The sequence below is a fragment of the Ceratotherium simum genome, chromosome 4 (assembly GCF_057802395.1).
Source record: "Ceratotherium simum simum isolate JZ-2026a chromosome 4, ASM5780239v1, whole genome shotgun sequence".
In the NCBI taxonomy this organism is placed as follows: Eukaryota; Metazoa; Chordata; class Mammalia; order Perissodactyla; family Rhinocerotidae; genus Ceratotherium; species Ceratotherium simum.
In genome coordinates this window covers 86135922-86208010 of record NC_141903.1, presented here as the reverse complement: position 1 = coordinate 86208010, position 72089 = coordinate 86135922, and the positions used below count along the sequence as shown (strand labels likewise).

The 72089-nt window shown below is 43.4% G+C and overlaps 1 protein-coding gene across 1 annotated transcript; it reads left to right on the top strand.

Moving 5' to 3' along the window:
• Window positions 1-27513: 27513 nt before the first annotated feature.
• Window positions 27514-71726, top strand: THBS4 (thrombospondin 4). Its single transcript, XM_087430126.1, has 22 exons — window positions 27514-27686; window positions 33713-33916; window positions 45914-46161; window positions 48375-48483; window positions 48872-48954; window positions 49304-49355; window positions 49563-49765; window positions 51317-51454; window positions 54088-54156; window positions 56063-56215; window positions 59331-59435; window positions 60044-60151; window positions 60461-60620; window positions 61942-62060; window positions 62898-62950; window positions 65775-65968; window positions 66899-67077; window positions 67752-67800; window positions 67898-68094; window positions 68686-68858; window positions 70837-70976; window positions 71504-71726. Exons 1-22 carry the CDS (start codon window positions 27599-27601, stop codon window positions 71563-71565), a joined length of 2886 nt encoding a protein of 961 aa, XP_087286252.1. The 5' UTR covers window positions 27514-27598; the 3' UTR covers window positions 71566-71726.
• Window positions 71727-72089: the final 363 nt, after the last annotated feature.

Genomic DNA, 72089 nt, shown 5'->3' with positions numbered 1-72089 from the left:
TATGGGATGCCACCACAGCATGGCTTGACAAGCAGTGCGTAGGTGCGCGGCCGGGATCGGAACAGGCGAACCCCGGGCCGCCACAGTGGAGCGCGTGCACCTAACCGCTACGCCACCGGGCCGGCCCCAAGCAGTAGCATTTTTTTAATTCCTCCTCACAATAACCCTAGGGACAGTATTACACTCATTTCTAGATATTCCCTTTCAATCCAACAAACATTTATTGAGTTTACTAAATGCTGGCATCAGTGATACCAAGATAAATAAGATGTAGTTTTTGTTACTGAGTGGCTTATGTCAGAGGAGATAAGCATAAAACATCCATTCTGTGTGGTTCATGCTGATGCAATAAATTCCAAGCACTATGAGATTATGGGAGAAGGAGAATTCACCCATCCGCAGAGGGCTTAGAGATGAAGCAGTATCAGGCAAGCGTCCCTGGAGGAAGCTGACAAGGGAGGCGTTCCCAGCAGAGATAACAGTTCCAGTAAAGACATGGAGTAGAGAAGTTGTATGTTGTCTGAGAACTATGTGTAATTCAACATTTCAGGACGGAAAGTGAGCAATAGATAATGATGAGAAATAAGACTACAGACATAGTCAGAGGCCTACGTAGCCAACGCTAGGGAATTCTGACTTGGAGTCACCAAGGGTAAATATCTTGTCCTGAAAAGCGATTACATGTGGATTTTCACCCAGTTCTGTTTGTCTCCAAAACCTGTACTTTTTACACTAAACCATAGACATTCTTGAAGTTAACTATTTACCAAAGATGTTAAGAATATTTTTTGTTTAGGAGGAAAAGAAATAATACGAATTTGGAAAATACATAAATAACATTATTCGGAAAAAGTGAGTGTTATAACTCTACTTTCAATACTCTTTGAGCGTTGAGTCTATTGATTAGACATCTTTTACTCTCACATTTTATTCCATATCGTGCATTCTCTCTGTTTTTGTTAACTGTCATTAATATTAAAACAGCAGACTGATGGGGACTTACACTTGGGGGGTGCTCCAGAAGGGGCACTCTGCACATCCAGCCACCGCCTTCAGTAGCTGCCTGACACAGATGTGGATCTGAGACCAGACCTTCACGTCAAGGGCACCTCTACCAAAGCACATCTGCTGGGCCTGATGGGAGCAGAGGTCCCTCCTAGTCCGGGTATTGGGGACTGACCTCCCCTCAATGGATGTCAGGGGAGGCCCAGTTGCTAAGGATGACTCTGCTGCCCCTAAGCCATTAGAATTTTCCAAAGAGGAGCGGAGGCCCAAGGACCATGCCCTCTGCCATGTTTAGCAGTCATGCTGCCTCAGAAGGGCTGGGCAGCACCCCTCTCGAAGACCTCACGCTCCATCCTAATGTGAATGGTCTTCATTCTTTTTCGCCAAATCATTTAAATAGAAAGGGTGCAGAGAAAGTCAACGATAATCACTTAGTACAGAGCAGAGAGCAGAGAGAGAACATTTTATATTCAAGAATAAATTATCCAAGCAGTAAATGTCATTGGCGTGAGTCCTGTAGTGAAACAGGAGAGAAACAATGGACAGTTGAGGAAACTTCAGAAGGAGAAAAAAAGGAAAGGCTGAGAACTAAACAAAAGAGTATTAAAATTATACAGATTCCGAAAAAGACTTCTGAACAAAATTGCGTTGATGGTGCTGGGAAGCTTAACTAGTACACGCCCCTAGAGCAGGAGGTGGGTGGAGGAACCACTATTTCAGTGAAAAAATTGGTTTCAAATGTCTCTTTAAAAATTTAATTAAATGCCCTGATTCTTATCGTAAGAACAAAGAATGTAATTTTTTTTTTTTAAGAAAGAACAAGTTTGTTTTTTTGAAGTTCCATATTATAGTCTGTTCCAGGTAGATGAGCGGCCAGTTAAGGATTGTGTCTAATCCTGGGCTGGAGAATGGGGGGTGGATGCTATCAGGAGAGGGATATAGGAGGGGCTTCAATTATCTGCAAGAATGAACTTGTCTGGCTAGTAGGAACAAATGTTTATTTTATTCCCTATACCTTTATATGTGCCTGAGGCATTTCATATACTTTTAAAAAGCTAATTGGAGATTCAGGCAATATTTAGGGAAAAGAAAGAGGGAACAAGAAAGAGATCAGAGGAGCAGAGGATGAGACAAAGAAGAGAAACAAGTAGGGAGAGAGAGGAAAAAGAGAAAGGATGGTTTTGACCCTAAAGAGCTTTTTGAAGGGTGAGTGTAGAGGTCACACCAGGCTGTTTGCTGCTGATTTTCCCTCTCAAGTCCTGCCCTGACCGAATAAGCTCTCTAACCATTTCTCACAACACCTGAGGCTCAATCAGCTGCCCATGGCATTCTGGTCTCTACAACCAAGACACAGAAGCAGTTCTTCCAAAGGAAAAAAGAAGAAAGAAAAAAGAAAAAAAAATGGACAGCAAATGCAATTCCCTCAAGAAGAAAAGAAAAAACAACCAACGTATACGTCTGAATGAAGCTAAAGCAACTCTAAACTACACCCCTTTGGGGGCAGAAGCAGGGGTAAGAAGCCTTACCCAAGTTCAAAATGAAATCCCATGTCCCTCCAGCCCCCTTTCTTGCCATTACTGTGTAATTTATATGCAAGTTGTCTGCACAGTTAATCTTCCTCCGTAGCATCTGGTATTTATCATCAGAAACAGATTGGTGAGAGCTTCTGGAGAAGCTCTTCATATACTGTGGGTTTTAAGTCTACAAGTCTGTTTCTTTAAAAGTTAAAAGTGCAGCTGATCACAGGGAAATATGTGATAGGAAGTAGAGGGATGGGTCATTCGAACTTGAGTCTCTCCCAATGCGGCATAAACGAATCAGGTGAAGCCAAGTGAGGTGAAAATAAAGGGAACTAAATTTTACAGCTAAAAGGACTTGGAAAATCTTCCAGTTCGGCTCTCTGATTTTCTACGTATGGCAGTTAGCTGTCACAAGGAACCCTGGCCACAAGGGCTGAGCTGAAACTAGAAGCTAGGTTTTCTGAAATGTCATTCAGGGTTGTCTTCAGGGTATTTTTTTTTTCCCCAAATGGAGAAAATGGCACAGTTCTAGATTATCCATTTTAGAGTGACGACTAAGATGTGTAAAAGATACTGTTTGAATTCTGTGAGTGGGATCAGCACTGCATTCGACTGGCCTGGGGAAGGCAGGACTCTGTGCCTCGGTCGGGCAAATGCTTTCCAATGTTGGTGACACGGAACATCTCTCAGGGTTTATCCTCCAGACGCAGATCTGAGATCCTGCAGACACATCATGTAGGCTGGACCTGTGTAGCAGATCGGGTTGGATCCTTCTTGGTTCTCACCTCTAGAATCTTCCTTTCTCTGTAGCCTGTGGATTTGATTTAGAAATTCAGAAAAATCTAGAAATGAACAAATAGATGAAAGATTAGAGTAGTGTTTACCAATTGGGGCAAAGCTACAACTTTTAGCATTCTGCAACTTGGAAAAATAAAAACCAATTTAAAAAATTAGAATAATGATGAGAGCTCAGAAATGACAATAACTAGACAAAGTTCATGTGGAAAAGTTCCCCTCTATATCTTTTGGAACAAGGTGGGTTTTCCTTGTTCTTTTTCTTAGCTCCTTTTGTGACTATTTTTTTCAGTGCCTCAATGCTACTAAACAGAAAATCTAGAAAATATTGTAAATGTCCTCCTTTTTACTGTGATGTTCTCCAGCTTTTCCTATATTGGCAAAAAGTAATAGATTATGGATTTCTCAAAGTTTAGCAGCTTGTAGTTCCATGTGTAATAAAAATAAGTTTAGTTAAATGTTAATTTAATAGTAAATTTGCAGTTATCTGAATTAATTATCCTTAAAAATTCAATTTACCAGACATGACAATTTTGTGATTAAATTAAGTCATTCCTAATACACTTTAATACACCTAAACCACAAAGTACCTTAAACTTTGTACAGAGATAGCCCGGCTCAGGAGGATGAGCACTAGACGTGAAGTTTGGCCAGTCGGGGTCAGGCCAGGTTCTGGCATGTGTTGGCCTGAGCAGTTCATTTCACTTCCCTGAGCTTTAGAGTCCTGCTTTGTGTAAAGGGGTGCACAGACCCCTCCTCTGCCTGGCTGGCGGGGCGTTGTAAGAATCCAGAGAGATGAGGCGTGTTAGGGATGTTTATAACCTGGAACACTGTGCACAAGTATATGTTTTGTTTGTGGCATTGTTTTTAAAGTGAAGGGTTTTGTACGCATTTTAGTTTTCCTGAAAAGTAATGGTTTCCAGAAAAGGAATTGGGAGACTCTTTTTTTTTTTTTCTCATAGCTATAAAATATCAAGAGTCTTCATTTCCCCAGGCTGGTCACCTCTCCTCTGCTCTAGTTCTTTTTGCAGCAAGACCTCTTCCCTCAGATCCTCTCACCTCTCACAGTGAGATTGGGCACTGTTGCCCCCAGTGGACCTCGACACCGCCCTGCTGGCAGATCCCACAGGAGTGAGGTTGTCTGAAGTGGGACCAGCCAGGGGAGGAGTCTCGCTGCTGTTCAAGAGCTGGCTTAGGATAAAGGAAGCATGCCAGTCACTCATCCAGTCAACATCTACTGGGCACCAACTATGTGCCAGGCACTCTTCTGGGTATTTGGGATGCATAAACAAGCAAAATGGGCAAAAATTCCTTCTCTCTGGAGCTTACATTCCAGAATATGAGGCCAAGGACATCAAAGTCCCAGAAGGCTCAGATAGGAGGGAGAGTGGATGATGTCCAGCGAACAATAGGACAAAGCCCAGGTGTTCACCCTCATCCATAATGTGACTGGATGCTAACAAGGAGTAATTAAGCTTACTTTTTCTGATGAATTGCGCAGAGGTGTACAATAACATGATTTAAAAGGACTAAGTTAATTTAATGCTGGTAATTTTTTCAAACTTTCTGACATGTAGTGACAGTTCCTACTTGTCCCAGCCATGCCCACTGGTGGGTCTGTGGGCCTTGAGAGGACAGCCCTCATGCTTCCCTCAGTCAACAAAAGCAGAGCTGAGTGCAGAGGCATCCTGGCCTCCTGGAGTTAGTCTGTACTGTGATGCCAGGCAGCCAGTGTTTGAGGTCAGCACCCCTAAGAATCAGGCATCCCTCCATTGTCCACTATGTGCTCTATCTGTAGGACTCAGCTGCCACCCAGACCCTGGTTGTCAGTCAAATTCTACCGCAAGATTGGAATCCTGTCGATTGACACAGCTCTTGAGGTCCATCTGCTTCAGGGGCCCAGCTTGTCTATGAATGAAACCGAAGCCCAGAGAATCAGTGAGAGGCCCAGATTGAGCCAGTGGCAGAACCTCAAACAGAATGCAAGTCTTCTGACCCCCACCCTGGGCTCATACACATATCGCATATTTTTATGACAAATATTACTGTTTTCGGTCATATATTGTCACTTTTCTTCTGTGATGTGGATAGGATGTTGGATTTTTATCCGAGATCATCAGTATCAATTATTCATATTCTTCTCAAAACATAACTACTTAGTTTTATTTTGGGAGTGAAGAAGGCAATAGATACTTCTGCAGGAAAAGAAAATGAAAGACCCTGATTTGTGTATTTGGGGTAAAAACTTCGGACAAACTGAGTTCAGGTCCAGAATAAATTTGGACCATTCCTAGCAGAGCAGAAGAGCATAAAAAGTTTCTTATCTCATCACAGCAATGTTTACAAAAATCACAATGGTATGATTTTCACAGAAGAAACTAAAGATACTCTCAAGCTGTGTTCATAATAATACGGTCTTTCTGAAAGATAATTAGTTTGTTTATGTATCACATTAACATAAATTTCTTTAAAAAAAAAACAGTGAGCAACTTCCAACTAAAATCAGTGGTTTAAATTAAGATATAAAAGAGGTTCTACCAGTGAAAAGCTAAGGCAAATGTATCCATCTAAGGTAAGCTTGCCAGATAAAATACAAGATGCCTAGTTAAATTTGAGTTTCATATGAATAATGGATAATTTTTTCATATAAGTAAAAACGTCAAATTTAACTTGGCTTTTCCATATTTTTATTTGCTAAATATGATAACTATAATCTAAAAGGGCAAATTTTGTTTCCAAACACTACTCCTGAATGAAATTCAAAGTATATGATAGCCAATTAATTTGGAAAATAATTAAATACAATTTCAAATCTTACTGAGGCAGGGTTTCCAACATCGGCGCTACTGACATTTGGGGCCGGTGAAGTCTTTGGTGGGGCTGTCCTGTGCATTGTAGGATGTTTAGCAGCATCCCTGGCCTCTAATCACTAGGTAACAGTAGCATCCCCCCGTTGTGACAACAAGCAATGTTTCCAGACGTTGCCAAATGTCCTCGGTGGGGGGCAAAATTGTCCCTGGTTGAGGCCTACTGTTCTGAGGGAAAAAGCTTGTTTATAAAGAAGTGTGGTACATGTATTTTGGTAGAAAACTAGCCTGTTCTGGCCTTGAAGAAAGAAGAGGAAAGCCATATTTTATGTAGTCTTCATTTGAAAGTGTCTTGGGAGAGACACCAATGAAGAACTGATGGGAAATAGTTGAGGGCTTGAAGAGCTGGTGGACGTGGGGTTTTTTGCCATCTGATGCTCTGCTAGAGAAGCTTCTGTTTCCTCTTTGAGAGAAAAAGCCAGTAGAGAGTACTTGTGAGAAGGCTCAGGTTCCCAACATAGCCTTCATCCAGGCTCTGAAAGAACAGTTAGTACAGAGTCTGCTGAGTTCTGGAAAAGGAGTGTTTTATTTGGATAGAAATAATTGAAATTCCAACCTAGACCACCTAGCTGAATAATCATGGGTGTGTGTCCAAAAAAACAAAACAAAAAACAAAACCAAATTGTCAAGAGCTGTGTTGAGGACCAGAGTGGGAAACTGTTTACCATTTGATTTTCAGAAAACAATTTGATGGGGAATTTTGCTATGGTGTTGTTGCTTCTGTTTTCCCCAAGAAAACATATGAATTTAGCTTGCTGTCTAAACCAAGAAAATAATGTGGTTACACATATTATGGGGAAGTTTTTAAAGAATTAACCATTCAAATCTTTGTGGCTCTAATTACTGTTCCTTGGTCATATAGAGAGAGTCACTCATCATTCCTTCCTCCAAGGAATTTCCAGCATAATCCTATTTTCCACTCAAGTTCTACATGATTGCCAGTTTGGAGTGAAAAATCAAGTTGACTTCCAGTGAAGAGAAACTCAAAAGAACAGTGGCTAAAACAAAATTCCAAAGAGAACACATGAACTTCTTATTCTGTCTTTATTAATTTGAAATCTGCAATTTTGTATTTTGTGAGAATAATGCAAAAAAAAATTCTTTTAACTGAATTGTTCTAACTAAATTTAGCGGACAAATATCCCTCTTAATGTATTTTTTAAAAGTTATACCAAGGCAATTCTGCTCTAAGGGAGAAGCAACTCAGTTCTGGTCCACAGTTCCTTCTTTAGACAAATAACATACACAATACCTGAAGATGCAGCCAGGCCTCGTTGCCCTTAAGATAAAGTCTAGAATCCTTACTTTGGCGTACAAGGGCACAAATTACCTGACTGGAGTTGATGACACTTTCTCCAACTCCAAGGTAGAGGCTAAGCGGCTCTAACATAGAGACTCAAAAATAGAGTGGCTCAAGTAAGATCAAAGTTGATTCCTCTCTCATGTAACAGATTAGAAGTATGCAGGCGGTCGGTGGTCTAGGGTTCATGGGGAGCTTGATCCATGAGGTCATCCAGCGACCCCCGTACTTTCTATCTTGCTGTTCCTCCACCCCATAAGGCATTCTCCTCATCCATGTGGTCGAAGCTCGCTCACCACGACCCTCTCTTGTTCCAACCTGTAGAAAGGTAGGCAGAGAGGTGAGCAAATAGCTTCTTTCCAAGATGTGTTGCAGGGTGGGTTTCCCGGGAAACAGATTCTGAGGTGGGGATTAGCACGCAGGAGATTTGGTAGGGAGTGCTCCTGGGATCTACACCTGCGGAGGAAAGGAAGGATGCAGAATTGGGCAGAGGGAGAAGTTAGGCTGCAGGACAGTCACAACAAGGCCTCAGTTGACCCTGTACACAGCCCTGAAGCCGAGATGGCCCTTCAGAGTTGGGATGGGAAGTTGGGCCTTTATATCTCTTGACCAGTTATTGGCTGTGAGTTGTTCCAGAAAGGGGGCATAACCTTGGATGAGATGGCTCTTTTCAGCTGAGGCAATTCCCAAAGAAGGCTGTCAGCCAACAGCCTTCCGGATGGCTAGAGGGCAGCACAGCACAGCATCCAGGACTGGATGTGACCTGGAAGTTGCACAAACCCCTTCTACCTACATCTCATTATCTAGAATGTCTAGAGCGGCCACCATTACTGCAAAAGAGGCTGGGAAATACAGTCTTTAGCTAAGAGACCATATGCCTAGCTGTGACTAAAAGGAAGAAGGAGAGAGTGGATATTGGGGAATGATCACAAGAGGGAAGGAAAATCACTGCTTGAGTTTGTTCAGCTTATTGACCATTTTAGAACAAAAACTATTTCATTGAGGAAGCCACCCGCAAAGCACAGAAGCAGAAAGAGAGCCAAAAATGGAGCAAGAACAACTGAGAGGTTTCTCGTATCCAGTGATGTCCCTTGAGTAGTGATGACTACACCAAACTTAGCTAGATTTTGGAATGAGCCAGAGGCTGACTCCCCAGAGCTCTGCAGGAAGAGGTCCTAGGGGCATACTTCCAATCTGGCCCCTGAAAATCCAAGCCACAAAGAAACTGGATAAAGCAGGATCTCCACGAAGGCCTCTACTTTGAGCCCTGTCTATGTCTGCCTCTGGGATTAGATGCTTTTCTAAGACCTGCCACATATCAGAGCAAGTCACTTCATGTAGAGGATAAAATGTACTGGAATACGATTCTGTTTCCACAAAGGAAACAGTAACTGTACTGACCCAAATCAGACACAAATCGGATAGCACTACTACAAAGTTATCACTTCCTGTTAGTGGTACTTGGATTTTCAGTATAATAATGGTGTGTGGAAAGGAAGGAGACTAAGAACAGCTTAAGTGTTGCTACCCCTCTTTCTGAACAAAGTCGCCAGATCAGTTCCATCCACTGACTGGCCCAGGGATCAGAACCTAACATAAAAGCCACCACCTACAGGCTGAACATAAGGAGATCAGCAGCCTCTAAGGAAGCCTGGTAATAAAACTCTTACTAAGAGCGGCACTGGATAATGTTAGATGGCATGGAACTGACCAACCAACCCATCCTCTTGTGCACGTGGAATAAGACAGAGAGAGGAGCCAAGATGCAATAAAAGGAAAATCACAGTGAAACTATGGAGAGCAAAACAGAGGGAGTACGAGGGACCATAAAATTTCTACTTCTAGAATGGCTAATAGGCGCCTAGAACTGTTTCTCTCCCCTCTGCCCACATCCCCATCCTCTCCCACATACCCAGTGCTGAAATACAGGGGACTTGTTAGCTGCTTACAGGCAAGGCCATAGGGATCCTCAAAATGGGGCAGGTTTCTGCCCTCCTCCCTAAAAAGTGTTTAATTTCTTAACTCCAGAGGAGTCTTGCCAGGTCCTGCACGCTGATATTTTAAGAATAAAGCGATATCTCCATGAAGGTCCTGACTTGGAGCCCTATCTATGTCCACCTCTGGGATTTAGCCATAGTCAGGTGCACGTGATAGGTGGTGTGGTGGCCTGCCCAAAGTGTATTTGTACCAGGCAGTATGGGATAAAGATTAAGAAAGCAGGCTCCGGAATTCCACGGATCTGGGTTTAAATCTCAGCTCTGCCATGTGTTAGCTGTGTGGCCTTAGAAAAGTCATGTGTCCTCTCTAAGCCTCCATCTCCTCATTTGTAAAATAGGGAGATAATAATAGTGTCTGCCCCACAGCCGTTGCAAGAATTAAGCGAGGTAGAATTAGCTCTTGGCACAGGGCCTAGAACATAGTAAGAGCCCAGTAAATGACAGCTGTAATAGTAGCTATCCCATAAACAAGACTCCTTGGAGGAAATTTACCCTAAGGTAAGAAGAAAGTCAACTCGACCTAGTAACAAAACCTCAGGAGGAGAGATTCTGAACACAGCTTGGTTCCCAGCTCTTAGCTCTGCCTCCTGGCCCAGCTTCCCAGTAATTCATTGTCGAATCCCATATAGAAGTGGGATTATAAGTAAATTATGAAAAGACCTATTTCATTAAAAACTTGTTAAGGCTTTGGGGTACAAGGCAGTGTCGCTTTGGCACAACTTCCTACAGTATCTGTCCCACCTAACCGGGAATGAAGCAATCTCTCAAACTTCAGAATGCTGCACAGCTTTGGAATCTCACAGGATCCAAAGCATCAGTGTAGTACTCAGCAGATGTGACAATGGTTTCCAGCAGACATGAGTGTGGTCCCTGCCAGATGTGGTCACTGCACCCAGCAGACACGATTGTGGTCTCCAGCTGATGTGACAACAGTACCTGGTAGACACGAGGATGGTTCCCAACAGATGTAACAATGGTCTTCAGCAGACATGACTGCAGCTCCCAGTGGATATGACAGTGGATATGGCCTCTAGCAGATGTGGTGGTATCTCCCGAAGAAGCAGAATGGTGCTCTGTGGATGCAGCAGGACCCTGGGAAGCAGCAGCAGTCTTAGGCTGATTGAGACCAAGAGTGGTGCCGGAGCCCAAGGGTGTGGTATTGGGGTAAGAGAGGAAGAAAACGACTGATACCGTGGAGTAGCTGCTAGCATTTATTTACGTACATGTGCGGATTATAGCCCATGGGACAGACATTTGGGGTATGAGGGAAGAGGAGAAGAGACTTTGAATTGGGCGGAATGAGGAAAATAGGCAGGGGGCTATCAAGTACACTTCTATTATCTGGGATCCCCATAAGAGTCAAATGAAGAGCTTCATTTACAGCACCATGTTTCAGTCAGGAAGTGGAGAGGGCACTGCACCAGGAGCCTGAAGCACTGGGCTATCATCCAAGTCTGCCACTGCCTCTCTCTGGGGAAGTAACTTAACCATTTTGAACCTCAGCTTATCTATTTTTAGAAAGGAGGGAAGAGGGTTGTACTTAATAACTGAGGCCCTTTCTATGATGGTTTTATTTCATCACTACTAGATTCAGATGAAGCTAAGGTCTCCCTAACACTCCTTCTCAGTTGAAATGTGTAACTCCCAAGAACTTGGGAATGTTACCATTCCGGTAAGTAAGATTTTCATGGAAATTTTACATCCTTTAAAATAATTAACATTCAGTACTCAACCTTAGAACATTATCCAAATTTAGATGAGAAAAGATGAAACAAGAAAAAAGGTGTTACCCTATCATACTTTTTCCTTTTGGCATTAAAATAAAGACCCAATTAGGGGATGGGGAAAGTTTTAGTTTCTTTAGTACTGAGTTGGTGGCAGCAAAAACTAAGTAGGAGCTGACTGTCTCAGGTATGGACTTCTCCTAGGTGATCCAGGGGTCAGGTGCAGCCAGGGTGAGTGATGCCCCTCTGGGGCTTGCATACCTGGTCACAAGTGAGAGGCCTTCTATAAAGGTCTACAGTCCCTGGGGAGACAGGAGGGCACATTCTAAAGGGCTAAAGCCTGCCCTACCTACTGGGGGACGGGGAGATAGCCAGTACCTCTATGAGATGTAGTAGAAGAGGGGAATCCATGTTCTGGAGCTCATCCCTGTGCTTTCCGGCACATTCCCCCTCTGATGAGGAAACTCTGATAATCATGTGTTTCACTGGAACAGCATCATCCTCATCATTGGTAAAGTGATTGCTGACTGTTGATATTCATTGAGAACCTCCCTCCCCGGGGAGGCCAGGTGTCACAGGCAAGACGGGCAGGCTGGCTCCCAAAGGAAGTGTTCCTTTCCATGGTGAAAGCGCCAGAGACCAGGATCAGGGATTCAGTCTTCTTAGAGGTAGACGCTTCTCTTGTCAGTGTGTGAGGGATGCTGAAGAATAACGAGCAGACTGCCAGTATTGTCATTAAAAGGCAAGGTGTCTTCTACGAGGTTAACATGAGCATCAGCCTGGCAAGTACATTCTTAAACAAACTGCAAGGAAGCCAATTTAACAGAAAGTGCTTTGGCAAGTGACAAGGGTGATGTTTAATGGGGTCAGCCTATAATTACCTGCTGCATCCATTTCACCATGTGGCCTGTCTGCCTCTTGGACCAGAAGGGTTGTGTTTGGGGCCAGGACAACCCTTCCCTGGACAGTACTCACATGCCCACTGCCAACTTTTGCCTCACGGACTCTTCTCGTGCCACCCATTTCCAAACTTCAATGTCTGACCAATTCCCTTTCTGACTGACACGGTCTTTCCGTAAATGTGTTAACATCTTTCGTCAGGCCAGGTTAAAGTCAAGTCCCTGTACTCTAGAAGATGCGGCTGCACGCTGGGCTGACCTATTACATGTGTTCGGCTGCCAAAGGCTGTTTCCTTTCATAGCCCAATTCTTGGAGTCACCCCATTGTTGCCCTCCTCCCATACAACACCTACACTGTAGTCTTAAAATGTCATTTTGTTTTATTTCATTGCATTTTTATTTTCTATGTTCTTTTGAATGTCGCCACTGATTTTTTGAGTGGGATTGCTCTGAGAACGGATGTTATTTTTAGCTTAAATTGAATCAAGTGAGATGAAAGCTTATAACAAATCCAACTATCATAATCGGCTTCATTATGTCAAAGGAGGGCAGGTTCTTTCCCCATTTACAATTTCTATTCGAGAGACAAAACTAAATGTTCATAAATGATGAAATGAATACACGTATATTATCACGTTTAGAATTACTACTAGCTCTAAAAGTTGGTCAGTGAAGTGTTGGCAGTGTGAGGTCATAAGTGTTCATTTCTCTCTTTCATAATAGGTTTGCTCATAGTCTTAGTGGCTGACACCACTAGCAGCTACTAAACACCCCAAGAGTAAACAAGCTGCTTGTATGTCCAGCCTTGGAGGAACTGATTCAAGCCAGGGAGATTAATCCATCCCACACTCCCTGTGCTGCCACTAATGAAGAGACCAAAGACCAGATTTCAATCTTCGACTGGCTTTAATCATTTTATTTTTATTTATTGATCCATTCAACTAAATATTTATTTATTCCTACCTAATTTGTTCCATGCCAGCCCTGGCAGCCTAGTGGTTAAGATTCGGTGCTCTCACTGCTGTGGCCTGGGTTCATTTCCAGGTCGGAGAACAACACTGCCCGTCTGTCGGTTGTCATACTGTGGTACTGCACGTTGCTGTGATGCTGAAAGCTATGCCATGGGGATTTCAAATAACAGCAGGGTCACCAATGGCGGATAGGTATTAGTGAAGCTTCCAGACTAGGACAGACTAAGAAGAAGGATCTGGCCCACTTCCCAAAAAAATGGCCATGAAAACCCTATGAATAGCAGCAGAGCATTGTCTGGTAAAAGGCCAGAAGGTGAGAGGATGGCACAGAAAGACTGGGCAGAGTTCTGCTCTGCTGTACACAGGGTCTCTAGGAGACAGAATCAACTCAACAACAGTAACGACAAATTTGTTCCACAGTGTTTAAGACAGATGATGAAAACACCAAATGAAAATCAGGATCAGGTAAAGTAAAAGTACAGGCATGCCTCATTTTATTGCACTTTGCTTTATTGCATTTTGCAGATATTGCATTTTTTACAAGACCCTACGCAAGTGAAAAGATTACAACTGGCTGAAGGTTCAGATGATGGTTAGCATTTTTTAGCAATAAAATATTTTTTAATTAAGGTATATACATTGGTTTTTTAGACATAATGCTATTGCACACTTAATAGACTACAGTATAGTGTAAACATAACTTTTATATGCTCTGGGGAACTAAAAAGTTCGTGTTAACTCGCTTTATTGCGATATTCGCTTTATTGCAGTGGTCTGGAACCGAGCCTACAATATCTCCAAGGTATGCCTGCAAATGTTAGATGATCAAAGTGAGAGGGAGGAATTTTCTAAAAGATCTATAGGATAGTAGTTCCTACATAATTATTAAAGTGGAGGCCAATGTTTGGGCTGGGCTTCCTGGTAGCAAAAGCAAAAATGAAAATATAATAGATGCAAAATTACCTATTCTCCATTAAAAAACTCTCAAAATAAATGAAGCTTTTTCTTGGCACTTATATCTGAAAGAAATTTCTTATTTATATCTTTATTTGAGAAAAACTCAGTGATGTGGATGACACAATCCCACAATATAGTTTGGCAACATGCAAACCAAAAGAATTTTGTGTTTTTTGAGGGATTTTTCTCCTTGTTCAAGTTCTTCCTTCTACTAGTTTCTGAGCAATACATCCTCTGTCTATTCTTCCAGTGGTTAGCATCAATATTTTAATATTTAATAAAATTTAAGCTTAATCAGTATTTTTGCCTGCTCCTGAAAAATACAAGGACATTATAAGACTGTAGCAAATCGCTTTCCTCCCAACTTTTTGGTTTATAATACTTTAGTTCTATCTTACTTCTTAATTCTACAAATTAAACATCATTGTTATTGTTTTATATGACCAATGTTTAAATTTATTTATTTCTGAATGTCTTTGCTCACCATTTCAGACTTCCAATTTGAGTTCATTTTCTCTGAGTCTGAAGTATATCCTTTAGAATTTCATTTTGTGAGGATCCATACTCAGTTTTATTTGTCTAAAATGTATTTTACCCTTTTTCTTAAAGATCTTTTCACTAATTGTAGAGTTTGGGACTGATAATTCTTGTTTTCTCAGCACATTAAAGATAAAGTTCCGTATCTTCTGGCTTCATTAATGCTGTTGAGCACAGTGCTGTAACTCTAATTCTGATTCATTTGAGGTGATTTGTCTTCTATCTTCGGCTGCTTTTAAGATCCTCTCTTTGACCTTGGTGTTTTTTCACTATGATGTGCCTACGAGTGATTTTGTTTTTATTTATCCTGTTTGGGATTTTGGGGATTCTGTCGTTTGATGTCTTTCAACAATTCTGAAAAATTCTCAGCCATTATCTCTTTGAATGCTCTCTCTTTTCCCTTCTGTCTAATATCTCCTTCTGGAATTCTAATTAGACATGTGGACTTTATCACTCGAAACTCCTTTACTCTTAACTTCTCATATTTCCTTTTAATCTCATTTCTCTGTGCTATATTCTGTATACTTTCTTTATTTATGTATTTTTTTTTTAATTTTTTGTTTATTGCAGTAACATTGGTTTATAACATTGTAAAAAATTTCAGGTGTACATCATTGTACTTCTATTTCTGCATAGATTACATCATGTTCACCACCAAAATACTAATTACAACCCATCACCACACACATGTACCCAATTATCCCTTTCACCCTCCTCGTATAATTTCTTTAGATTTATCTTCCACTTCACTAATTATCTCTTAATTTTGTCCAACCTGCTGTCTAACTCATACATTGTTTTTAATTTCAATTATATTTTCCATTTCTAGAAGTTCTGTTTCAAATATACTTGTTTTTTAAATTTTTTTTGTTTCTTGTCCTTATTTTCAGACTTCTCTTTTGTTTCTGGAAGCATATTAAATATATTTATTGTATAGTTTGAATGTCTGTGAAAGTGTGATTCTGCTGTCTGTTGTTTCTGCTGGGTGTCATTTATGGTGTCTTGTTTCTTTGAATGTTTTGTAATATTTTTATTGTGGACTTATATTCTTTGGAACATTATCTATAGGAATTTTTTGAGAACTAGGTTAAAACTGGTGTCCTCCAGAGAGGATTTTCTTTGACTTCAATTGCCTGGAGGCATTATCAGTTCTCTAACGACATCACCATTCCGTAGCATGAATTTGGGACTACAAAACCACAAGAAGCAACATCGACTCTGAAGCATTCTTGACAAAAATATTTAACCTGAATCTAATCATGAGAAATAATCAGCCATATCCAGAATATAGGACATTCTAAATGACAGTTGGCCTGACTTCTTCAAAAAAGTCATTATCTCACACACACATGCCAAAGGCAGGATACTCTTCTTCATTAAAAGAAGCTACAGAAGAAGAACAATCAAATGCATTGCATGCACTTTGATCAGCTCCTGAATTTCTTTTTAAGTCATAAAAGATATTTGGGAGACAATTAAGAAAATTAGAATACAAGTCACATAGTAAAAGACATTATAGAATTATCATTACTTTTCTGAGGTGAGCTAATGATATGGTTATTATACAGGAGGATGTCCTTATTCAGAAGATGGCTGCTGAAGTATTTAAGGATAAAGTTTCCTGTGCTTGTAACTTAATTTCAATTGGTTCAAACAAAAACCCCAAATATTTATCTATACATACAGACACACACACACACACGTATAGGTATATGTTTAAAGACAGAAATCAGTGACTCTAGGAGAACTGTTCATTGTACTTTTCTGTAGGTTTTTAAATGTTCAAATTTTAAAATTTTGTGGAAAAAGGCAAAACAAACAAACAAAACCCACATGAGGGATAGTACTAGTTACAAATTCTCAGGGAGGAGATTTTCTCCCAGTCACTAGAGCCAAAACCAAGACAGGCAAGTACCCTTGTTCTCCCCTGAACAGGTTGATTTCTGATTACTTCTACACTGAGGTAGTAACTCCTCTAGGTCTCAGCTTCATAGGGGAAGGGAAGTGTCTCCCATTAAACTCTTCAGACAGAAGAGCCTGAGGCTGTTTTTATCGTTTCATCCTATGAAGCTGACAGAACAGAAACTTAATATCCAAGGGTTTATAGATACTCTCAGAATAAAAGCTGACTTTGGTGCTCATGACCTCCCAGGATTCATGCTTTAACTTTATATTTGGCCTCTATGATTTTCTTGCCTTCTTGCAGCTCAGTAATTCATCTAATTTTTAAAATATTTTCTACTCCCAATTTTTAATTGTTTTTACTAGAAGGATCATTCAGGGTATCTTGTTCTATTAATAAGACTACTAGAAACAGTAGTCCTTATGCAACAACATTTTAAATGGAGGTTCAATCATAATTTTCTTCCAATTCATGTAGAGATTTATATAGCAGTTATAACCACAAGCAAGTTCGGAAAAAATATTTTTTATCATATCATTGTAAAAAGCCCCTGCCCTTAGTACATAAATCCAGTACATTTACTTTTCAACTACACAGTTGAAAATATAGTTGTCTGAACCCACAAAAGTATTCTATCAAGCCAATCTTTTCCCCTAATTTATGAAGCTCATTTATTCAAATCATTATAAAGTCATAATTCTACATTCTGTACCAGAAAAACAATGTATAAAGACACCTTCTCGGTAAGTCATAAATACCTTTCATAACAACAGTGGAAATAGCCTGTTGAGAGGTGCAATACATCCCTTTTTTCATGCTTTTATTTAATTTGCTTGTACAGGGAGCAGACTACTAAAGCCAGTATCTCTCATGTTTTCTTTTTTATTGTCGTGAGCTTAGGATGCTCTGGACCAAGCTGCTCTGAGGATATGCTACTTCCCTTAACTTAAGCCTCCCTTTAGGAAACTTTCCCCTAGATAGCTGAGTATGTTACCATCGATTTCCTCAGTTGCATGAACACCAGCCTCCATTGATGAACAGGAATATTTATTAAAGACAAATAGAGAAAGAAAAGAAAAGTAAACAAACACTAGCTATTCTGCAACAAGCAAACCTTAGAATCATAATATTCCATGATTCCCACAGTCCCTAGTTAGAATAGAATAAGTATTCCCCAGTGTCAATTACACATTGTGGATGAAGGATATTTTTATCCTGGGACCTTCGTTGGCCTGAACCAGCCCCACACAAACTCTATTTTTCTGATCTGTATGTTGGCCAACACATCTAGCTGCTCCTGCACACACACAGTTACCCTCCGGTGAATTACTGTATTTCTATATATAGCAACAGCCTCCCCCTTCGTTTAGAGCTCAATTTTTGCCCTAGGTTACCAAGGCAGCCCAAAGCATGAATTCTGCTTGTAGTCAGGGTAATTAAAATTTCCTCTAGGTCCTGCTGTCCTTCCCCTTTTTGTAACAAGAGGGTTGGGTGCCCCTTCCCTATGAGAATATGCTGTACTTGTTTAAAGATTGTCAAGGCAACCTACTGCTTTCCCATTTCCTCTCATTTAGGCTCTGGATAATAATAGATTAACAAACTCAATCATAAATGGAAATACCTGAATCCTATCAAAAAAAAAAAGAGAGAGAGAGAGGGAGAGATGATAATAATGATGAAACAACTATGTGCCAGGCACCAGGTTAAATGTTTATATTTATTCCCTCACCTAGCAAGTGCTGCTGGCATCTCCACTCACCTTACAATAGGTACCACTAGCATCTCCATCTTACGAATGACACAGCTGTCTAAGGAAGAGAGCCATTCAAAGGCTTCCCAAGGATACGCAGTGATGGAGCCAGGATCAATCCAGGTGGTGTGGCTGCAGAGCCTGCTGCATTTCTAACCAGGACACTACCCCTGCCTGTTTTCACCAGCCCTTCTCAGAAATGCTTCAAATCCAGCATCCTGGGAGTCGGCTTCAGGCCCCAAAATAATCAACCAGCACGAGCTGAGAGCCACAATGCAGGCATCATCCTAGAGGTAGTTCTCACACTACTCACAAGGTGGGTGTCGTTCCCAAGTCCCAGTGAGGAATCAGAGACACTACCCTCTCCCCAACAAGGGCTTCAGGGACCGCCCCACGGCCACAGATGTGGTAAGTGACTGAGCTGGGTTTCACACGCAGGCGTGACACCCCTGCAGATCGGACCTAGCATTCCTCCACAGGACAGGGCTGGATCATGACATATTTTGGCAATGGTCTTTAAAACGTGTAGAGAAAGAAAAAGCAAATTAGAAACTGAGTTTTTGGTTTCACAGAATATATGAGAAGGAAGTAAGTAAAATTAACAGCAAGAAATGCATTCTTATGGCCTCAGTTCCCTCAGACTGCCCCAGAAGCAGAGTTTTCTGCATCGATCAGACGTTCATTCTCCCGAAAGCAGTGCGGCACGGTGGAGGGTGCTGGGCACAGGGTCGGGGGCCTGAGTTTGAGTCCCAGCTCTCGAATTTCCTTCTTAAAGTTGTTCAACTCCCTGACCTTTAGTTTTCTCATCCAGACAGTGGGAACGCTAACCGTCCTATCTATCCCACCTCATTGTGTGAAGGTGAAATGGGATCAAATATAAGACACGGATCTATATCTGACAGATATTTAAAGTTGACTGCTATTATTACCTGGGTTACTAAGAGGTAACAGCTTACTGTATTCTTCCACACAAAGAGAAAAAGATGGGTGTACTTGTGCGTATACATGCACATGGATGCACTCATGAACATGTATGCAAGTACATTTGTGTAAGTAAGTTGTGTTGTGCAAATGAACATGAGAACAACTAGTCATAATCTCACAGGCAAAGCCCTGATAAAGTGTGCTAGGCCAAGCCTGCAGGCCTCTGATTTTAGCTGCTTAGCGGTCAGATATGCAGACGATGTTGAAAGATTGCTGCTGTGACCAAGATAAGAAGAACAGCAGTCCTCGGAGGTCGAGCACCATGGCCCGTGACCCCACAGGTGACTTTCCCAGGGCCCTAGCCCCACTCAGAGGGTGCTGGGAAATGAGTGCTTGCATTCCAGGCAGTGTGTGTGTGGTGGGGGGGCGGGTAATGAAAGATGGAGGTATTAAATGGGGCATGGGGCTCTGACAGGTACTTTTAAAGGAATCAGCCCTCAGCATCCCCCGCCACACTCAGCTTGTCCCGAGGGGCCCTTTGCTGCCTTCTCACCTTTCCCTCCCAGGTTCTCCCTCACCCCGCACCTCCTTCTTGTTCCCACTTCCTTGGCTACCTTTGCTCACTTCCGGTTTTTCTGCTAAAATTTTTATCTTATTGGATTTGTCACATCTACTTTCCTTTCCCCTTGGTCAATTCTTAAATGCGGCAGCCAAAATAATCAACACCACTAGCAATTATATCCATACTCACAATTACTTTTGTGAAGAGACATGCCAGAACTCCATAAGGAAAACTTTCTGAGAATTATATAAGTGGGACTTTCATTCACATGTATGATGAAACACGTGCTAGATACCAATGAAATTTAATGCTCAAATGGGATAATAAAATATGTTTGCAGTTCATAGTTCCCTAGATCCGTAAAAGGAATCACATTTTCATTAGACAGTTTTTTTCAAGTCAGTGACCAACTTCCTCCCATTTCTCCTGAGACTGATACAAAGCTGGTCCATTTTAATACTACTGGAAAAATACTATACCTAGAGGAAGGAAGGAGAGGACCTGTAGATTTAATATTTATTAGTTGGTGGTACTAGGAAGAAGGTGTAACTCTACTGCCCTGTGCCCTTCAACTCCTAGGTCTGAGTAGATCAGACTAAGGAAGGGAATATCAGCATCGGGAAGGGTCCACTAATATTTGTTTCCCCTTCCTTTCATCCGTTCTTCTGCTTAACAACGAAGTCTAGTACAATGGATAGGACTGCTGGAAAATGTATGGTCTAGAACGGGGTCAGCAACTTTTTCTGCAAAGGGCCAGAGTAAATACTTGAGGCCTTCGCAGGATTCTGTTGCACCACTCAACTCTGTGATTGTGCCACAAAAGCAGCTGTAGACAAGTGAACATGGCTGTGTTCCAATAAAAGTTTTTTTATAGACCTTGAAATTTTAATTTCACATAATTTTCACGTTAGAAATAATGATCTTCTTTTTTTTTCCCAACCATTTAAAAATGTAAAAACTATTCTTAGCTTGCTGACCCTACAAAAACAGGCAATGGGCCAGATTTGGCCTGTGGGCCACAGTTGACCAATTGCTGGTCTAGAACTTTTTGTATATTAAGTGTATTCTTCACATTAAACCCATTGAAATTGAAGTTTTGCCCACCCACTTTTCCCTAAGTCTCTTATTTTTTCCCCACACCCTCCCTCCTCCTCTGATTTACCGGTACATCACTTCTCTTCTAGCTTCACTTGTTTGTTTTTTCATGCTATGAACCTCACAAGACAATAAGGACCATTTGCCAGAGACCCACCTGTGAGCACCCAGCATTGTGGGTGGGCGCTCACAAAGTGGAAGACATGGAGCCTATGGCTGACCATGTTGACACAGTTGGTTACCCATTCTCTTCTCCCTCTTCCTTCCTGGTAGAATCTGCTCCCACAATAGAGGCTGAAAATATCAGTCATCACTATCCTACCCTTCCTGGCAGACAAGACATGGGTATGTCTGTGACCCACTCCCAGACAATAAGACCTGAGGAGAAGTCTGTTTGGGTGCTTCTGGGAAAGGTTTTCCTCACTGGAAAGAGAGAGAGAGAGGGAGAGAGAGACAAGAGCAGAAGCCTTACCCTCTCCTTGCTTCCTACTTTTGGATGCTGTCACATAAAGATAGGATGTTTGGAGGTGCAGCAGCAATCTTGCAACCATGAGGGAAGTCCAAGAGCTGATCCACAGGCATAACACTGTTCATTCCCTGAACTACCCCTGCAACTCTCTCCCTCTGGACTTCATGTCATAGGAGATAATAAACCCCCGGGCTGGGAATTCTGTTACTGTCTTACACAGACAGCCTTCGTTCTTGTGAAGCTTATGTTGTCAGAGGGGTGAGGCGACACATAAAGTGAAAAACCATTAGAAGAAAACACAAAATATCAAATGTCATAGACCACCACATGATACTAGTTATACTTTCAGTGCCCCTTGATTAAGAACAATCACATATCAAATATTCCCTCCCTAGCAGCCCTGTTCCATCTACATCAAAATATATTCATCTCTCTCCCGATAGTTACTGCCCTGTCTCCACCTTCCACTTGACAGGCAAGCTTCCTGAAAGTTATTTTACTTTTGTTATTACCCTTACTATCTCCACTCCCTATTCTGTCCTCCTCACGCCTCAAATGGCAGTACTCTGCCTTTCTTTCACCCACACTACTCTGCTTTCAACAGAGTCACCAATGACTTCTGTGTTGATAAACCCCACCACAGTTTTTACTTCTTATCTTCTCTGACAAGATAAGTCTCCACAGTGTTGACACTATTCACCATGCCTCCCTGACGCCACACTTTCCTGGTTTTCTTTTACATCTTTCCATATTTATTGCTAGCTTCTCCTTCTCTACAGGTCTCTGAATGTCAGTGTTCCTCAGTATTCTTTTCTCATCTTACACACTCTTCTTAGGTAGTCTCATCTACACCTGTGGCTTTAGTTGCTATGTATAAATTAATGATGCCCACACCTATAAACCCCTCTCCTGAGTTAAAGACCCATGTAACTACATACCTAATGGACAGCTGCATTTGAATGTCTTGAAGGTGTCTTAAAGTCAACATGACCAAGCCAAATCATCATCTACCCCTCATATCTCAGTGAATGGCACAGTCCACCAAGTTGTCCAGGCAGAAGCCCAGACATCACCTTGAATCTCCCTCCATGGCCTTGCACATAACATGCATTTCGTCTGCTTGCAATGTTCCTCCCTTACTTTGTCACATGAAGAGTGCCTCCCCATCCCGCACGACCCAAATGAAAAGCCAGCTCTTTTAGGAAGCCTTGTCTTATGCTCTCTAACCACAAGTTGCTTTCTCCTCAGCACTTCTTTATTTCTTAGGACGTATGTCGATTATAGCCCTTATCATATTGTTGACATCATCTGTTTGTCTGAGTAGACTATGAGCTGGGGAACAAGAGCTGTGTTTCCTTCATCTTTGTACGCCCATGTCTAACACAATGTGGGCACATTCTAGGAGACTGTCAATAAATATTTTTTGAGTGAATTAATGAATGGACACATGGTAATTATTTGTTGGATAATTGATTACATAAATGAGAAGAAACTCTAATTAAGATTTCATGCCTGATAGGCAAATATTTTTTCAAACACAACACTCTTGTCAATGATTGGATAAGAGAACCCACATATAATTTAAAAAAAAATAATTTTAGAATTTAGAGTTGGAAAAAGCTCCATATATCTGGCCCAGCTCCTCTATGAACTCATTAGGGCTCATTAGTAATTAGCAGTATTAATTTTCCTGTTGACAGTTAACTACTAAAATCCTTCATGTGTTAGTTCTTTTAGTTAGGTTAAACGTGCCCCCCAGGAATTCAAGTAATATTGTTCATTTGCTTACATATCTTTTTTTCCCATAGAGGAATTTCAATCCAATTCAAATCAAATCATTCCAAATTCTAAACTCCTTACATCCAAATGAATAGAATTTTAGCATATTTTGCGAGTTTGCTTAGTATCCTATTATTTCATTGCACTCTGCATCATATTTTCTTCACAAATACATTTAGACATCTGGCACTAACTTTGGGATTTTCCTGGCACAATAATCATTGTTATCACTAGACATCACAGGGACCACCTTGTGGATGGATTAATGTATTGTTAATGAAGGAGAGCAGTTACTTTAAGAAATACTAGTTGTCAAAACTCTCTCTGAACTTCTAGCTGGGGGGACATAGTTATTAACTGTAATAAATGTCCTCACAATCACATTTTTGGCTATTTTTCTAAGGAACTTTTACATAGTATTTAGTAAAGTGGTGGTCTAGTGGTTAAGATTCAGTGCTCTCCCCACCGTGGCCTGGGTTTGTTTCCCAGTCGGGGAACCACACCACCTGTCTATCAGCTGTCATGCTGTGGAGGTTGCTGTTGCTGGGACGCTGGAAGCTCTGCCACTGGTGTTTCAAATACCAGCAGGGTCACCCATGGTGGATGGTTTCAGCAGAGATTCTAGACTAAGACAGACTAGGAAGAAGGACCTGGCCACCCACTTGCAAATAATTGGCCATGAAAACCCTGTGAACAGCAGCAGAGCATTGTCTGATAGAGTGCCAGAAGGTGAGAGGATAGTGCAGAAAGACCAGGCAGGGTTCCGCTCTGCTGTACACAGGGGCACAAGGAGTCAGAATGGACTCCACAGCACTAACAACAAATTTAGTAAAATATATTAAAGAAGCTTAATGAGAGTTTTTTAATAGTCCACTTAGACCCTTAGTGAGATTGAAAATGAGTGATTTTACACACTTTTCTTGCTTCACTAATCTTCAGTGCCTAATTGCTAAAGCAACATATCTTTTAAATTCTGGAAAAAAATTTTTTTACTTTTAATTGCACACTAATCAAAACCCCCTGCTTCATTTACTGGGCCCTCATTTGTGCTAACTAGTTTCTAGAGAAGCTATTTTCCTGTCACTTAATCGAGCACCTTCCTTTGGAATTAACACTAAACTAAACAGTAGCCCAAAGTCTACAATCCCCAGCGCTGTGGTGCAAATGCCATCACACGTTAGAATGTAAACCATATTCCCTTTAAACCATCTTGAAATGTTAACAGTCATCTTCCATCTCTATTCCCGTCAAGAATTCAAATGGAAAACTTGACATAACTAATGATAACTTTATACAAATGTCTATTAATAAGTGTGTATTAAAATTCTACTTAGTTATGCCCAACAACAGTGTGTAACATGAGTAACTCCATCCACTGCTGAAGAGCAGCAGGAGCAGGATGCGTATCCCCACACCCCAAATTGGGTTTGCATGTCGAGATGGATAGTGACGCCACACAGTCAGCAAAAGGGCGTGAACAGGTTTGTTACTCTCATAATGAGGCTTTCGGGCAAGAGCAGGATGCTCTCCCAAGCTGAAAACGGCTTGAGAGAGCAGGGAAGGGAGAACGGCTTTGGGGTTTTTACGGCGGTTAGCAGGTGAGGCTGGGGTGAGGGTTCCTGCGCATGGTCTAGGGCTTGCACAGTCTGAACTTCCCACCAGCACCAAGAGAAGGAGCACCCAGGCCTTCTTATCAGCTTGCTCAGGTTGGGGCCGAGGGGAGGGGAGTGGTGTGGTACAGCTTGAAAGCTGTCAGCAAACATCAAAAATGGAGTCATCCTCTGTATTATAACAGTTAGAAATGGAAGGAAACCTAATACATCAGTCATCGATTGCTACAATAACATGATACAACAAACAACCCCAAAATCGTAATGGCATACAAAAATAGACGTTCATTGCTCACATCTGGAGTCAGCTAGACAGCTCTCCTGACCTTGCCTGAACTCGCTCACCTGTCTGAGTCAGCCATCAGCCAATTCCGCTGGCTGTGCCTAGGGTGGCTTCAGTGACTCAGCTGTGCTCCATGTCTCTCATCCTCTATCAGGCTAGCAGAGCCATGAGTCACGGCAAAGGCAGAGGTGCAAGAGTCAGCAAGCCCAAGTGCACGAGCACTTTTTAAGCTTCTGCTTGTGGCACGTTTGCTAAAATCCTTTTGTCCGTGTAAGTTACACGGCCAAGCCTAGAGTCATAGTGGGAAAGCAAAAGATGTTTATATAAAAGAGCGAAGACTTGGAACCATTTTTGCAACCCACAGCATGAACGGATTCCCAACATATCAGAACATTGTAATCCTACTTTACGGTACTAAGAGAAGGAAGGTCAATTCAATGAGCTACTCACTATGTAGTGCTGGGCACTGGACTTGGAATTGGGGCTACAAAAATAAATGAGCTAGTGCTAAGGAGCTCACAGTCTGATACTGGGAAAATATTAAACAAATAAATTAATAGAGTATTAAATTAAAATTCGATGTGAGAAGTGCAACAGATATTTTAATGAGGTGGCACAGAAAAGAAACTGATTAACTCTTTCACCTCCTTTATCATAGATTTCATAGCCAATTTAATGAACATTATCATAATGAAACTTCCTCTTGATTCTGAGGACATGAAGAAAAAGCTGACTGAGATTCCCAGTGAATGGCTTCATAAAAATGCAGGCTCTTTAGAAGCAAAACTAGATTGTAAGCTCAGTTAGGCTAGCAGAAAATCGTTTGATTCTTTAGTTGCTGCATTACACTTAGTAATGGATGACTATCCAGTTTCAACCAAGATTTATTGTGTGCCTACCCATGCAAGCTATTTTGCTGGGAATTTGCTAGGAATTGGGGGTGCCTAGGAAAGATGACTCAAAAATGGTATCTGCCTTCAAATAACTTATAGTTTAGTCCTGCTTACTCTGAAGCCCACTGTGTAAAACATATACAAGCAAAGCTGTTCTGCTTGAAGCAGAAGTTGGGAGCCTGGAGCCCCCTCCAACCCAGGCTGCTCCTGGGGACACAGTCTGGAGAGTTGAAGATTCTCCAATCTAACCCATCTCATTGTCTACAGTCACATTGTAGAAATACGTACTCCCCTACTCTCTTCAGTGCTCTCTGGTATGCAGACACATGGTGACCCATTCCATACAGTGACTTTAGTGTAATGTGGCATTAAATGAAGCCTGGATTAGAACTATGTTAGACCTCAAATAGAAGAGAGCTCAGAAGGTACCTCACAAATCTCCAGGTCATTAGCTGTAAATGGAATCATAATTGGTGGGGATTATTCCAGCACAATTTGGGAATAAGATGATGAGTTAATCTTCCAGCTTGTGGCAGATAGCTTCTCAAACTTTGAAAGAAATTCTTTGAGACACAAAGACAGGGATAGAAATACTTCGTTGGATCTTCTCCATTAGCCAAGATTGTTTTCAGAGGGAAAAGTTTGCCACTGTTCTGAAATATTTTTTCGTTTAGTTAATCCACATTATATTTTGGGGGCTTTGCCTAGGAGGAAGACTAATTCCTTATATTCCTTCCCTCTCTTTCAGGTCCTACTTCCATGCTTTAAACTGTCACATGGAATCTTTGGAGAGTGTGGAACAGAAGTGGGCAGGCGGAGTGCTTGGAGAGCTGACTGAAAATAAATTCCCCATAAAGCACAATCCACTGTCCTATAAAAAGGTTCTGTCCGGAAGGATTCCTTGAGATCTGTTTTATTTCCATTAAAAACTCAAAAACTTTCAAACATTCACTGTTCGTGTCTCAAAACTTGATGGGAAAAGTACACAACATTTGAAGTATTAGAGAAAAGCTTAAAGGAATAAAAGAAAGCAGTTGCTCTCTAGACCACTTTTTAGGAGGCAGAACGTTCCTGGAGAGTCTTCAGGGTTCGTTGGGAAGGGAACCCAAGATGGGCGTTAAAACTCTGTCCAAACGATGTTCTTTTCAGAAAACAAACCGAGTACAAGAGGTGGGGGTCCTGACGGTGCCCAAAGCCAGCGGGTCAGGCTCACTTTCTTCCTCCTTTCCCCCTTTCTTTTCCTCCATCTCTACCCTGCCCTCCTGTGCGCCTCTCGCCTAGTCCTCCCTTTCTCACCAGCCCCCTCCTGCCCCTCCTCGCTCTTCCCGGCCTCCTAAAGCCCCCTCGCCCGAGGGGCCGGCACTGCGCCCACCGCGGGACAGGGTGGGGCCGGGACGGACTCCCTCGCGGCCCCACACTCACGCCCGCCTCTCCGCCGCCCGCGCTCCCGCTCCGGCCGCCCCGTCTCCTCCCGGCGACGGGGGATCCCAGCCAAGGGGGCCGCCCCGGCCCCGGCCCTCCCCCGCCCGCGCCGGCCAGACCATAAAGAGCCGGGCGGCGCCCGCCGAGCCCAGCCGCCAGCGCCCCCAGCTCCGCGCGGCGCAGGACGGAGCGCGCCCCCGACGGCAGCCCGGACGCCGCGCCCGCGCCACCTGCGCCGCCGCCCGGCCCGACCGCGGGCAGCGCGCCCGGGGACCCCGAGGCAGGGCCGGCGCGGCCGCGGCTGGCGGGCGCCCGCGGGGAGCGGGACGAGCCAACATGCTGGCCCCGCGCGGAGCCGCCCTCCTCCTGCTGCACCTGGCCCTGCAGCCGTGGCTGGGGGCCGGCGCCCAGGCCGCCCCCCAGGGTAAGTGGGCGCGAGCGGGCGGGGGCCGGGGGCCCGGGGCCGGCATTCGCCGAGCCCGCCGCCGCGCGCTCCGCTTCGGCGAGCGGAGGGACCAGCTCGGCGCGCGCTGCGCGGCCCGTGGCTCCCGGGGCCTCGCCGGCACCTCTCTGTCCCTCTGGGGCCGGAGTCAACGCATGTTGTGATTGGAAGCGGTGATTAGAGTATGTATAGAATTTTCTGGGATTCGATTATCCAGCGATGAGACCACTTCCCTAAACAATAGTTTTGGGGATGCAAAACTTATCTTCAGTCTATGCAAAGATGTGGGGTTTACTTCAAAGCTTACCACATGGCCCTAGACCTCTAACGTGTCCTGTCTGGTGTAGGGTGGAATCTGGGTTCTGTCCCCTGCGGCTCTCTCTGCCCTGCCCTGCCCTCCGCCCTTGCCCACTAAATCCTTCCATGCGGCGGCAGCGATGTTCGCCCAGTCGGAGACGGACATCCCGAGGGCGGCGCAGCATCGCTGTTTGCCCGGCCACTCGCTTTTTTCTGCTCCAACTTTGCTCGGACCCCAAAACCTCCTTTGGGAGTTGGCTTGATCTCTTGATTTCTGAGATAAATAGAACAGGAAGGGCCGAGAAATTGCTCTTTCTCTATGAAGAGGTAAAATTTCGATAAATAATTTGGAAAGACACCTGGATAATCCTCAAACCCCTCTGTGAGTTGGAGTGAAAATAACCGTTGGACAGAAAGCACTTAAGCTTAAACAGAATTTTTTGTAAAGACCAAAAGGAAGAAATTATTTAAGCAAGAAAAGATATTAGGGTCATCCAGCGATGACCTTCATCTGTTTGAAATTGGTACCCGACTTGATTTATTACTGACTAAGGAAATAAAGCTGGAAGAGATACACAACTTGAAGTAAAAGTTGTTATCCCCCACAGGCATTCTCAAATCCCTTCCCCTCCCATTGCCGTAGTCACCCATTAAAACTGCATTTCACCAAATAACTCATTTTGGTTCCAGACCAGACAACCAGAATTGTGGTTTCAGGGGGTACTGTACTGTTTTTAGTTTGAGTTGAAATACTGTAGTCTATAATATTTATTTATTGTGACCCTGCTTCTAAGAAGGTAAGAAAGGAAGCTTTTTTTTTTTTGTAGTATAATTGACATACAACATTATATTAGTTTCAGGTGTACAACGTAATGATTCGATCATTGTATACATTGAAAATGATCACCACAAGAAGTCTAGACAGCATCCGTCACCATATGTAGTTACAAAATTTTCTTTTCTTGTCATGAGGACTTTTAAGATCTACTCTTTTAGCAACTTTCAAATATGCAGTACAGAATTGTTAACTATAGTCACCGTGCTGTACATTACATCCCCATAACTTACTTATTTTATAACTGAAAGTTTGTACCTTTTGACTCTCTTTACTCATTTCACCCACCCCCTACCCCCTGCCTCTGGCAACTACCAATCTGTTCTCTGTATCTATGAGCTTGGGTTTTTGTTGTTGTTGTTGTTGTTTTTAGATTCCACATATACGTGAGATCATACAGTATTTGTCCTTCTCTGACTTGTTTCCCTTAGCATAATGCCCTTAAGGTTCATCCATGTTGTTGCAAATGGCAAGATTTCATTCTTTTTTATGGCTGAATAGTATTCCATTGTATATATATAGCACATTTTCTTTATCCATTCGTCTATTGATGGACACTTAGGATATTTGCATATCTTGGCTATTGTCAATAATGCTGCAGTGAACATGGGGGTGCATATATCTTTTCTTTTTTTTTGACCCGCCTTTTTTTTTTTTTTTTCTGTGAGGAAGATCAGCCCTGAACTAACATCCATGCTAATCCTCCTCTTTTTGCTGAGGAAGACCGGCTCTGAGCTAACATCTATTGCCAATCATCCTCCTTTTTTTTTTTTTCCCCAAAGCCCCAGTAGATAGTTGTATGTCATAGTTGCACATCCTTCTAGTTGCTGTATGTGGGACACCGCCTCAGCATGGCCAGAGAAGCGGTGCGTTGGTGCGCGCCCGAGATCCGAACCCCCGGGCCGCCAGTATCGGAGCGTGCGCACTTAACGGCTAAGCCACAGGGCCGGCCCGCATATATCTTTTCAAGTTAGTGTATTCATTTTCTTCAGATAAATACCCAGAAGTAGAATTGCTGGATCGTTTCATAGTTCTATTTTTAATTTTTTTAAGGAACCTGCATGCTGTTTTCCATAGTGGCTGCACCAATTTACATTACCACCAACAGTACACGAGGGTTCTCTTTTCTCCACATCCTCACCAACACACTATTTCTTGTCTTTTTGATAATAGCCGTTCTAACGGGTGTGAGGTGATATCTCATTGTGGTTTTGATTTGCATTTCGCTGATGGTTAGTGATGTTCAGTACCTTTTCATGTACTTATTAGCCATCTGTATGTCTGTTGGAAAAATGTCTATTCAGATCTTTTGCCCATTTTTAAATCAGATTGTTTTTTTGCTATTGAGTTATATAAGTTCTTTATATATTTGGATATTAACCCCTTATCAGATATATGATTTGCAAATAGGTTGCCTTTTTTACTCTGTTGTTTCCTTTGCCATGCAGAAGCTTTTTAGTTTGAGGTAGTCCCACTTGTTCATTTTTGCTTTTGTTGCCTTTGCTTTTGGTGTCAGAAAGGAAGCTTTTTAACACAATTCAAAAGTTTTCTTATGGAAGAAATTATTGGAAGGTTTGAATTTATGGGTATAATGTTTTGTGTTACATGAAATCTTGACATGTGAACACACAACTTCATGGTGTGCTGCAGATGTGGATTTTGCTTCTCCTACACAAAGGTGCCTGTTTTATGGAGACTTGAAATCAGGCCATACTACCGAAATTATCTCATTAATTTAGTTGCTGTAGATTACCTGATTAAGTGAAGTTTCTGATAGATTCTTTTATTGAGTTAATTAGTCATGCATTTATCAGCTTAACTGGATAATTTGCTTATCTCCTTTCTCCTCTGAGCTGCCTTGCTAATTTTATTAGTACGTATTCAATTTTCATACCATGGTATTGGGCTCATTGGTAGCAGTAATTTCACCTCTGACACTAGAAGATTATGTTTAGATCCTGGCACTATTGCTAAAATGTAGTAACATTAATAGAAAACTGTAGTGTCTCATTTCCTTGTCAAAACACTTTCCAAACTCATTACTAATCCCAATTTTGCCTCTTGAGAGAGAAACCAGGGGATTAGATGAACCATACAGATTGAAATGCGGTACATTTAGCTTGAGCTAAATTATGGAAGTACTCATAGTCAAAGCAAGAATCAGAAATACCAAGAGTTCAGTTTTGAATTCAGTGCCCATACCTTAAACACACGTCTCTTTTCTGAAGATGCCTTGTCCTGAAGGGAACTTGTACCATGTTGCTTTATTTCTCTTTGCACTCACTGTTGGAAATGTAAAGTTTCCAGTTCTTTGGAAGTTTAAAAATTCTGTTTCCCCCTTGAAGTACAGTAGGCAGCACTCTTCATTTGGGGGGAATGTGAGGTGCTAGAAGGAACATAATAGATATCCCAGTACTTCTAGTGTGAAATTCATTATTATGTAAGGTCCTTGCTACACATGAGGAAACAATGCAGATCCAGTCTGAAGACAGATTGTCTTTTAAAAAGAGTAGACATTCTTGAGTAACTAGGTCTTTGCCTGTTTGTTTTATAACTTTTATTTATTTTTTTGTTATTACAAAAACAATATTTGTTCATTGTTAAAAAATAGAAAATTGGATAAGCAAAAGAAAAGGAAATAAAAAATTTATAATTATACAACCCAGAGATAGCCACTACTTATGTTAACATTTTGTTGTGTTGTCTTTCAAATCTTTTTCTATGCAAATATATATTTCAAATGGAATCATTTATATGTATAGTTTTATGATCTTTTTTCCACTTAATATGTCATAACCTCTTTCCATATCTGTAAGTATTCAGCTGCATTACCCTTTTTCTAGATAGTATTCCGCTTTTCGGAAGGACCAAAATGTATTTATGCAGGGTTCTAATATAGGGCGCTTACGTTGTTTCCAGTGCTTTGATATTATAGATAATAGTTTGTTGAACCATTGCAGTGCCACAGGGAAAGGATGGCTAAAATCTCCTTAATCTCTGTCAGGCCCTTCTTTCTCTGCTCAGGGCCGTTTATGTTTTCAGAATGAAGTGCTATGCCAACAGAGCTTCAGGTTTCTCACCTCTTCCCGTTAGATTTTCATATAATTCCTTCCTAAATAGAAACTCTAGAATTACCACTGATGGTGATTTGTCTTTGTACCTAAATAATCTACCATGTTATCTATTATTTCCTTAGGATGAATTTTTGTAAGTAGAATTTCTAAGTCAAGGAACATATATGTCTTAAATACTTTGATACTGTTCTTTAAAATGTCTTCAGAATGTTCATACTGGTTTAGATTTTACCCACTGGTACATAACAGTGCCCATTTCCCTGAACCTCACTGACAGTAGGGTATTATTATATTTGTTGTTTTTCCAATTTGATGGTGAAAATAATACCTTATGGTTTAAGTCAGCACTTTCTTCATCGTTAGTTAGGTATATGAACATTTGTATATATACTTACTTGCCATTGTAACTCTTTTTCTGTAAAGTGGTTTTTCATGTTCTTTGCCCATCTCTCAATTAGGATGCTTATTTTATTGATTTCTAAGAGCTCTTTATAAGTTACGGATACTGTTACCCTTCAGGAACCGGATTATTGTATCCAAGAGAGAGCTCTAGAGGCTGAAGTTTCTCCAGGCTATGGAACCGTTTAAATAATATTTGCATAAACCAACAGAAATACTAAGTAACTTCTAGTCAGTATTACCCAAATTTGGCCTTTGCCTTTTAAATAACCCTGGACATACTCTCTCATAGCTTTCATAAATATTACAAAGTTTGAGAGAAAGTACTGCTGGCTTCATCAAAAGCAACTTATACAAATACGAATGCAGGTTCTAGTTTTTGTAGACCAAATCTGTCAGTTAAGTTACAGTCAAGAAATAGAAACCACATTGTTTTGTTTCCATATTGGGATTTTTTTTTTATTGATGTCATAATAGTTTATAACATTGTGCAATTTTACTTGTACATTATTGTTTGTCAGTCACCCTATAAATGTGTCCCTTCACCCCTTGTGCCCAGCCCCAACCCCCTTCTCCCTGGTAACCACCAAACTGTTCTCTCTGTCCTTGTTAGTTTATCTTCCACATATGAGTGAAATCATGCAGTGTTTGTCTTTCTCTGTCTGGCTTATTTCGCTTAACGTAATACCCTCCAGGTCCATCCATATTGTTGCAAATGGGATGATTTTGTCTTTTTTTTATGGCTGAGTACTCCATTGTACATATATACCACATCTTCTTGATCCACTCATCAGTCGAGGGACACTTGGGTTGCTTCCACTTCTTGGCTACACCTTGGGATTTTTTAATAGAGAAATATTGGAGAACTGTAAATGCACAAAGGGAACACTTTGGTCTCACAAAGGTAGCAAATTGTTTTGCTGCCACTGTATCCCCCACCACGTCTCTGCTTTCTGCTGCGATCCCTGTGTCATTTATCACTGACCGGGAAAATACAGTTGGCTCTGGTCCAGGAGGTGCATGCAGGAGGACCCCAGGACATAAGAAAAACAATGACTTGGATGCTCTCACTTGTCCCCCTGGTACTTTAAGCCTTTAGTGCTTTTCATAGTGGGCATTTTCAGAGCCCCTTCTTCAGCCAGATGCAACTCAGGGTTTGCACCTTTAGTCTCTTGGAGGCTATAGCCTAGTGATGAATATTGTGCTATATTTCTTCTGGTTCAAATGTCCAGCCCCTGTACAAGTGCTAAGGAAGAACTGGTGAGTTTGGCAATGTGGAAAAATGATTACAATATTAGTTTATGTTACTTCATAGCTTACTGTCAAATTGTCCCCCCTCAAAAAACGTGTTTGCCCGGAAGTTAAACCTTTCACTGATTCCCCTCTCTCCCCATTCTCCCCAGTCTTTGACCTCCTCCCATCCTCCAGCCAGAGGCTGAACCCCGCTGTCCTGCAGCCACTCCTGACGGACCCCACCCTGAACGAGCTGTACGTGATCTTCACCTTCAAGCTGCAGACTAAGAGCTCAGCTACCATCTTCGGCCTTTACTCTTCAACTGACAACAGCAAATATTTCGAATTTACTGTGATGGGACGCTTAAACAAAGGTGAGCAAATGTGCAGAAATCATTCTCTTAAAAATCCTCTTTTCTGGGGCCGGCCCCGTGGCGTAGCGGTTAAGTGTGTGTGTTCCACTGCTGGAGGCCCAGGTTCGGATCCCGGGTGCACACCGATGCACCGCTTGTCAGGCCATGCTGTGGTGGCATCCCATATAAAGTGGAGGAGATGGGCACAGATGGTAGCCCAGGGCCAGTCTTCCTCAGCAAAAAGTGGAGGATTGGCATGGGTGTTAGCTCAGGGCTGATCTTCCTCACCAAAAAAAAAAAAAAATCCTCTTTTCCTGTTCCAGGATTCAGGGTCTACTTTCCTTAAGATGATTCCCTTGTACAATTATATTCTCATCTGCCATTCATTTCAGTTTTCAAAACCAAATTCTTCTAATTCAACATTTACCTCTATGGGGAGAGTGAGTTGATATTGGGAGAAAGAATGAAGAATTACTTGTGACCAAAATGCCCTTTGAGAGAAGGTCAAATACTGTATGATCTCCCTCATTAAGTAGTAGATAATAACAGCAACAAACAAACACATAGAGACAGAGATTGGATTGGTGGTTACCAGAGGGGAAGGGGGGAGGGAGGAGAGTGAAAGGGATAATTCGGCACATGTGTGTGGTAATGGGTTGTAATTAGTATTTGGGTAGTATAGATGGTATAGAACAAGATGTAATCTGTGCAGAAATAGAAGTATAATGATGTACACCTGAAATTTATACAATGTTATAAACTAGTGTTACTGCAATAAACAAAAAATTAAAAAAAAAGAAAGAAATGCAACTGATAAAAAAAAAGAAATGCAACTGATTAAAAAAAAAAAACGTGCCCTTTGACATTCTCCCATTCTCATGTTATTTTGGATCCAGTCTGGAAGAGACAGGATCCAGGACAATTAGGCCACTGTCTCAGTCAGCTCGGGCTGCTATAATAAATACCATAGACTGGGTGGCCAGACATTTATTTCTCACAGTACTGGAGGCTGAGAAGTCCAAGATCAAGGTGCCAGCAGATTTTGTTCCTGGTGAGAGCCTGGGTCCTGGCTTGTAGACAGCCAGCTTCTTGCTGTGTCCTCACATGGCCTTTCCTCAGTGCATGCCAGTAGGGAGAAAGAGAGCTCTCTGTCTTCCTTTTCTTGGAAGTCCCACCCTCATAACCTAATCTAAACCTAATTACCTCCCAAAGGCCCACCTCCTAATACCATCACATTGGGGGTTAGGGCTTCAACATATGGATAGTAGGGGGACACAAACGTTCAGTCCCTAACAGCCACTGTGCCATTCTTATGTTCCCTTGGAAGCATGTGCTTAGCAGACCTAACTCCTAGCTCTGCAAGCACCTTCCTGAGCTTGATGGAGAGAATAGACCTCAGCCAGGAGAACTAAATGGACAGCTCTCTTTCCTACCTGTTTCGTGCCAGTTTACACAGATCTGTCACCTGTTTGGTCCCTCTACTGTCAAATGTTTCGCTGTCAAAGTGAGTTAGTACAAGTAGTAAGAAATGACTCCCAAAGAAAAGGTCACTATTTTTTCATCTCCTTCTCCTCCACCCATGCCCTGGGGACAGCACCTGTTCCCGCTTATTGAGGAATGTGACAGATAACGTATTCGTGCTGCCTCATGCTTTTAATAAAAATGGGAGGACCGGTCCTTCTGGCTAGATTTTATATTTATTTCAGTTTGCTTTACAACGTAGATACTTCTAGTGCTTCAGACTCTTTCTTAGATTCTAATTGCAATTGAACACTTAAATTTGCAGGCGTTAGGAGCTGAAATTCCTAATTCTTAGCTTTCATAGGACTATAGAGTTAAAAGCAAGAAGGAATGGGACTCTAACCCCTTCTTTTATGTCAAGTTCCAACCTCCTCCTTGCGTCCTCCCACCCCATTCACAAGTCTGCTTTGTCTGTGCCTGCTGGCCTCTCAGGGGCTGTGGTGAGGTTTCAGATAATGAAGGGAGTCTGGGGACATGGTTCATGATTCAGCGGATGGTTCAGCCATTCCTGACCCCTCTGCCACATCATCCACCCTGATGGGAGGTAATTTTGCCCATCTCTCTGCCTTGAATCAGCCCCATTTTGCCTCACAGCTATTAAAGGGACTGCTCATCTTCTAATAACCCCGCTACTCAGTTTGTGATCTGTAAAATTCACCCTTCATCTAAAGTTCAGGAGCTTCTCACTAAACTTGCTATTTTAGATGCACTGGAAGATTTTTCTTTTAGCTCATTCAGCTTAGTGGCTAAAAGGCCCTCTGTAGGGTGAAAAACTCTGCTTCTAGCTTTTTGCCCTCACTGAATCTCACCCTGTATTTCTAAATTGGCCAGCATGTGTGAACCCATTGTGGAAAGTCTATGTCGCCTGGAAACACAAGGAAGTAACTTCTTCTTTCTGTTTTTATAGGCAGGGGTAACACTGGATATATGGGCAGGTAGATGGATAGGTAAGGGGGTTGTTAGTGCATTTCCAAGAAGAATCACCAGTCATGTGGGTCAGCTGTAAATACCAGCTGATCGTCATGTTAGAGGAGAAGATGAAAGGGTTGACGAACATCCTTCCACCCTCCAACCTACTAGAGAAGATAAAAAGCTCTTAGAAAATATTTTTTAAAAGTCCTAAAAGAGAGGCTGGCCCGGTGGCATAGTGGTTAAGTTCGTGCACTCCACTTCGGCGACCTGGGGTTCGCAGGTTTGGATTCTGGGCGCGGACCAATGCACCACTCATTAAGCCGTGTTGTGGCGGTGTCCCATATACAAAATAGAGGAAGATAGGCACAGATGTTAGCTCAGAGCTAATCTTCCTCAGCAAAAAGAAGAGGATTGGCAATGGACATTAGCTCAGAGCCAGTCTTCCTCACAACAACAACAGCAATAAAAGTCATAAAAGAATCCAGAAATGAAAATTCTCAGGAAACAAAGAGGAATTTATACTAGTATTAGAGTTTGGAGAGTTGAAGAATTTGACATAGAAAAGTTTCACTGGAGCAATAGGGAAAAGTACAGAGATTTGCCATCAATGGTAAATCTGCAAGTTTCGGGAAGGAGAAGCAGCCTGTTCTGACTAGAACAATAAGAAGAAGTCACTGGGTCCATCAGGTCCAAGGAAAAGATGTGGCATGTGGTTGTGACTCCTCATGGAGGTGTTCAGTGGTGGCCGTGCAGGCCTGACATAAGGTATGGAGGGCAGAGAGAATCGTCTTCCTGGAAGGTGAGCCTCGTCGTTATTCAACTGGTAAGGCTCAGCTCCTTTCCTCTTCTGTTGATTTGCATGGAAAACAGTGAAAAAAGAAATCAAGATGTATCTCTACCGACTTGAAACACCTGAGTAGGAAAGAGGACCCATCTCCCCCTCCATTAAAGGTCATGACTGGGGAGAGGGAGACGACATGGATAGTATGAAAGAGCAGGATGTGTGGTGTGGGCCCTAGATGAGCTCCTGTAGTAAACTAAACTGTAGTTCGTGAAGACTGCAAAGAATGAGTTTGCCACTGAGCTCTCTGCTCCCATTCTCACACTCTTCAAGTCCTCCCACCCATGGCCACCCCATTACTGTTCACAAAGTGTAACTTGGATCAAGTTATGCCTGACCCCAGAGACCTTTAGTGGCTCCCCATTCCCAAGTGAATAAGGTATAAACACCCCTGCTGGGCGTTCAGGGCTTTCCACTGCGTGACCCCCAACCAGCCTTTCCACCTCCCTCCTTCCAGCCCTCCATGCAGCCTGTGCTTCAGCTAGATGAACCAGCTACCGTTCCCTGAACCTACCTATGCTGTCTCTCCTTCTCCATCCTTTTGCACTTGCCCTCTACTCCCCCTGGTACGTATCCTGCACCATCTGCAGACACCAAAATCCTACACATGCAAGACCCATCTCAAACTCTTTCTGACATCTTTCCTTATATAACTTTGTACCTCTACAGAAGTCACTAAGCTTAGTTTTTCTTGTACTTGAATTACTTCTAGATCTTCTTTCCAGTAGGTTGTAAGGTTCCTCAAGGCAGGGACTGAGCATCCCTTAACTCACCTTTGTGTCTACTGAATCCCCTGGCACAGTGCCTTGTACACAGAAGTGGCTCATGAACAGATTGAATAGAATAAATGGAGGCTGAGAAGAGTAGCCTTGTTTTTAAAGAAGACATACGTTATTGTGGAAATTCTGGAAGTACACAGTTCAAACTCATATTTGAATGAATGAATGTTGAAGACCATTTGGATTAAAATATAAAAGAAATACAAGTAGTATTTCTGATAGAAATGATCTATCAGATTATTAGTAATACAGGTGATATAATCTTGATAGAAGTAAGCATTCTACAGAAACCACCTGGCTGGGTAGAAGATATGGTTGATGCTTTTCTTGTATCTGGCATAGAGGCAACCTTCCAGTTAGTATCCTAAGTTTGAGTCACAGTTAAAAATCCTAACAACTGTGTCACCGTGAATACATCTCTGAATCACTCTTAGTCTCAATTTACTATCTCCAAAGTGGAGATGATAATAGTTATGTCACAGGTTGATAGCAAGAACTGAATTATATAAAGTATAGTAAATTTTTCAGACTGTGCAGCTCAATAAAAATTCTTAGAGAGAGAGAAAGATCTACTATTTAGGCAACTGTTTTCCAAAGATGATTATTTGGCAAACTCTGGCTTGCCTTGATGAAAGCTTCACCTTTCAGAAAAAGCGAATGAATAGAACTGCTTCTTAGTCTTAATTTGATCACCACAGAAGAACAACTTGGTGCTATGGAAACGAAAAGAACCCCAAGATGCTGCAGTAATGACTGGAGAGAGTCAGTCAAGCTCCTTAGCCTAAGGATAGGAGGTGTCAAATAGTTCAGAGTAGTGGTTCTGAAGCCTGCAGGCTAAGGAGAGCTACAGCTCGAGAGAGATGGAAGAGTTTAAATATTAGAATTCTGAACTCAATAATGAAGGGGAAAAAGTCAGGTGCCTCAAACATTAATAATAGTATTTATGGAGTCCTTACAATGTACCAGGACCGTGCTAAAAGCTCAATACTCATTTTCCCTTTTAACTTTCATAATAATCTTATGAGGTGCCCTTGAATGAACTCAATTTTAAAGTGGTCGTATGCGGAAAATGGAAAGAACTTTAGTGAACTTTAGGACAAACCCCCAGAGGGTTATATTATTTTTCATGTATTTTGGGATTGCCTGGAAAAGAAATCTAGGATTATTTGAAGACAAATGGGCTTACTAAAATTTAAGTCATACTAAACTTTTTTTTCAGTGAAGTTTCTAAGCTGACAGAGCAAAAAGATACTGTGAGCATAATGTACCTTGACTTCAGAGAAGAATTTTATGAAGTCACTCATTATACCTTTCTGAATAATGTAAAGAAGCATGAGCTAGATAAATAGTGCTGTTAGGGGTTGATAAACTGCCTTATAGCAAAGTATCTAGTGGTTTTTGACGAGGCTCTATCTCGGGCATTGAACTGTTCAACCTATCAGTGACTTAGGTGAGAGCATAGACAGTGTTTTATCCTGTTTGCAATTGGCACAAAGCTGGAAAAGACATTTGAACATATTGGATGCTGTCATCAACATTTACAAGGTGCTACCAGACTGACACAATGCACCACAATCAGGCAGATCAAATTTAACAAGAATAAATGTAAATCCATCATCTAGGAGTGGGAAGTCAGTTGCAGAAGTACAGGATGTGGGAGACCTGCCTAAGAGTTCTAGTCACCAGCATTGAGAACCAGTCAGTGTGGAGCACAGTGCCCGACACATCATAGTTGCTCAAAAATGTTTGCTGAATGAATGAATGAACAAATACAGTGATGCAACTGTTTTTAAAAAGCTTCTTCAATTTTAGGCTCCGTTAACGCATTCATGTGGTCAGATTAATGGGGCTCGTAGTCCCCCTGTCCTCTTAATTGTCTAGGCCACATCTAGAATGTTTTGTGTAGTCCAGGGCACATTTCACAGGGGCACTGTCAAGTCAGAGATTACCTTGAGGAGAGTCACCAGTCCACCCCTCTGGACCCTAATTTTTACCACCAGTCAAAAAATTAAAGGAACTGGAGAAATAAAGCCAGACAGATGACATGAGAGAGATGAAAGTTGCCTTAAAAAATTGAAGAATATCATGTGGATTGAGGATAAGACTAAATCTATCTCTAGCTCTGAAGAGTAAAATTAGGACCCATTGGTAGAAGTCAGAGGGAGACAGATACTGGCTCTGTATTAGGAAAATCTTGGAGAGCAATCCAAAAGTGAAATGGGTTTCTCTGCAAAGTAATGAGGTCCTTGTTGCTGGAAGTGTGCTGGTAGAGGCTGTGCTTTTATTGAAGGGATTTGTGAAGTGAGACATTAAGCTGGATGACTTATTATGCTAATGTTCTGTGGCTCTCCTAAGGCTAAAGAGGTTCCTTGGGTGCTTAAGAAATTGCTCTGCAGCTGTCTCCTGTAACATGACCTTGGGATTCTGTGCAAACTCACAGCTTTGTCACCTACCAGGTAGTGGTATACAGTGACGAGTCTCAATTTCCCCAAATATAAAGCCTGCTGCAGATGTTTAATATAATTGCTATGCTTCCTTTCACTGGGTGATTTCTTTGCTGTGTGTGTGTTTGTGTGTGTGTGTGTGTACTCTGTACACTTTACATTTGTTCAAACCACTATAAGAAAATTCGGAAACATACGGGCTGCATTTATCACACCTGGAAGTCACCCAGAGTACTTTCAGGAAAAGCAATTTGATGATTTACCTTTTATGTATAGTTCCAAAGCACTAAAGTTACAAAGACCTACTATATAGGTCATAAAGATAAATAAGCAAAGGCAAACAAGGATATTCATCTCAAGAGACATTAATGGCAAGAAGGCATTTTTTAAATGTACAATTATTTAAAAAGAAGAGGAAAGGTTGACAGCGATGGCTTTCATCATATATTTAAAAGTGCCAAAGAGCAAAGCCATTTGCCAAGCAAAGCGGAAAGTCCCAGACTACCTTCACTAGTTTGCGGTCTGCAGGCCAGGTCACTCTGAACTCCTTTGCCCAAGCAGACAAAATATTATCATTTCCAGTTCTTTAAAGCTGGCACTCTGCTTCATTGCTTTGACATTCAACACATCATAATATTTTTGACTACCAGGTCCACTTTTCAAAAATTCTTTTGAAAATCCTTCCCCAAGGTAGCAATATTTCAAATCTTCATTGCTTGGGTTTGCTTTTTCATCTCCTGCCAGTCACTGAGATGGTATTTAAGCAGGCTAGGCAACGTGGTTCCTGTCTCAGGCTGGTACCAGGCATGGATATGTAGCCGTGAAATCAGGTCGCAATTGTCAAGTGCACAAAGATGCAAGTTTAGAAGAAAAGGATTTATATAAATAAACCCATAGAAACTGCCCCCTACCTTTTAATAAAAGATTGTGGGTTAAGAAAAAAATCAGAGTGGACACATGAATACTCTATTTCATCTAATTTTTTGCTCAGTAAGTAGTTGTACTTGATGCTCTCATTTGCTATGGTGTATGGGAAAATTAGTAAGAAACAGACTCCTGGTCCCAAGAGTTTCTGCTCTAATAGAGAAGATAAGAAATAAACAAAAATAAATACACTAATACCTACATTTATATAGCAGTTTATAGTTTTGCATTTTCTTTTTTTTTTTTCTTGGTGAGGAAGATTCACCTTGAGCTAACATCTGTTGGAAATCTTCCTCTTTTTTTGGTTGAGGCAGATTAGCCCTGAACTAACATCCACGCCAGTCTTCCTCTGTTTTGGATGTCGGATGCCTCCACAGCACGGCTGATGAGTGCAGTGGGTCCACGCCTGGGATCCGAACCAACGAACCCAGGCCACGGAAGCAGAGCGTGTGGAACTCCAACCACTCCGCCCCGGGGCCATCCCCCTAGTTTTGCATTTTCTTATTTGACCACCACTAAAAGCAAAATGAAGTAGGAGGGCCAGCTTTTATGAACTCCATTTAATACTTTAAGAAATGAACACTTGGCAAAATGAACAGGCCCAGGGTCACATAGCTGTTCAGTATCTGAGCCATGACTGGAATCCAGGTCCTGGAAAAGTACATCTAGAAAAGTACGGAGAAAGTGTTGTGGGAATTTGAACAAGACAGATAACTTCCAACCAGGGGGAAGCAGGAAGACTTCAGGGAGTAGGGTCCATTTGAGCTGGATCTTGGCTTCAGGAGTGTAGCGATGTTGGAGCAGGAAGGAGAACAATGGAGAAGAGAACGTTCCACAAAGAGAGAGAAGGATGAGGGAGGCTGGAGAAAGCAAGAGAGAGGTGGAAATGTAGAACAGGTTGTTCAGCCTGGCAGGGCATCGGCAGCCAGTAGGGTGGGGAAGGGTGGGGCCGGTTCTGGGGTGAGGAGTTTAGATACTGTTGAGGAACCACTAGAGGGCTGTTGAAGGATTTCATCTGCTTGCTTGTGTGTGACTTGGAGAAGGCAATAACTTGGTCGGAACAGTCCCATAAGAAGCTCAAGCTGTCGGTACAGAAAAACTCCAGACAGAAGGCAAGTCAGGAATTGGGCAGAGAAACCCAGAGATGGAACAGAGTAGAGGTGGAAGCGCCATTAGAAGACCTGAGCCTTCAGTCTAATCAGATGTGCCCTGAGTTTTTTGTCCTGTTCCACAAGAGAGCCAGGCCGAAATCACCGCGCACACTTCTTTCAGCTGGTGGTGAATGAAAAGGGAGCAAGAGAGCTGAGTGTGCAGCAGCTGAAGAAACAGAATTGTCGCTGCTGACTCTCCCTGAGTGCAGTGCTCCCGGGTGCAGACGGGCAAAGGGTGGTGGGCCCGGGAGAAGACGACTCCTTGCAGCTTCAGGGCACTGCCTTGTCACCCCTCCTGGAGGGGTAATGACTGCCCTACTCGCTCTGTACTGTTTTCTCCTCACTTTGCTCCCCTCTGCTGTGTATGTGTTGGGCTAAGATAGGGCAAGGTGAGCCCTGGGAAGGGGGGCAGGAGAGAGGAAGGGAGGCATGTTTGTTGTCTTCGTCCAATTTTGCCACCTCTAGAGAAGGTTAGGGAGACTCCCACTCAGCAGGCCTCAGGCACCCGTGGCCCGAACTCTTGGCTGTTTCCAGACTCGGTCTGACTGATGTGAAAACTGGGGTTGTCTTACTGCTCTGAAGATAAAATAAGTGTAGAAGCCCTGAAGTAAGGACTTTGCGATAAAAATGAAAAATGGAAGCCATAAGAGAAATGAGAATTATTGGATCTAGTATGAAGAATGGTGAATGTCAAAGCACTTGATAATTTTTCTGCTGACAGACATTGTGAAGATGGAAGTTTCCATAATTTTTCTTTTCCTTTTTCTCCTCTTGGTATTCTCACAAGATCTAGGAGCATGAGGAATTCATCATTTCAGTGTTGCATTGCAATACACGGCAAGGCAGAAGGATAGAATCCCCTTCCCTGACAGCATGAACACACAAGTAGGTTTTGCTACCTACAGTAGATGCTGAATTGCTGCTCTCTGAACTTTTTGTTTATATATGAAAAGCTCTCATTAAATGCAATCATTTACTTATTCATTGAAAGTTCATATTCACAATATTTAATGTGTACCTGTTATGTGTAAAGTACTCCACTAGGTACTATTTATAAAATTAACCTTAACACAATTCCTTTATGAAAATAAATCATGGCCCACATGCCCTGGGAGAAGGCCTGTTAAAAGCAGGCAAGATGCCCATGTACATATGTTTCCTTTGAATTCCACAGAAATCTCAGTTTAGGGAGGAAAACCAAGGGTATTTGTTTGAAGCCACTATGTCTATTCATTTAAACTGTTAATGTGCAGAACAGCGGTTGTGGCTGTAACAAGAATAAGGAGATATTGAGTATATGTGTCTACGACTGAACTGAAAGTTGGTGGTCCAATTGGTATTTTTATTGGCCTGTAAAAACACCAGGTATCAATTTTCCCTGTCTTTTGGGTACCATATATGCCTCCAATTTCCAGCCAGGCAGTTATCACTATAAATTCTCAACAATATTAAATAAAGGGGTAATAATTCTGTTGAACCCCATATTTAAAATATCTCAAGAATGTCTACTGTCTGTTTTCTTCCTTCCCACTGTTTTCTTTCTTTCATACCACATTTGTTTAAGTCTTACCAATACTTTACTTCAGGAAACATAGTATTATACTACAGTCATAGAAAGGCCTTCTAGCCCGTCTGTCTTGCCAGGCCTCAGCAATTCTTTTCTCTCAGTAAGCAAGTGGTGGTGACCATATAGGCAACGAGAAGATATCCTGACTCCTCCCGGCATCTCTCTACATCACAGAACCTGATGGCACCTGGCCCACGCCATCCATGGTCAAATGGAAAAGCAAATCTAGACAGATTTTAGAAGGGGTGGCAAAATCAACCTAGAAAGTCTAGTATATTTGGAGAAAGTCTTCAAATGCATCCTGAAAGTTTCACAGTAGTGAATATTTTCTCTGGCAATATTGCAACATAAACAGGGATTCCTGGCTGGCTACTCCATGGGGCAACATCGAGTTGGCATTTATACTCTACAGGAAAGGTACTTGAGGAAAAATGGTCTGAGTTACTTTCTGCAAATCATTCAGACTGACAGCAGCACAGTTTGGGTATATGTGTGTAATTCATTTCTTTTTCACTTTTTTGTCTTAAATAAGTAATGCGTGTTTTCTTGTAGAAAAATTAGACAATGAAGATGAGCAAGAGGAAAAAAATACACATTATCTAAGCACCCATCAATGACCATATTAATGTTGACATATTTCCTTCTAATTGTCTATATTTGCAGATATAAATATATATCACATACACATTTTTTTTCTCAATGAAACTGTACTGATTCATAACCTTTTTTTCACTCCACAAAATACTGGGAATGTCTTTGTGTTTTTAATATGCAACTATTCCATAGTATTTTGTTTTATGATTATACCATAATTTAAGTAGCAAGCCCTCCCTCTCTCAGATGTTTGTTATATGAAATGATTGTTTATGGTGATGAACTTGGGTTTGGCAATGGTGCCTATAGATGGACCTGGAGGTGCATCCATAGACTCACTAAGCCCTTGGAAGCAAATCACTCTGGTCTTTACAGCAAACCTCACCCAGTGGGCTTCACTCCCAAAGGCTCAACATCCAGGTGCAGACTGTAGCTCGAGGCTCAATATATTCAGGACAATAATGGAGTAAAAAGCGAGGCAGAAAACCAGAATTTTAAAATTCGAATGAATTTTCATTTAGTGAGCTTAATAACGTATGTGAATAGATAGCTGCCTGCATAGAAAAAACAAACAGAAAATCAGGTAGTGGATCTCCCTCCTAGTCCTTCTTTCGCAACCATGGATACTTTTGGTTTTCCAACTGAGCCTTGTTCAATTTGAAGATAGGTTGCTGAGGGACAATATGACAGATTACACTCAATTCATCGTATGCTTACAAAGGCCCACGCATGCCCATTCATTTAGCCATGGAATAAACCACACTCAGGTTCAAATTCTAGTCCTGCCACTTACTATGTCCTTGAGCAAGTTCCTTCACTTATCTGAGCATCACTTTCCTTATCTCTAGTTGTTCCAATTTTGTACGGTTGCAATGAGTAGAAATTCAATGTTTAAAGCAACTAAACATAGCACCCAGCCGCATAGTAGTGCTCAGTACATGTTTGGTAAATTAATAAATTCGTGCCCTCAGGAGCTTAGTTGGATTTTAGTTGACTTTTGATGGGTTCTACTGGCTCATTGTACTTATCATTATCTGAAATTATATTGTTTCTTTTCACATTTGCTACTTATCATCTATCTCTCCATGAGCACAAAACATTCTCAGCAACAGAACTGGTTGCCAGTGCCTAGAACAATGCCTGGCCTACAAGATGTTGAATATTTATGGTTCCGACTTGCTTGCATTCTTTGCGGTGACCCAGCCTTGTGACCTGGAGGCTGTTCAGCACAGAATTGCATCTGTTCCCCTTATCTCGTCATTTGTTGATCTGTGCTTGGTTCCAGCCATCCTCCGTTACCTGAAGAATGATGGGAAGATTCACTTGGTGGCTTTCAACAACCTGCATCTGGCTGACGGCAGGCGGCACAGGGTCCTCCTGAGACTGACCAATTTACGGCGAGGGTCTGGCTCTGTAGAGCTCTACCTGGACTGCAACCAAGTGGATTCCGTTCACAATCTCCCCAGGGGCTTTTCTGGCCTCTCCCAGAATCCTGAGTCCGTTGAATTGAGGACTTTCCAGAGGAAGGCACAGGTAGGAACGCACAAACCGTTCTCCGAAGGACAGAGGTGGATTGCTGAGGCTCAGAGAATGCAGAGGAGTGTGCTGAGTTCATGAGAGGGTCTAATTCTGGCTGCATATTAGAATCACCTGCAGAACTTAAAACACTGCTGATAGAGGGCTCACCCTCAAGACACATTGAATCAGAATCTGTAGGCGTGGTGCCCAGGCATCAGTATTTTTAAAAATACTGATTCTAATGTGAAGCCAAAATTGAGAGCTTCTGCTTTAGATGATAAGTGGAGACTTTTTGGATATAATTGTGAAGTTGGAAAGGAATAGCAAAAATTAAAAAACTATCTTAGGGTAGTAGGATGATCTACTTTTAATCTTTGTATAATGTATTATTTATTATTTTTTAATGAAAATAAAAAAGAAAGACTGATTGGAAACTGCCAAGCACTAGGAACAGCATTTTCACAGGTCTTATTAGAACATCCCTAACAAAAAGGACCTTATTGCCAACCTAGTTCCATGAGGCCTTAAAAATCCCATCATATCTATCTTCTATTTTATACCATGTTAATGGTATTTTTTTCATTTATCATTGCACTTACTGTAGAAATTGCCACATATATTTCTTTTAGAATTTTGCACTAGGAAATACTTTGTGTCCTATAAAGAACTAGTATTCTTTGTCTTTTCCATTAATTATAACTGGTCATAGTTCCTGAATTTTATCTGATGTGGGAGTCAATGCCAAAATCAGTAACTATGATCATCTGTTATGGCCCATAATATTGTTGTCTTCTATCTCTCAATCCTCATTTTCCATTTCTATTTTATTATTTTATTATATGTACTTTAGTTACAAGCTACTCTGTGCCCTTTGTACCAAGAGTCAGGGTGTAAGCAATAATTTCCATTACAACCACGAATGTTGAGAAGTTTTAGATAATAACATTAAAAGCATGACTCTGATACTAGAATTTTGTTCTTAGAAAATAGGAACCATTTTCAAGCAGAAATTTCAAGAAAGCTAAAATCCAAGGTTTTTTTGTTTTGTTTTTGTAGAGAGAAAGAGAGATGTATATATATTGTAGATTTATAGAGAGAAGAAAATTAATGAGTAGAAAGAGATGCTAAACTTTATTTCTGAATCCCCAAAGTAGCCCAAATAATCAGAATGACAGTCAGAAATTGTGTGACTGACCACTTCAGAAATTAATGTCCACTACCAAATAAGTCAATTTCTAAAAGCCAGGAGTCAGCCATGGCAAGGTCATCAGAAACTACGCTTCTTGGAATTTTCTCAAAAGTTCTCCCTCCTCAGACTATTAGCAGGGACCAAGCGCTCTACCTTCATAGTCGCCTTTTCATTCATTCATTTAGTCAATTAGTTAACAAATAGGCACATACTAGGCATTAGGGATACTGTGGTGGGCAAAATAGTCATGGCCTGCCTCCATAGAGCTTATAGTCTGATGTCCAACACAATATCTATTACATAGCACCTGTTGCATACATGACTTAGCTAAATTAAAAAGTAGAATTCCTCTGAAAATCCTTAGCATGCTCATTTCTAAAATAAAGATGATGACTTTAAATTGGCAGTTAACATAAACTTTTTCTGTCATATATAGATATATATATCTAATAATGGGTATGAATAAAAGTTACAAAATAAAGAGGTCAGGAAATTGACTTTGTGACTAACAATGAATAATCAATATCAACCAATGGAGTGAAAATATGATGCCAACTACCTAATAATCATAGAATATACAGTTTATTCATTCTCATAGCCCAAGGAAATCAGAAATTTTGCTAAAACCTGGAGCCAAGACATTCTAAAAACAACAGTGTTTAACATTAGGATCACTATCTTATTTATTACAGTCTAAACTCCATAAACAAATTCCAGACAAGTCTTCAGAGCCTCCTGCCACACAATAACTTGTTTACCATGAAGGAAAAAGCCTTTCCTCTTCTCAGAGCCACCTTGATGAGCTCTCAGGCCAAGCCGAATGTCAGCATTTTCCTAGGCCACTGGCTTCTTCCATATTTGCGTCAGTCAAAAGGACGGGGCGGGCGGGCTCTAGGAAAAATGCAAACCCACAAAAGCATGTCAGATGTCGGGGCCCAAGTGTACAGGGCTGCTCTGTTCCGAAAACAGTGTGAGAATGCACGCGCCCTGGCTTTTGAACGGTGTCAGCTATGTGTGGTATGACTGTGATTTCTTCTAGGACTTCTTGGAAGAGCTGAAGCTGGTGGTGCGAGGCTCGCTGTTCCAGGTTGCCAGCCTGCAAGACTGCTTCTTGCAGCAGAGTGAGCCGGTGGCTGCCACAAGCACAGGTGTGGGCTCTCGGGCAGTTTGTGCACCTTCCTCCATACACACAAACCCCCAGGTCCCCCGGTGGGCTGGGTCCCATCACCAAAAGGTGGGCTGTCAGCACAACAGTCCTACAGAGTGTATCCTCAAAAACCAGGCTCTTGTGCCAAAGTCTAGGGCAAGAAATGTTTCCATTGCACTTTTATTTTTATAACTCATCTGAATTTGGACTAACTAGCCAGTGGCATCATTATCGTTATTTTTTAGGTGAATTAGATGAACTACCCCAAGTCGAATTCCTCTACTCTAGGTTTTTGTCACGATGACTCTCTGGGAAATCATTTGTTTTTGAGTCACCGTAGAGATGGCTGTCACTGGCTGAATTCTCCTTATCTTTTGCTATTCCTACAGGAGACTTTAATAGGCAGTTCTTGGGGCAAATGACACAACTAAACCAGCTACTGGGAGAAGTGAAGGATCTTCTGAGACAGCAGGTAACAGCGAGGACAAACCATCAGAAAAGCCCCAGTCTTCTCAGAGAAGGTCTGTGTACAAGCTAATAGGGTCGCAGGCCTGCAGAGGCAGGGATGGGGACCTGGAGCCAGACCTCAGGTGGCCCCACACAGCCCGCCACCCTGGGGCTCTGCTACAAGGGCTCTGGAAATGAGGGACAAACGTATAGTAAACACACCATGGCTCCAAGCAGAGCGGGAGCTGTCAAGGGCTGCGTTAGCACTCCTTTAAGAACTGTTCAGCAGATTGCTGCACGTGGATTTTTTCATTCCTGGATTATATATCAGGTACTCCTTTTCCATCTTTTCTTTTCCCTTCCCATTTCTAAAGGTCAAGGAAACATCATTTTTGCGAAACACCATAGCTGAATGCCAGGCTTGCGGTAAGTGCTGTTGTGGTAAGTGGCTCGCTCGAGTTGGACGAGCAGATGCTGATGAAGGGCCTGGGGTGAGGCTGCGTTTGCTGTGGTTTCTGGAGGTTTGGCACAGAGTTGGAGGGAACGGAAGTTCATTGGGGAACGAAATTTCATTTTTTATTAGCTGTGTTTTCCTGGTGGTGAATAAGCCTATGGATTATTGTTTTTCTCTAGGTCCTCTCAGCTTTCAGTCTCCAACCCCAAACACAGTGGTGGCTCCCGCAGCCCCGGCACCCCCAACACCCCCAATACGCCGGTGTGACTCCAACCCGTGTTTCCGTGGCGTCCGATGTACTGACACCAGAGATGGCTTCCAGTGTGGTCCCTGCCCCGAGGGCTACACGGGAAATGGGGTCACCTGTTCTGATGTTGATGAGGTAAAAGTTCAGCTGGACAGATTGGGGGTTCCCTGAGTATCTCACATACCCTACAGCTTATGGAAAAAGAAGGCGAGTTGATGACTAAGGGATGACTTGAGTTGTCCTCCAGGTGCATAAAAATTACTTCCTTATGAATCCTTAAGACCAGAGACACTGTGAGCAGCAGGAGGAAGGAGGCGTGACACGTGGTGTGGCTGTGTTTGTAATCTCTCTCTCTCTGTTTCCAGCTCTTCTACTGCTCTGTGTTGCTACAATGCTGAGATTTCAGCTTTATACTCTAACACTGATTATTTCTCTTAAGCAGTCTGTGTTACAGTTTTGATTTTTCCACACTTTTGCAAATGTGGGAGGGGGAAGATCTGTGTCAGGGTATATTTCAGGGGTTGCAACTAATTTCTTCAGGCTTCCTAAAGTAGCAGAGTAGAAGGGAATCTCAAACCAACATGACCTGTTGAGGAGGATACGTAACTGTAAGTAGCCAAAAGTGCCCGGGGATGGAGCCAGAGAGACACATACAGCAAATACAGGCTGTTTGGCCGGCTGGCAAAGCTGAAAGGGACTGTTTCAAGACCACGGTTAGCCAGTCACTACTCCAGTCCCAAAGCAGTGTTCATTGTAGGTAGCAGGGCTGCCACCAGAATGTGCCTTTCCCCTCCCACCCGGCCAGAGGAAGGCTGGAAGGGGAAACGGAGGGGATGAGGTGCGTGCAAGGAGCTTAGGCACATGCTTACACACACACACAGACACACACACATGCAGACACACACACATGCAGACACACACACACACACACAGCTCCTGCAGGCTCCTGGTAGCACTCAGCTGATTACCTCCAAGTAGTAAGCAATTACGATGATCTCTAATAATCCCTCAATTGAAGAAACATCTGCACATATTTTATAGAACTACATCTGGTTTTTATCTGTGAGCTGGAATTTTCCTCCTTTTGAAAGGACAGGAAGTGGTCATGTTTTTTACATTAGTTGAAGTGGTTAAAAAAAAAAGCATCAGAATCAATCTCCTAGACTCCGAGAGCCTGGGAACAGCCATGGACTTGATAGGGCACGAAGGCAGGCACAGACCCTGGTGGATCTCATCTCACTGAACAAATAACTGACCTGACTGTCTTCTCGAGGTCTTTTCGTTTGAATGGCTGGTTCAGTAATGCCTTTGGATTCATCTAACAGCCAAGTTATTAGAGGCTGACAAGCTGACAAGAGGTCCAGGAGCACCATCCCTTCACAGAGATTTTAAACTTCCAAGTTAGAGTATCAGGGAATTTACACGGGGAGGTAGACTGGTTAACATGAAGGACCCTTTCCACTTAGTGGTGCCATGATTCTGTAACTAACAGGCAGTAACAGGCAGTACTGTGTGGCTCAGGGATTCCGTGGGTGACTACAAAGTTGGAAGCCTCTATTTCCTTTTATCATTTGGCAACCAAAAAATGGATAGTTAAATGAATAAACGAGCATGTGCAAATAGATGAATGATAGCTTGAGACTGTTTTGTCCATGTGGCTAAAGACTGAATTTTTTTTGTCTCCAGTGCAAATATCATCCCTGCTACCCGGGCGTGCGCTGTGTGAACTTGGCTCCTGGCTTCCGATGTGACGCCTGCCCAGTGGGCTTCACGGGGCCCATGTTGCAGGGTGTTGGGATCAGTTTTGCCAAGGCAAACAAGCAGGTGGGCTGAAGTCATCATCTTTCTGTTCATTTTTTATCTTAATTACCAACAGAAAAACTTTGTTTCCCCCCTCTTCCAGTATAATCCTTTACCTCCTTGAGCAGCCAATGCCATGTGGAATGTCATGGTGCACAATGGGCAAGTTAGGAAGTTTTCCAACTCATTTCTGAGCATATATGTTCATCAAGCCTAGTGGGGCGGAAGAAGCTATTAAATTGGAATAATCGAGTATCACTAGAAAAACAGTAAATGGGGTGATCCTGAATACAGGCCCTGATTTCAGGCTTCTTTTGTTGATAGCCATTGAGCATTTTGTCCTGCACAATAACTTAAGAATTAGGGAAACAAGCAAAAGCTTTGAAAAATCAGGCCACTTTTATGGAGTCATTGTTGCTGATCAGAAGCTGTTTTAGAGATGAGAGGATTTCAAGAGAGGAAATAATCCCCTGAGGAAACCCCCCTTCTTCTTATATAAGCTATAAATTACCATAAAGCACTTGAGCACTCTGTGACAGTCTCCATTTATTTCCAAATGTTCTACTATGTCCTGGTCATTATTTAACTGACTGACTGTGAAATTCTTTTTGATGTTTTCAGCCCTTAAAAATGGTTGGTCTATAAATATATTTTACTACCTTAGGGAAATTATTAGCTTTGAAGAAGGGCAAGGGTTCATTATTTCCTAGCTGCCCATCAAAGGAGTCTAGAGGGCAACATTTTTTTAACTAGAGAAAGGAGGCAAGCTAGACACATATGAATGACAAGAAGCTGTCTGCGTAATGACCCAAAGTTTTTCTTCTCTCCCCTAATGACAAAATCTCCAAGACTACACCAAGGAAAATAGATGAAATGGAAGATGCTTTATGTAAGCTGGAAGGAGCACTCACCAGTGGATTTCCAGCAATATGGAAGACTGAACTGAAGTAGAAGGGAGCCACCTTGCTAAAATTTAACAACAAATTTTAATGCATCACCAATATCAAAAGAAACAAAAGGAAATGTTCAGCTTCTAGAAACAAAAAGGGAACTCAAAGCCAGAGCTGTGGGTGGCGGCTGATGCCACAGCAGCTCATGGGAGGTGGGAGCTGGATGTAGATCCTGGGAGTGAGGAGCTGGGGTTTTAGCACCTATGGGTACAGCAGATGTAGTCTTAGACCTTTAGAAAGACCTAACACCCCTGCATAAAGCCAGGAGCCTCAAAGAGCTACCCTACCCATTACAAGGAGATGAGAAAACTTTACTAGCCCCCAAACTCAACAAGGAAGCTTGATGTCTCAGCTTTGGGACATGGTTGATAAAAATGAAGATTGCCCCCAACAAACCAAAGCTCCAAGCTTGTACCACATACAATTGTGACCTCCAAATCTATGTTACACATATAATGCAGAAACACAAGTCAAAAAATTAACACAAAAACCAGCCTTGAAGCAATAAAATCCCCAGGGTCTGGCTAATGTCAAAGCCATACCACTTTGTGAAGAGACTCCAAAACTCAGGGCCAGTGGAACGCACGCAGGCAAAAGCAGGGCCACAGAGGATATGCTCATCAACAAAAATGGCAATTTATATGAAGAGGCCACCATGAGGAAACATGATAAATATAAAACAAGTTCAAAAGGATAAAGAGAAAAAGGGAAGAATAGATACCACATCATTAAAGAATAGAGCAATGTGGGGGAAACAAAAACAGGCAAGTTTGAAAAATAGCCCAAATAGATGTTAGCTCAGAGCCGGTCTTCCTCAGCAAAAAGAGGAGGATTAGCATGAATGTTAGCTCAGGGCTGATCTTCCTCACAAAAAAAAAGAAAAATAGCCCAAGTAAAATTTATTCAATGAAAAATATAATCATTGACATTAAAAACTCAATAGATGGGCAAGACAGCTAACAGGGAATTTATAGACCGGAAGGTAGGTCTAAGGAAATCATCCAGAACGCAGCACGGAGAAATAAAGATATGGAAAATATGAACGAGAGGTTAAGAGTCAAAAGAAGAGATAATAAGAAAGTCCAATATTTGTTTAATTGTAGTTCCAAAGAAAGAATAGAAAGAATAGGAGCAGGGCCGGCCCCGTGGCTTAGCGGTTAAGTGCGTGCGCTCCGATGTTGGCAGCCCGGGTTCGGATCCCGGGCTCGCACCGACGCACCGCTTCTCCGGCCATGCTGAGGCTGCGTCCCACATACAGCAAGTAGAAGGATGTGCAACTATGACATACAACTATCTACTGGGGCTTTGGGGGAAAAATAAAAATAAAAAAAAAATAAAAAAAAAGAAAGAATAGGAGCAGAGGGATGCTGAGAATTTTCCAGAATCAAAGAAAGATAGGAATCCTCAGATAGAAGAAATACATTGAGTCCCCACCAGGATAAAGAAGAACCTTCCTGACTAGAAATGTTGTGGAACTAATTAATCATACAAGTTGTCTTTTCTGAACAACTTTAAATACCAAGTAGGCAACCGTCGCTTGAAATTAGGGTAAGTACAGACTGGTACAAACACGGAGATGCTAAAATGACATTCCAGTTTCCATTCGACCTGAAATTCTGTATCCTCACTTCACACAAAGATATGAAAACAAAGCAAAATTTTTTTGCATTTCTACTTAGAGTGTCTCTTTGAACTTTTCTGCACTAGGTCTGCACTGATGTTGATGAGTGTCGAAATGGAGCATGTGTTCTCAATTCCATCTGTGTTAACACTTTGGTAAGTATTTCTCATGGCTGTTGTTATCAAAGCAGACCAGTTATGTTGTTATCAAAGCAGACCAGTTATTAAAACAAGGGTATGTTTATAAATCATAACCCCGAAACACACGTAGAATATATGGGCATAATATATTTGATTGGCAAGTGAGGATACAAGTTTGTGCTGAAAAACAGTTTTTAATATTAGAGTAATTTTATAAGTAATTTTTTATATAAACATAATTTTATAAGTGCCAAACTTGTTTTTTATCTTCTATTAAAGTTGAAGTGTTGGACTTGTAAGATGAATATTTATTGAATAAAATATTATTGTTCTTACGTTTTAAAAATATGAAGAGCTTCTTGTTTATATTAACAGTTCAGTATTCCAGAATATAGCTAGTCCTGGTGGTCTAGTGGTTAAGATTCAGCGCTCTCACCATAGCAGCCCAGGTTCATTTCCTGGTCAGGGAACCACACCATCTGTCTGTCGGTTATCATACTGTGGCGGCTGCGTGTTGCTGGGATGCTGAAAGCTATGGCACCAGGATTTCAAATAGCAGCAGGGTCACCCATGGTGGGCAGGTTTCAGCAGAGCTTCCAGACTAAGATGACTAGGAAGAAGGACCTGGCCACCCACTTCTGAAAAAATTGGCCATTCTAAGATGATAGGTGTAGCACTGTGGACTGTCAACGAAAGAACTATTTTTTTGATTCCATGTGTGACTGTTTCTGACTCACTATATGTCCCCGGGAAAGTTATTTAATCTCTAGGTTCCTAGTTTCCTTGTACGTAAAAGCATTTTATAAATATCAAGTCACTTATTTTAATCCTCACAACAATCCCCATTTCACATTTGAAGAAACTAAGGCACAGAAAAGTTAAGTAATTAGGTGAAGGCCACACATCTCATAAGACTTCCAGTCTGGCTGCAGAGCCTATGTTCTTATCCACAACGCTTTACTACTTAAAAATATACAGGGATTTGTTGCTTCTTAGATTTTTACCAGGACAAAGCTAGTCTGCAGAAATAGATTTGGGAGACATTGACATAAAGGTAATAACTAAAGCCACCCAGGGAGAAGGACAGTAGACAGTGGAACTGCCTAGAAAGTAGAACTCCAGAGAATCTCAAAGATGAAGCAGGCAAAGGAAAAAGAGCAGAAGGAAAGAAACAGAGACAGCTGACCACTGGAGCAGTCCAGTGAGGCCGTTAGATCAAGAAAGGTCATTGAAGGGCATCCCTTGGATTTGGCAATTAAGGGGTTGTAAGTGACTAACATCATTGAATTGTATACGTTACGTGAGTGGCTTTCATGATATGTAAATTTTATCTCAATAGAGCTGTTTAAAAAAAAAGTCTTGCCTGGCCCTGGAAGTGCCATTGCAATGGGGCTGACAGCTCATTTGCCAGGTTTCTTCCATAGCAGCTTACCTCATCAAGAATTCTCAATGCAGCGCCACCAACATTTCTCTGTACACCTGTTCCTTTGTCACTCAATTGTAAAAAAAGCCAAAGGAACAGTAAAAAAAAAAAAAAAAAAATTCTAACTTGCTTTTTAATCAAACCATCTGCCTTGTCCCCAGAGGAAAGCCTCTTACTATACCTTCACTGGAATTTCCAGCCCTTTCCCTTTTTGCCCCCACAGCGGAGCTGGGAAATCAAAGTGACGTTGGTTCACTGTGTAGCCTTCTGCCTCAGTTCTGTTCCTTCATGTCTGCGTGGCCAGCTGCATCTTCCAATCTGGTGGTGTCTTCCCCAGTATTCACAGCATCTTATAAGATGTACATGGAAGCAGAGAGGCAGGCATGGAGCTCCCTTAATCCTGGCATCACTGAGGACATATGAACATAGACACCATCGCAGTGCCTTTGCTCACAGCTCTGAGCCCCTGGCTCATCATCTTGTCTTTGCTCCCTGCAGGGGTCTTATCGCTGTGGGCCTTGTAAACCAGGGTACACTGGTGATCAGACAAGGGGATGCAAAATCGAGAGAAACTGCAGGAATCCAGAACTGAATCCTTGCAGTGTGAACGCACAGTGCATCGAAGGGAGGCAGGGGGATGTGACGTGCGTGGTAAGTTGTTTGTTGCTTTATCATTTTTCCCTCGTCCATTTTAAGCACCACCTCTCTCTGGTTTCTACTTGCTTCAGAGTAAATGTACTCAAAAATGAAAACATTTCGGTCAAGATAAACACAGGATGTAATAGTAACAGGGTCAGTTGCGTTTGTGGGGAGCAACCTGAAGTCCATCTAACCATCAGCTGCCTTTTCTGTCCCTCTGGGCCACAGGTTGACACCATCCCCTTGGGCACCTCAGTGGTAGAGACCCAGCTCCCAAGCACCCTCTGTGGAAAGCCCGAGAAGGGAGCAGCAGGAGGTGAAGGTGCCTCCTTCCCTCTCTTCGCTTTACGGCCCTGGCTTGTTTATATGACTTATTGGCATAGTGCTGTCATTTCTAACTGTCCTCACCCTTAAGATGTCCTGTTTCAAAATCTGGCCTAACACTCCAGGAGGTGGATGGCAATGGAGAGAGGGTGGGTTGTGTAGACCCTGAGAGAGAAACCTCGTGTCTCCCGCAGGTGAGTGGGAGAGGGCGGACAGTGCCATGCTCTGTGTCAGCCTCCACCCGGATTCGGGAATAGCACAAGGGATGGTCTGTCTTCTTCTTGTGCATTTCCCAGCCCTGGAGCCAAAATGGGGAGGAGGAGGCTGGGAAGAGAGCAGGGCAGGCACGCCTTACATGGGTCTCATGCCAGGTGGGGGTGTACTGGGCCCTTGGTGAAGAAGAAGGCTTGTTCCTGCCATCCATTCTCAAATCCCAGGCTCCAGAGTCCTTGGGGATTCTAGACACGGATAAATCAGCCATCTCCAGCAGCTCGCCTCCTCCTTTCTTCCCAGTAATCCAGGCCCCCGGCAGGTGGCCCTTCAGAGTCTGGGATTCACAGGAACGTGATGATCACCTCTGAGCGGCATGATGGATTCTGGAAGACTTTTTCCCTCTTTGTTATACCTCAAACTTAGACTTCTTTATCTTTATGTTTGCAAAATTTTCTACTATGAGCATATGACTTTTCAAATAGGAAAAATGGGGAGAATCAAAACTAAGTTAAAGAAATTAATGTAATGATGTCAGCTCTCTCCAGCAGAACAGATAGTCTGTAATGAGGTCCTGATGAAGGAACGAGCTGGGGTAGAGGAGAAAAAAGCCAATGATTTCCCTGATTCCTGTTGCTTGGGCATGTTTATTACCATTGAGTGGCAAGTGTATATCTACGTTTAAATCCTCATTTTCTGTGAACAAATTAACGACTTCAGTGGGATGTGGGTGATGGGGCTCTTAATATGTTTTTGAATTTGTAATAAGGCACAATGACAGATGGTAAAGGATTAATACACTTGGTGTGACTACTAAAATAATGTAATCTGCCAGAAAATGGCTCATTAAAAATGTAGTTGTTCCTAGAGGAAATTTTTTCTTCATTAAAATGAGTCAAGGACCATACCCCACGACTGAGCCTTCCAGGCCTTCTGAAGGCCCTGCTGAAGCAATTGAGCGGAAATAGGGGTGGTTTTGGGAGGGGTGCCTTTGGAATCCTGCCTTCTAAATCTCTGGTTGCAGAAGGAGAGCACAGATGATTAAGAACAGGCAGCCTGCAGCTTAGGAAGTCACTGGTCTTAAATCACCTTATTTTGATTAGCACCGTCAGGAAATTTAACATTTACTCATGTGAGGTTTCTTTTCCTTTGGCCCTGACTCTGTTCCTCAGACTCTTTCCTCTCCCTGCCTTTCTGGTTCCCTGTCGTTTTCCAGGCCCCCTTATCCCCTGTTCCTTCTGCTGTTCTGTCACCCCTCCTGCTCCTAGGCTGAGCTCCCAGGGACCCCCTCATACCCAGGACACCACTTGTGGAATGACTTCCTTTCTCTTGAGTTTGTCAGCCATCCTTTAACTAGACCAACAAGAGTATGGAATATCAGAGGAAGAACTCAACATGCACGTCAACCAAATAGAAATGGCAAATGACAGTGGACTGGGACAGGCTTGAGTTCAAGTTCCAGCTCTGAGACTTTGAGCATGGGACTTAACCACGCTAAGCCTAGTTGACTCTTTTGTAAAATGGGATAACAGTGACCTTGGAGCATCATTGTAAACATTGGAGAAAATGATTATAGAGTCTCGTTTGACATAACTGTTATTTTAGTGCCTCTTTTGCTAACATTGAAAGCTTGCTCTCAGCAGCTGGTGGTGACAGGATACTTGGGTAGACCCCTCCAGGGAAGTAGAGAACACGCAGACCCAGCACTGCATCTGTGGGAACCTTCTTCTATTAAAAGAAAAGGGTATGAACAAAGGTACAGCACCTTGGAAGGTTCTTCCTTTGGTGGAAATTGATCTAGAAGACTGTTAGATTCAGAGATATGACTGTGGCTCACGAAGATAAGGAAAGTGACACAGAAGCCACTCTACCCATTCGTGTGTTCATTTCCACGGGGAGAAGACATTGGACCATCATATAGAGAACATTTTGACAATAACTCAAAATTACAAATGCAAATACCCTTTGAACCAGGAATTCCACACTAAGAAACTGGTACATGTGCAGAATGGCAAATGTACTAGAATTATTTGTTGCAGCATTGTTTGCAATAGAGAAAGATTTTAAAAACCTGACACCTGCCGGTAGAGGACTGGCTGAATTAATTGAGGCACATGCATACCACCTTATGTATGATATATCTGTGACCAAAAAGAATGACGTGAATCCACGTGGAGTGATGTGGGAAGAGCTCCAAGACAATGTTAATTTTAAAATATCAAGGTGCAGATCACTGTATATGTGTGTGCTACCAATTGTGTTAAAGGACAAAAAGAGAGTGTGTCTGTGCATTTGCTTGACTAAGCACAGCGTATCTCAGAAAGTGTACATGAGAACGGATTGCCCTGCTTGCCTGAGGCAAGGGAACAGGAGTGGGAAGGAGTTTTCACTATATCTCCCTTTTTACCTTTTGAATTTTGAACCATTAGGCTATTCAAAAACAATTTAATAGCTTTAAAATCCTACCCAACAAGGCTGTCTGGCTCTGGGCCCTCCCTCTGGGGAGGTACACACAGGAGCAGGGGCCCTTGCTAGCCACCAGCCTCCCACCAGGCTCAGCTTCCCAGGCCTCTGATGGGCTTTCCCTTCATAGTGCGGAGTCGGTTGGGCTGGTGATGGCTACATCTGCGGGAAGGATGTGGATATCGACAGTTACCCTGACGAGGAGCTGCCGTGCTCTGCCAGGAACTGCAGGAAGGTAAGGAGGGCAAGCAGGAGAAAATACACACACACACACACACACACACACACACACACACACTCGGCTTTCCAAAGCCACATCTTATATGGGGGAGAGGTTCTGTGAGTTCCATTTAAAACTGCATTTTTAAAGGAGCTGCATCTCAAATGTAGCAAAACAGCCATCAACAGTAAAGCCATGCAGCCACAGTCAGTCTTGAGGTCAGAAATAGTTTTTGACTTAAGACAGACGTAGAGGGGGGTGGGGAAAATAGGAAGAAGTTGGTAAAAGGGTGCAACCTTTCAGTTATAGGATGAATAAGGTGTGAGGATCTAATGTAGAACATGGTGACTATAGCTGAAACACTGTATTGTATAACTGAAATATGCTGAGCAAGTAGGACTTAAATGTTCTCAGCCGAAGAAAAGGGAGGGGTAATATGTGAGGTGATGGATGTGTTAATTACCTTGATGGGGGGAATCCTTTCACAGTATACACAGATATCAAATCATTACATTGTACACTTTAAATATCTTACAATTTTATTTGTCGATTATATCTCAATAAAGCTGAAAAAAAAGAGACAGATGTACATGTGTCTCTGAGCTGTGTTTCCCCTCCTTAAGGACAACTGCAAGTATGTGCCAAATTCTGGCCAAGAAGATGCAGACAGAGATGGCATCGGAGATGCTTGTGATGAGGATGCTGATGGCGACGGGATCCTCAATGAGCAGGTGTCTGCTTTGCTGGGAGGGCCTGTGAATTGCCACATACCAGGGATGGTGGAAGAAAGCCTGTGAAGTCAACAATTTATATTAATCATCCCAAATGTTAGTTTCCATGCACACACTCCCATAGCACTGCAACTTTTTATTCTAAGATTCTCAAATGTTTAAAATATGAAACTGACAAACTTGGGCCTCCCGAGTTCTGACAACTCATGATGATGGGGGCGGAGGTTGGCCGGCATCCACCACATGACCGGGCACACAGAAGGGATTCAGTGACAGTCTGAGTAAATGTTCCGTCTTCTGATCCTTTAGGATAACTGTGTCCTGACTCACAACATGGACCAAAGGAACAGTGACAAAGATATCTTTGGAGATGCCTGTGACAACTGCCGGAATGTCCTAAATAATGACCAGAAAGACACTGATGGGGATGGAAAAGGGGATGCCTGTGATGATGACATGGATGGCGATGGTGGGTTTGTCTTGCTTTGTCTTTGATTGGGGACTCATTCGTCTTTTTGCCCTTGTTCTCTGTCAGGAGCAGGAATGGACTTGCTGACTCGGAGGGCCTTCCCACTCCGGGGGATTCCACATGGCCTGCGCCTGGGGGACCCGAGGTCCACTTGTTTCTGTGGAAGGAGATTCCACAGCCCACTCTCCCATTTAATAACCCTGGGTGTTTCTGGAACTCTACATCATTGCAAGAAACCTTGTAGGAGTCCTTTCAAGCAGTGTCTTGTCAGGGCTGTGTCTTCTAGGGCATCTGTCTTCCAAAGTGCACCTTTCCCCACTCCCCACCATCCCTTTCACGCGTGAGAATCCTGGGGTGGAGTATTGAACAAGGGGGCCTTGAGCAGGGTCGCAGGCTACAGCCTCTGGGTCAGGGTCCTCCTGTGGAGAGGCAGGCATTTCCTGGAGACATAGACATCCCCTGCCTGTTCTGGGAAGGGCTGTGGAGGCAGGGCGGCTGCATCGCCCGGCTCCAGTGTCCACTGAGGGGCCTCATGTTGTGGTTCATGTGAATGGCACCCCCTGGACCCTTGAGGAAGGATATTTGTTGACTATCATCAAAGTGCAGGCTGCATCCAATAGTTTCTGAAAAACATATCACATCACAAGGCCTTGAAGGAAAATCCTTTTAGAAATACACCGGCCCACAGCCCAACACATACAGACCACTCCAGAATATCCACACCTCCCTAAAACATGACCTCACCTCTACTAGCCCCACTGATGACCCAGATCCAGTTGTGTGCCGGTAAGCCATCTCAACGAAACAAAACAAACAAAAGTCCCGAGTTGTAGCATTTGCCAATCTCCATGATGTACATTCCACTCCCACCATCGCTGATTTCAAGCTAGCAATGCGAGATGACGTGATTGAACGAGAAGCTGGGAAGGGAGGGGCACGATGGGCCTGGGTCCAGCACACCCCTGCCTGACCCCTTGATCCCAGCCATGGCTCACTCTCCCACAAGTCCTCCCTCTCCAGGGTTGGCCCACCAGCCCTCGTGACCCTCCCCTCTGGTTGCAGTGACAGCCCTTGCTATCTTGGACAAATTATAACTCAGTGGATGAATGCCTCAGATCACCCTTCATTTTCAAGTCCCCCAGAATCCATGCTGTGACGTTGCCTCCAGATAACTGCTGACACTGTGGTGGCTCTCCGAAGAAGGCCCAGGCAGAAGCCGCCATGTGCCTGTGCAGGCCTGATTTCCACAGCACAGACACGTCTGTGTTCCAGACCTCTCTGTGATGTTCGCCTGCCTCAGGGAAGCATTCCTTTCTCGTAGGAATAAAAAACATTCTGGACAACTGCCCCAAAGTTTCCAATCGTAACCAGCAGGACAGGGATGGTGATGGTGTGGGGGATGCCTGTGACAGTTGTCCTGATGTCAGCAACCCTAACCAGGTTAGTAGGATACGGGGAATTCAGTCTCTAGGCTGAAGTCCCTCTGCAAAGACTCATTTAAGACCAGTGTCTAGAAAAGCACAGCAGAGCCCCCTGGCTCGGTTCTTTGCTGTCGCCGTATACCCAACAGAGCAGAGGTGGTGAAATTGCATACTTTAGGCCTGGAGGTGACAGGAAGGACATTACAGGAGATCTGAGCCCCTCTGGACTAATCTCCCAGGCTGTTGAGTGCCTATGACACTAGTAATATAAGTTTAATGATGCCCAAAACAAATTTTCTCTGCTGAAAGGAAAATATTACGTGTAAATTAACCCTTTCATCCCGACACCCCTACACAGCCTGGGTGTGGACGTTTCAGATTAAGCTCAAGAGCGATGTGTTATTCCCCTCACTCCTCCTTCCTGTCTGGATAATTGGGTATGATGGGTCTTGGGTTTTTAAAGCCCTGGGAGAAGGAGTCATTGTTGCTCTCTGTGAATCACTGCCATGCTGGCTCCATTCCATAAGATCACTGTGCCTTGTCCCCGTGCCTGTGGCTGGCTCGCCTCCCACCCATGCCAGAGTTCCACGTCTCCACCTGCCACCACGCTGCCCCAGCGCCCTTTACAACCAGCTCATCTGGTGTGTAGGCAGCCCATCCATGGAGCTTGATATTTTGGAAGGCCGTTTTTGAAAATTCAACGTTGTGCCTACACCAATATGGTGTTGTCCTTTTGCAGTTTTGCACCACCCCAATTCCTGAGACCCAGTGAGGATAGGCCAGGTCTGCCTTCTCTGGAACATTCTGTGCATGCAGGGCCAGAGATAAGTAACAACACATTCTGTTCTCTTCGCAGTCTGATGTGGATAACGATCTGGTTGGGGACTCCTGTGACACCAATCAGGACAGGTATGGCACATCTCCCAGCTGCATAGGGCCAGATGAAAAATCCGGAGAGAGTTTCATCTTTCAGAGCTTTCTTCTGCTCCCATGCTGTGGCATCTCTCTGGGTAGATTGAGCTGCTGGGGGCACAAGAGCCCTGCCTCTGGCCAGGGTGACCACACCTCCCTGAAGTTTCTGTATACGGGATGCAGGCACTCTAGCGAGTGAGATTCTATTACAAGAGAGGTGGCATAGCATCATGCTGCAGAGCTCTGGAGTGACACAGCTAGATTTAAGTCCCAGTTCCTTCACTGACAAACCAGCCAACCTCAGGCGAGTTACCTAATCTCTCTGTGCCTCAATTCTCTCATCCGTAAAACAGGGATGACCAGGGAATGTAGCTCATAGGACTATTATGAAGATCAATTAAGTTAACTTATGAAAAATGCATGTTACAGTTTCTGTTACATAGATAGCACTCAACAGATATTAGCTCTTTTACCATTATACTTTCAGCTCAGGAAAGCTTCACCATTGTCCCAAAATAGAAAGCTGTCACTTTGCTGAGAGATCACTGTTATTTCATTGTCCTTAGAATTTTTTCTTTCAGTCTCCTTTGTTTGAGTGGAATTGTTCTATGCAAATTAATTTTGTCAACCCTCCTAGCCCCACGTGGATGGAGTCCTTCGTTAAGACACAGGGCTGTCAGATGCTATAGGAACATCGCTGAAAACATAGACATGTGTGACTCTGCCCCAGAGGCCCCTGCAGTCCCCGCTCTCGATCCTTTCATCTCCATAGGGAATCCTTATAGAGGCAGCAGAACAGGATGAGCGAGGGAAGGGATTCTGAAAAGCAAAGCAGGAAGAAACGTAGCTTTCCCTTCTCAACCTCTTCTGAGAGGTTGCCCTGCAGACAGCGGTTCTCGAGCCAAACCTTGCTCAAAGACAGCTCCTATAAAGCCCCATCCCAGTCCCTGTGCTCAGTGTCCTTGCTGCAAAGTACGTGCTCGCTAAGTGAACTTAAACATGCTTCTTAATCTCTCAGAGACTTGATTTCTTCATCTGCAAAGGAGAGATAACTAAATGCATCTCGCAGGTTATGGTGAAAATGAAAGATAATGTAGGTAATGCTCCCGGCCCAGTGCTGGCCCTCAGGTGAGCTGCAGCAAGTGATGGCTGTGTTATTGTTGTCACAGCATGAGGAGAGGCAAGTCAGCCACAGAGTCTGACAGAGGATGTCTCTGTTTTTGAGTGGAAGGTAGAACTGGTGCCCTGACAACCTCGCCAATTGATGTACATCCCAAGTATTTCCTGTGCAGGGCATCCTGCACTCCGGTTGCCATCAAAGTAATTTCTAAAATATCCTATCCCACCAGCCTCTACACATTTGCCGAAAATAAATGACTCATTCTGCTACATTTTAATTCCCACAAACTTGAACCTTGGGGAGGAGGACAGGAACTGCTTGCTTTTGCATAAAAATGTTCAGGGCTGTATAGAATGGCTGCTGATGGAAATAGCTCAATCTTACGATTTCAAAAGCAGCCCTGCTACATGACAGGAATTTCACTGTTTGAGCCGTGTCATCTCTGCTTGTTCAGGTTGGCCTCACTTTCTCTGGACCCCCCTGGGAAGCAGGGCCTGAAGGGCATGGGACTGGTCCCTGGCCTCCCTCCCCCGTCCCACCCTGGACAGTGTAGGGGCAGTTCCCGGCCCGGACAGGCCATAGGTAGAGCCGGGTGAAAGGAGTATCTGCTCTGATCCGGGGTGGCCATGCGCGGTCTCCGTCAACTCAGGGAAACCTTTGGGGACAGGTCACACTCCTCCTCGGGTGGCCATTAGACCTGGAAAGAAGTAAGGTGGGCGGAGAAGGGCAGTTCTGAGAAATGCTTTAGAGCAGGCCTGAGCCCAGCCCACACGCCCACCTCTCGGGAAGGGGCAGCCCTGTTCTCTTCGCCATTCTCTTGGTGGCATTCACATCTGATCCTTCTTGGGTCCACTGGCCAGGGATTGTGAAGACTAATAGAAAGGAAAACATTGTAGGGCTTCCTGAGAGCCAGGCATTTAGAAGTGCTTTTTCATCTATTAAAATTTTTTTTTTTTTTTTTGTAAGGAGATCAGCCCTGTGCTAACATCTGCCAATCCTCCTCTTTTTTCTGCTGAGGAAGACTGGCCCTGGGCTAACATCCATGCCCATCTTCCTCCACTTTATATGGGACGCCACCACAGCATGGCTTGCCAAGCAGTGCGTCAGTTTGCGCCCGGGATCCGAACCGGTGAACCCCAGGCCGCCGCAGCAGAGCACACGCACTTAACCACTTGCGCCACCGGGCCAGCCCCTATTAAAATTTAATATGCACAGTTCTCATCACTTAATCTTCATGACCACCCTATGCGGTAGGCTCTGTTATTATTCCCATTTTACGGAGGAGGACACTGAGCCAAAGAGGGGTCAGGCATCACGCTTGGGGCCACGTGCTGATAAGCGATTGAGCCAGGATCCACACCGAGCAGTCTGCTCACTGGCCCTCACGTTGTTCCCTCTGCACATTCTCTCAGCAGAGGATCATCGCACCGTCCCGCGGGGACTGGTAGGAGCATCTGGTCACAAATCACAGAAATCGAGCCTTATCTTTCTGAGTAGAAAATGATCTTCTTGTTGCAACAGGTTGAGGAAGTGGGAAAATAGTCTGTGAGGCCTGTAGGGAAGCCTTATCTAAGGACATGAGGGTTTGATAAGGGACCAAGCCCGCTTAAAAGCCCAAACCCAAACTCTCCCTCCTGAGAGCTGGACTCTTCCTGCCCTCTGCCGAACTGTGACGCAAACCACCTCTCCTTCCTCCCACAGTGATGGAGATGGGCACCAGGACAGTACAGACAACTGCCCCACTGTCATTAACAGTGCCCAGCTGGACACTGATAAGGATGGAATTGGTGACGAGTGTGATGATGACGATGACAATGATGGCATCCCAGACGTGGTGCCCCCTGGACCGGACAACTGCCGGCTGATCCCCAACCCAGCCCAGGAGGATAGCAACAGTAAGTGGGCACAGCCCAGGGCTGCATGGGACCCTGGGCTCCCTTCAGCCAGGTACCTCTCCCAGGGCACCAGCTTCTCTGAGTAGCCACAGCCTGTGTGGACAATAGACGTCTGGGAGACACTGGTCTCCAACTCTGTCAAAGAAAAGCTGCTTCGCAGCTTCTGAGCAGCCCTCGGATGAGGTCACGTGGGGCAGGGAAGCAGCCTCATGCACCTGCTCCACGGGCTTGGAGGGCTGCTCCGCCGTCTTGCTTGCTCCTTTCACCAGGAGTCACAGCAGCAGATGGCTTAGTTGGGGTCCCTAAACTCAGATGCCTGCGGGGGCCAAGCAGGTAAGGAAAGATGTGCACAAAGCCAGAAATGAGACACACGGTGGTGAGGACTGTGATGAGCTGGCGAGGACATGCCCCTCCACAGCTACGCAAATTCAGATATTTTAATACCATCATGTCAGCTGGACAAAACACACTGTGGGCCAGATTCAGCCTAAGGATCACCAGAAAGTATGGTCTTAGAGATATTCTGGTGACAATAATTTCCCTGCTTTTTATACATTATAGTCCAGAAAGTACTAGAGACATTTGCTTGTGTAAGGTCAGGCTTAAGGTCCTCCAGTTGGTGAACCCACTGTCCACCCAGAGTTTCTTGTAAGGTCAATTTTGAACAGTTGCCCTCCACTCTGTCCCCAGGAAGTTCTTTTGATCACATACAGTGGGGTTCACCAACCCACCCCAAGAACTCTAGGGTGGGGCCTGGGTCCAGCTCAGACGCGGCTGATCCCGGGGCTCCTCTCCGATGGGGGTGGAACACCAGAGCCCTGGAGGTGGACTTGGGCTCTCTTCTGCTCCCCGCCCGGCCCCTTTCTCCGTCAAGGAGCAGAGAGGGTGTAGGCACTATCGGGCTCCTCTCCTCTCCTCCACCCCACTCAGGAGATGGCGTGGGAGACATCTGTGAGACAGACTTTGACCAGGACCAGGTCATCGATTGGATTGACGTCTGCCCAGAGAACGCAGAGGTCACCCTGACCGACTTCAGGGCCTACCAGACTGTGGTCCTGGACCCTGAAGGGGATGCCCAGATTGATCCCAACTGGGTGGTCCTGAACCAGGTGAGTGTCACATGGTTGGCAACAGCTCGGCTTTGCCTCTCAACACAGACCCTTCTGAGAGTGGTAGGTAACATTTGGAGGGTGCTGACTGCAAGCCAGGCCCTGTTCTACATCACGTTTATTCCTCACAATAGCCCTATGACAAAGCACTGTCATTAGCCCCATTTTACAGATGATGAGATCGAGTCTCATGAAGCTCTAATGATGGCTCATGGTAGCACAGCAGGTAAGTGGCTGAGATTGTTGGAATTGGGACCCCGGCAGCCTGACCCTAGAGCCATGCTCCTGATCTTTCCAGGAGACTGCCTCCCACGTGTCCTGGCCATTGTGTAACTAAAGGAGGAAGGCACAGAGAGGCTTAAATTTTCTAGCATCACCCAGCAAGTCACGTTCATTAGAAGTGTATGTTCTCCAATTAAGGGCTTATTAAATCAGCTTAAATGATAATTTTAGCAAAGTTAGTTATTTCTCTTCAGCTTTGAACTTTTTTCTTTAATAAGTTTGTGCTTTCTTTGAGCACATAATAAGGTAGAGCAGCTCCTCAGATAATGAGATCTTTACGTGAAGGTCAGACGTCGCTGACCACTCACCCATAATGCCTGAGGTTCTGGGCTTCCTTGAGCTTACTCCAGCCCCTCTAAGATTGCTCTCAACTCCTTCAACTCTCTCTGCAGGGCATGGAGATTGTGCAGACCATGAACAGCGATCCTGGCCTAGCAGTGGGTATGTCCAGAGCCTCAGTACCACTTGTGTAGAATTCACTCTTTCCAGCTACTCGTGTGGCTTGTCTGTCTTTCTAATCTTATTCTGATCTCTGCAGGGTACACGGCTTTTAATGGAGTTGACTTTGAGGGGACTTTCCATGTAAATACCCAGACGGACGATGACTATGCTGGCTTTATCTTTGGTTACCAAGATAGCTCCAGCTTCTACGTGGTCATGTGGAAGCAGACAGAGCAGACGTATTGGCAAGCCACCCCATTCCGAGCTGTTGCGGAACCTGGCATTCAGCTTAAGGTATTGGTGGTTTAAAGTCACTCATGTCTCTTTCTTCTGGGCCCTTCACCCTCTTTTAAATTCTGTGTTCTCCCACATGGCATTTAGTTCATCTGAGAAATTGATGTGTTTGTGCTAGTGTTCAGGTCAGTGCCCTGCCTTCCTTCCTACATATGAGCTACATTGTAACCCATGCGTGACTCTAAAGGTGAGAACGTCAACCCAAGTGAAGATTTGAGGGGTACATCTTCAGGTACACTATGTTGGAAACTGGCTCATCCGTTTCCTTGATGGGTCCGAGTTTGTACAGGAAGGCTAAGAGGCTACCTCTGTCATTCCTGCTGTGAGAAAAGGCAGACTTCAGAGCCTCATCAGACGAATGTGGGGAGCAATGGATTTATCGCAGGAAAAACATGGAGTGGCTTAGTGGAATATTGGCCAGTACTGATTACTAAAGGGTTGGGGTCACCTCAGTAGAAATGGCATTTAAGTGTTTATGCTTTTGTCTGAATCCAAGGCAGCTAGATCATCACCATGAATTCACCACCCCAGGGATCCGGGAAGGGTGGTCTGTGTGTTCTGTTCTGAAGCCTTGCCCGTGTCGTTGTCCAGGCCGTGAAGTCTAAGACAGGTCCAGGGGAGCATCTCCGCAACTCCCTGTGGCACACCGGGGACACCAGCGACCAGGTCAGGCTGCTGTGGAAGGACTCCAGGAACGTGGGCTGGAAGGACAAGGTGTCCTACCGCTGGTTCCTGCAGCACAGGCCCCAGGTGGGCTACATCAGGTAGGCGGAGGACCCGTCTCGTCACCGTGCTCTTGACACAAAGCACTCCCTCGTTCTGCAGCACAGAGCCTTCGCTTCCCTGAGCAGTTGTGACCCAGGGTGGTCCTCAAGGGCATGCCAGGACTTCTGAGACCTCAGAGTGACCACTGGACAGGAGGGCCAAACTGGGGGTGGAAGGACCCTCTTGGGGGGAGGCCTCAGCATGGGGGACCTGGTGCCCTTGAGTGGTGATCCCTTCTGCCCTGCTCTTCAGAGAAGCCTGAGAGTGGACACGCTGACCCATGTGAGGTGAGACGTGTGGCCGAGTCTCCATCCATACCTCTCCTGCGATCCCTCTGGGTCCTATATGATCACTTATTCATGAATATTTCACGCTGCACCGCAGTGAGTCCCTTACAGTCTGTCTTCCCTCCTGACTGTAAACTCCATGAGGGCAGCACCTCGGTCTTAGTTTATCTCGGTCTCCCCAGTGCCTGGCACGATGCCTGGCATGTACCACACACAGCATGAACTGATCTTCATGTGAGCCAGTGTCATCTGCCTATTTCCCTATAGGACTATTTCAAAACTAAAACTAAAACCTATTCTCAGAAGCTAGGATGGCTTAGGACTACATCTTTGAAATTTAGACTTACATATTTAATTTAGTGTGCTTACTGTCTCATTCTCCAGAGTTACAGATCAACACCCACTCCAGCCTCTGTAGCACATTTGGGAAGGTGTACCAATTGCACCCTCCTGACCAGGGCAGGAAAGCAACCTAGCGGAGAAAAGGAAATCGTGAGGGCTAATTCAGATTTTGTTCTGCTCTGAGACATCACGTCGAATGTACTGTGTTTGTATGTCTCACAGTAAGATGATCATGTTCTCAGCCCTATTAAGCCTAATGCCCCTTTCTTATAACAAATATTTTGAAATGCACCCTCTTCTGTCCCAAAATGAAATCATAGAAAATAACCTACCTGCACATATAATTTTAGAAAATCGATCGGATCCCTAACAATATAATAGAGAAAAGAGAATAATTTATAAGAAAATCATGCAAATACTTGGACACAGCCACACCAGAATGCAAAGTGAAACAGACACTTGCACCTTTACCTAGAATCACTGTGGAGGTGACATTCTAACACAGGCTGTTGTGTTGGTGACTTAAATACTACAGTAGTGTTGCCAACAGTGATGGGAATTTCTATAATGGTGAACAGCTCTTAATTTTCAAATACAACAAAGTACTGACCAGTTTCTCGATTTACCCTGGAAAATTCAGTTTATTTTCAAAGAGTGCAAAAAATACTTAATATTCACAAGTAAAAACAAGTTAGGTTCTGGGCCTAGATAATTATAAACAGGCTCTTCACCTACCCAAGTGTCTGGAGGAACATTCCAGAAGGGTATGGGATGCAGGACAAGTTTTGATTGTTCTCTCCAGGGTATTGTAAGCCATCAGCCATCCCTGGCTTCTGTCACTAAATGCCACAGTGACAGCCAAAAATGCCCCCACAAATTTCTACGACCCTGCTGAGGGAGTGCTGTCGCTCCTGATGAGAATCACTGCTCTGAGATTCACCAAATGATTAGTCAGACCTCAGAAAAGCAGCGGTTTTTCAGCATGATGTAGACAAGGCAGCTCTCAGGACAATGAAGTCACAAAGCCTCTTGGTCCTGGGTCGTATTGCAATTTCTCTTTAACTCATCAGCAAGTACCCATCAAGTGTGACTCTGTGCCCAACATGGCGCTAGGCCTTTGGCGAGACAGAAGATGGAGGACATGGACACATGGTCCCTGACCTCATGGAGCTTCCAGTCTAGCAGGGAAGGGGGAAGCTGGAGCACAATGCAGGCCTGTGACAAATGGAGTAGGAAGGAGAGAAAAACGCAGGTGTCTAGAAGTGGGACCCTGCGTCTCAAGATGGGCTCTTCACCCTGACCTTGGTGTGAGTTTCTTGGAGACCCGCTCTGGCTGTGTTGTCTGCAGGGTACGATTTTATGAAGGCTCCGAGTTGGTGGCTGACTCCGGGGTCACCATCGACACCACCATGCGTGGAGGCCGGCTTGGTGTGTTCTGCTTCTCCCAAGAAAACATCATCTGGTCCAACCTCAAGTATCGCTGCAATGGTAACGTACATTCTTGTTACTGCACAGTATTATTACTAGAATTAATCAAAAAATGCCACCTTATTTTTATCGCACACTTTCCTCCCAGAAGCCCAAAGCTCACGCCACGTTAAAACCTGATAGTCCCTGTGTAACTGAAGTAAAAGGCAGATTTCATTTTTCCTATTTGATAGATGAGGAAATTGAGACCCATAGAATTTAACTGCTTGGTTTAGGATTTGAGGTTCAGTGAGAAATTCGGTCAGGTTTAATTTACAGGCAGCCTTTATTTTCATATGGCTCAAACATAATCAGACTCAAAATTTGCTCTGCCTGCTAATTTTCTTTAGGCCTGTGAATGAGCACTCCTGGGCTTTAAGGCAACAATTTGCAGAACAGCCTGAAGTAGAAAGTGGCTGTGGGGCCTGTAGGGGCCTGTTGGGCAGGCCAACAGTGACCCCTACAGGATGCCCGCACAGCGCGAGGTGGGCCAGGATTCTGGGCCTCAGGAGCCTTGCTAACCCCCCTGTGCCTCTTCTTGTTTGCAGACACCATCCCAGAGGACTTCCAAGAGTTTCAAACCCATAATTTCGATCGCCTGGATAATTAAACCGAGGAAGCAATCCGTAACTGCTTTTCCAAACACTAAAGCTATATATTTTTTAATTTCCTTCAACCTTCTTTATATACCCTGTGGCTTACTTTTACCAGCCCAAATATATCAAACTTTTTATATGAATGTGGCAATAAAGAAGAGATAATTTCTAAAAACCGTGGTACTCAGACTTCACTTACATGTGGCTCAGGCTTCGATGGTGTGTGTGTTGTTCCCTGAGATAGCCACGTTGAACTTGTAGGGGGATCTTTTTCCCTCAGACCGGGTCAGTGTGAGATTGAGCGTGTGCGTGAGTCAGAAGGCCCAGGCCAAAGATCTCATCTTTGGTCACTGCAGTTAGCTTCACACAAAAGCATAACAATTCGATGCGCACCTCAGCAGCCTCCTTATTCTGGGTCACGAGCCTCAGACACGCATGCTTGGGGGCACCTTCCCTGTGAAGAATTTTCCTGAAAAATCCTGGGCCAGATTTGCCTAATTCTTTCTGATACCCTCCCCAACCCCACACACATGTTCCA

What these genes read in the sequence shown, in the direction of transcription:
- THBS4 (XM_087430126.1), top strand. Translation starts at nt 27,599, where the DNA reads ATGCTGGCCCCGCGCGGAGCCGCCCTCCTCCTGCTGCACCTGGCCCTG. An exon ending in GATGGGACGCTTAAACAAAG is followed by an intron (nt 33,917 to 45,913) that starts GTGAGCAAATGT and finishes GCTTGGTTCCAG; the next exon opens with CCATCCTCCGTTACCTGAAG. An exon ending in AGCCCAGGAGGATAGCAACA is followed by an intron (nt 65,969 to 66,898) that starts GTAAGTGGGCAC and finishes CACCCCACTCAG; the next exon opens with GAGATGGCGTGGGAGACATC.